The sequence below is a fragment of the Lactuca virosa genome, chromosome 6 (genome assembly GCF_052849685.1).
Source record: "Lactuca virosa cultivar CGN04683 chromosome 6, Lactuca_virosa_CGN04683_v6, whole genome shotgun sequence".
Taxonomy (NCBI): domain Eukaryota; kingdom Viridiplantae; phylum Streptophyta; class Magnoliopsida; order Asterales; family Asteraceae; genus Lactuca; species Lactuca virosa.
The window spans coordinates 88,104,467-88,176,555 of NC_136431.1; the positions used below are offsets into that span (position 1 = coordinate 88,104,467).

Below are 72,089 nucleotides of genomic sequence, written 5' to 3' on the forward strand. Positions count from 1 at the left end.
TCAAAGTTCGTATTCAAATTCATATCTTCAAACGGAACATTCAGGTTAGACATCTTATCTATTATCATCTTTATTATTATCATATCATTAATATTTGATTTCATTTTGGGGGAGCAGCCTCCCTATTGTCTCCGCCTTTGGAAACAACCACTCATCACTACTAAAAACCATCGTCTACCACCACTACTTTAATACTATTTATTTTAATTTCATGTGGTATACTCATTTTATGATGTTATTGTGAAGTAACATTTTTTAAGAAATTATAACATGTATTTAAAAATATTAAATTAGATGAAGTTTTTTTAGTGCTAATCATAGGACCAAAATTGTAACATGATCGTGGATGCTCTTGTTAATTTGTTGGATTATAACAACCGTTTCTATTAAATCTAGAGTAAAACGTAAATTTTGGTCTTTACGGTTTATTAAAGATTATAGATGAGTTCCAATAAGTTTTCAACTTGCACCATTGGTCCATAACATATTATTTCTTGTGATTTAATGACTAACAAATTTGAAATGACTATTATTGAAAAACCCATGTTGTGGCTTGTTATTGATTTTTTTAGAAAATCGTTTATTACTTTTAAAATCATAATTTGCGGAAAATACAGTCCCATAGACTTCATTTGTATATAGTTCAAAAGATTTAAAGTATGCAGGTGTTCAACATAATATCACAACATTAGTTTCAAGAGAAACCATTACATCCAACATGACCTTCTAAATGTCCAATTCTAAATGTCCAGGCTTTCCTCTAACGTCTTCTTCCTTAAGTTCTAATATGAATGCATGTTTAAAAAAAATGTACTTTAGGCATTGTGAATGCATCGTGAGTAATATTGAGATTCATTTTAAAATCATATTCCTTAAACCAATAAGAGTCTCCAAAATCATTTTAAAATATTTGGAATAATTTAAATGATAATTACTTTCATAGAATACAACCATACATAAAATCCTTATGAAACTTCTTTTTTATTAATCCTCAACCATCATCATTAAACATTTATGTCGAGTTTCATATCATTAGTCATCATTCATCATCCTTAGACATTTGTGTCAAATTATACGACATTAGTACTTATTCATTATTTGTAGCCATTGATGTTAAAATCGTACATCATTAATCATTCGTCATAAAGTAACTTTTAGAAACTAATAATAAGCATCATTTATAAGAACAGCATAAGTAGATGCAATGCACTATCCTACTATACATTATTCCTTATTTCGTCATTTGATAAGGTATAAATGTGTTATTGTCATAGGTATCGTATACGACGTAACTAGCCTCAAGTACAAGTCATGTTTAGAATACCATCATTTTAGACAATGGTCCATCGTCAACCATCATTAGTTTCTTCATTTACCATGGATTTTAATTGGACACTAAGCCTTTACCAAACCTAAGTATATGCACAATTTCATGAGGAAAATTGTTTTCCAAATTATTATTCATTTAGTAAAAACAAAGTATCTTTCAAAATACCATTTTCTTGAATGCACATAGGCTTACATATAGTCATTTACAGAGCATATAAGCCATGCAAACTGTTGGATCTTGGTGGCAATTATAAATGAAAAAAACACAGTGGAAACAATAATTAATCTCCCACTAAGATTGAGCTGAGGATCATGGATCTTGTAACTGTAAGCAACAAAATAAATCATAGATGGAAAAACGATTTCACCTCTTAAAGCGTAGGAGACGAAGAAGGACCCGTAGGAAAATCATCTATCACAATTGCACCCTAAAGCTATAATCAAACTCTTATGGATACAATCCACGTGATCATCAGGGGAGAAAACACCAAAGGATTTTAACTGTCTATTTCTTTTTCTCGGTAGTAGTCAAAACCAAGGGTTTCACGACACTTAGAAAAACAAAATATAATGAATTACCTTTTTTATTATACACTCAACCAAACACTCATAACCACAACTAAGCGGGTTAAAACCTCTTGTTCACTGTCAAATTTAAAACCAAGAGAGAAAAAAATGTCACCCTTGTTGAGCCAATTTAGAGATATGATTTTACTCAACATAAGATAAAAACTTGTCCATTTGACTATGTTCATAATATTAGTTGTTTGAATTACTATATAATCAGAAAACTTATCTTATCCAAACAATTACATATCAACCCCATTTTAATTACTAATTAATTCATTCAATTGTCTTACGATAAATTAACAAACTAGTCCATCATAAAGGTGTTCTCGCTATTTACAGATTGAATTGTGATTTGTGTGTAACCTAAGAGGCTTATGCATTTTAATATTTTTACTAACTTGTTGTACTTGTAGACATATATCCAAAGTAAACATCATTAATATATTTAATTCATAAAAATCATTTGTAGTTGTATAAGGTACATGTATTCAGTAGTTACTCACAAGTGTTGTAACCAATAACCACCAAGCTCGTCCAAATGTAAGGATGATAAAGAAGTGTCACCAATAAAGTAGCCTCCAAGCAATACTTATAGGGAAATCTTCGGAAAAGTCCTAATATTTCACCATAATTTACGAAAAAATCTCAAACTAAAATTGGTTTATGAAAAAGTCCCGATTACCGGAAAAAATGACGATTTAACCCTTTTTTTCCGGTTTATCGGTTTCAATACTTACTCGGTTTCATTAAAGTCTCATTATTTTACCATGATTTTCATTAAAGTCCCATTATTTTACCATAATTTGGGACTTATTCGTAAATTATGGTAAAATAATGAGACTTTATTAAAATCGGGTAAGTAATGAAACCGGTAAACGGGAAAATAGGGTCAAATCGTCGTTTTTACCGGTAATTGGGACTTTTTCGTAAACAAATTTTAGTTTGGGACTTTTTCGTAAATTATGGTAAAATATTGAGACTTTTTCGAAGATTTCCCATACTTATAAGCTATAAAACATAGAATTAACACTAATTAACTTTCATTAATTACCATTAAGCTCATACACTTAGTCAGCTCTTTTAAACCTTTAAACCTTCATAATATGACTTTATATGATCAATAGAACCATCCAAATGGTTCCTTAAAGCGCTAAGATTAAACTACTAAGTCTTTATGGTTTGGAGACAAGATATTATACGACTCGTGTGTGACAACACGATACTTTTTCAGTCAACAAAAGTCAATTCCGTTAAATAAAATTTCGAATTTCATTTATTTCGTTAAGTATTTGTGGTGGGAAAACAATCTAAAATTCAAATATTAGAGGTTATATAAGTTTCGGAACCAAAAAAACACTCGAAAGATCCCGTTTTCCTTCGAAAAATTCAGCAAAACTCGTCCAGCCCAGTGTTTACGGCCGCAAACTCGTTTATGGCTGTAAACCCACCTCCGACCATAAACCCAACCGGTATATATATTTTTCCCGGAGAGATTCCTCATTTTTCATCTTTTTCACCCAAAAACTATCTCAAATCTCTCCCAAAAACCTCCCAAGAACATTCATATCATCAAGATCGAATCTTCAAATCTCCAAGTTTTTCACCAAGAACATCTTCAAATCTTCAAAGGCCGAAAACAGTTCACGGCCATAAACCATTCACGGCCGCAAACCCCCATTTTTCCACTTCAATCGAGTCTCGGATACCGTTAATCCCGCGTACACCAACTCAAGGGTCATCTTCCAATCTCGTTGTCCAGTACGTACACATAAACCACGGTGAGTTCATACCCCCATATTTTCAAGCTTTTTCAATGTTTTCAGAGGGAGAATACAAGTTAAAACACAAGTAATCTTGTGTTTAAAAATATAATTTTGTTTATTATATTATCTTACCATTCGCATGCATTTGACATGAAACTTACTAAACACGGCAAACATGGTGACCACTAGACTTACGAACAAATTACAAAAACACGTTAGGACTTAACTATATACAAGCATAGATTTTAACACGGAAACAAACTCATAAACTAGTTTAAGTATAGTTTATGGAACAATTACATTATCAATGCACGAAAAGTAGATACAATGCGAAGAAACATATAAACTATAATAGGTATAGTTTATGGATCTTACAAACAATCATTTAAATTCAAAGGATTCATTTTATTCTACACATAATCGTCAGTATAGCATTTTATGAATGAGCATCTTCGCGTACTTATTTAAGTACTAACAAAAGTCCTGAGATTATAACCAGAGTCTCCTAGGGGAGAACATGAGTTTGTGTATAGATCTATACAGGACTGAAAATCCCGCACCACAACTGTTAGCTACAGTTAGGCCGACAGGCTTGGGTGACAAAGTCATTTCGATTCCGACGCCTGAAGAACGTCGTTCAGGCAATTCAATGGTCAAGTATGGTTATAACAACTCATAAATTTGGTACTAAATAATACGATTAATGTATGAATGGTAAACAACTTCACTTAGTTTTATTATAAATAAAACTACAACAATGTATAAAAAGTACAACAAGGTATCTTTACAAACACCTGGTGTTACCAGGAAATTACAAATTACAGAGTCTTCATCCATATACATATGCATCATACTATTTTGAGATACAAAAAAATCTTTACAGAAAATATAGGATTTTCCAAGACAAACATGAGTATTTTACAAACAATCGGGTTATCATTCAACTAATGAACATTCTTTGTCAATTCTATAATTCCTTAGTTTATGCATGTATGAAGAATATCTGATAGACCGTAGAATGTGTTGTTACCGCCTCATTTCCTATTCCTTGTTTGATTGTGGGCTTAGGGAAGATCCACACAATCAACTGTCTATTCGATATTGGTTTATACATAGCTAGTATGAACTAAATGGTCATAGAAGGAACTGGTATTATTATACTCTTACTAAGAAAATATCGGATTTTCTTGAGGAACACTTTCAACAGATTTAAAAGGACAAATACAGTTAACTCTGTAAGTACCTAGTGAATACGACAGGGTTATATACATGAGGATCCGACAACCAGTGGGATGTGTGGCATCCGCCTCATTTCCTGTTCCTTGTTTGGTTGTGGGCTTGGGGGAGAACCACACAATCGATTGTTTGTTCGATCTGGATTGTGTATGACTTGTATAAACTAAGTACTCGTAGAGGGAACTGGAACGAATCATTTTACTTATCATTCATCACATCAGAAAGTATAGGATTTTCTGTAGAAACACATCATGTTTTACAAAGAACAAAGAACCTGTTTTCTAAAACAAAACGCTTATGAACTCACCAGCTTAAATGTTGATACTCTTTCAAAACTACTTGTATTCTTAGGACACTAGTAGACAGGTACACACACCTGTTTCTAGAAGATGGAGCATAGTAGCTTCGAGTCTTTACTTGTTATTTACTTTTGGATTTAGTTATGTATGATTCGAATGAAATGTAAACATTATACTATTAATACAATGGTTGTTGTTGCTTTGATTACTATTTTTCAATTATTGTGATACTGTACATGACGTCCTCCGCCCCCCGAATGTTTCCGTCATTCCGGTTTGGGGGTGTCACAACGTGTGAATAGAAACTCACACCAGAAAGACCAAAAACAATAATGTACTTTGTTAAATCTAGTTTTAACGCTCCACACACCATTTTTAATAGTTTTTAATAATTAAGATACTTTTTAAACTTAATTTCACATGTTCTAATGCTTTCATATTATTATTAACAACATCGGATCATGGATCAAAATGATCATTTCAAAAATTCTATTTTCAGACTGTAAACTTGTATATAATGACTAGTTTGAGTTTTCATCCATGTTTTGCATTAATGATGATATGAGTAATTTTCTAAACATATTAAGAACTTAATAACATGATCAAAAGCCAAAAAAAATGAATCCATGGGTGTTTTACCCATTTTTACACATGAATTTCCATTTATACCGGTAAAGCTCATTTTCAAGTCTCGTTTGAGACATATGTTGTAATTAGATTTTGACTAGTTTGTTGTTTCAAAATAAAACTAGTTTCTACAATGATCCAAGCTTCATTGATGATTCTAAACCCATAACATATTAATCTAATTTAGTGGGTTTGAAATCAATTCAAAGCATAAATCAAGACAAAACTCAAGTAAAGCTTTAAGAAATTCCTTTTTCACTTGATTGGAGGTTTTAATCTTCATGATTTATAAGAAATGCATGAAGATGCAATAGAGTCGATGATGAACTTGAGAGTTCGAAGGTGGTCAATACATCATAAATGATGAAAAGGGGTAAGTGTTCTAAAAAGTTTTCTGGTCTATGTACACCTCGATCTTTCTCCACCGGCGTTGAGTGAAGTTTTAGTGGTGTTCCGTTTAAGCTATCAGTCATGCAATCTAGATCAGATCTAAAGCTATTAGATTATGTACTTCTCCGGTTATATATTTCATTCCATTCGAGCATTTTTTTGGCGAGCATTGGGTGAGTTTCCAGTGGGGAGGTGGATCTATGGTGATTAGTCTGAGAGAGAGTTTTTGGGTGTTTTTATAAATTTTAGTTTTTTAACAAAAGAAAAGTAAACAAGACTGGAGGGGTGGGAGGCATTAGTCAAGAGAGAGAAAGATAGATAGAGATTATTTCAAGTTTATCGATGACTAAATTCATACAAAAGAAAAAAAAAACTTATAGTGGACCTGGTGCATGTTGAAAAAAAATTTAGACTTTATCCATAGTTTCAACAAAAAATACATATGATATTGCCATATTTATACATATTTTTAGGCGATAATTATTTACATTTTTACTAATAGTTTGGTTATTTGCATAGAATAATGGTACTTATAAGCTAAAATTATATTTTGCAGCCAAATAGAAGCATTTTCGAAGATAGGGACTGAAATTGACAAAACATGGAACTTTGGAGGCTTGAAGGAAAAAAGAATGGAAAATTCAGCAATTGACGTACTCACGACGTGAATAGTTCAGGATTCACGACGTGACTGGAGAATTCTAGAAGATATGCATCCGGGTGGAAGAATCCTTGTTGAACACGAAATTGTCATATTCACGACGTGATGCTTATCGACTCACGACGTGAATCCGGCAAATCCAGAAAATATATGAACTCTTGGTCATTACGAATTGAAAACCTTTTTGGCTGATAGAAAGAAGACTTGGAGATGAATTTTAGAGGAGAAAAAGTTCTGGAATAGAGTTCACACCAAAGGAAGAGAGAGTACATAATTCATTCGATTGTTTGGTACTTTGACATGTTTATTACTTTGAATATGACTTATACTTGTTTGATTGCTGCTATGAGTAGCTAAATCCAGCTACTCCTGTTTAGCTAGATGAAGCTTGTGACATATGGTTTAGTTTAATTTATCATGGATTGTTAGTTGGTAAATTGCTTGTGTTCGATTTGTTACTACCTAGCATGTTAATAATTGTTTTTTTAGTTGCTTGAACTCATGTTCTGTGTAGTTAGTGAACATTAAACTGCACGAACTTGTTAACCTAGTGAATTAGTGAACACTAAATTGCTAGAGCTAGGATCAACCAAAATCTTAGATAGTAATTGAAGTTAATAAATTTAGCTGTGCTAGAGAACATAAATTATGACCATAATTGTGTTTGTATAATAAATCTTACATAGCATACCCATAATCTATAACTGGTTCTGTGTTTGATTGTGTGTGACCATGCATAGTTTTACATGAATTAGTCAAATATTAGTAAATTTGGACTTAAATTTCTAATAGTATAATATTTGGTGACCAACTTGATAATCCATAATTGTTAACTAACCATAAGGCAGAAGTGGATTCGAACTAAACAGGAGTGTTTTTAGTAATTGATTGAATTTGAGTAAAGTTCGTCTGATCTTGTAAAATCAGATAAAACCATTTTAAGCTGTTAATAATTAGGCTAATTTAGTAGTAAGTAGATTAATTAGTTACACCGTTCCCTGCGATCGACACCCGACTTACCCAACTATTCTATAATTCGACTAGGTACACTGCCTAGGTGCATTTTAGTTAGTTAAGTTAGTTAGGTTATAAATTATAAAATTAGTGGGTACTTTTGTGCACATCAAGTTTTTGGCGCCGTTGCCGGGGAACGGCTTAGTAATTACTGATTTATTTTCTTTAAATTAATCGATCCTTTTTGTGGGGTAAAACCTGCAAAGAGTTAATTTTTTTCAGTTTCAATTTTTTCTGCAGTACAGAACTCACGACGTGAGCTTTACAGGCTCACGAAGTGAATCCTGTAATCCTCGTTTTCTTGTTTTTTTGTTTTTCTTTCTTAGTTCAGTTTTACGTTTTTTTGTTTATCTTGCAGAAGTACATGACCAGAGGGTCCAACACACCTTTGGTGCCACCTCTTGAAGATCCAGAGTCTGCCCTTCACAAAAAGAAAGAAAAAAACGCCAAAGAAGATCACACACGAAAGAAGACACCCTTACAAGAACTCAAGTCAGTGTTCTCAAAGAAGTCGGGGAAGAAAACGGGAGAGTCAAGTTCATCTTCAAAGGACAAGAGCAAAGTTGAGAGCATCGATCAAATACCGATCCCAAACGAATCCGAATACGAATCTGAGACCGAGTTTGGACTATATACGAGCGAAACAGAAGACGAGCCAAGAAACGAGATGGCAAACATTGAAGAAATGTCCATGGGAGCTTATAAGAAGCGAATTCGAGACGATGTTGGTCCCGGTTTAGTACAACCTGCGATTCCTGCCACTGTCACATTCGAGTTGAAGGGACATATCCTCACTGCACTTAAAGATGTACCGTTTTATGGGAAGGATCATGAGGATGCATTTAAGCATCTAGATGAGATCAACGACATTGCTGACTACTTTAATGTCCCGAATGTCAATAGAGATACCGTCTTACTAAGGATGCTACTAGTCACTTTCAAAGGATCTGCAAAAGACTGGTTGAAAGCACTTCCTCCTTGTACAATCACTACTTGGGCTCAAATGCGTGAGCAATTTCTAGATCAGTTTTGCCCACCATCCAAGATAGCTAAACTCAAGAAGGCAATAGCCAACTTTGAGCAACAACCGGGGGAGTCATTATACGAAGCTTGGGAGAGCTACAAGGGGTTGTTAAGAAATTGTCCTCAACATGATCTAAATGTTCAACAAGAGATGTCTATTTTCTACGATGGGGTAAATGTTATGACAAGACAACTGCTTGAATCTCAAGGGCCATTAACAAAGAAGAATCCAAGGGAGGTCAAGGAGTTAGTTGAAGAATTCGCAAGACACTCTCGTGAGTACCACAACCCAAGACAAGATGGAGCAAAAGGTAGTGGGGTTGCACATTCTGAAGAAATGGCTGCTATGATGGCTATGCTAAATACTATGGACCGGAGATTAGCCCAAATAGACCAATCAATTCACGCAATTAAAGTTGGGTGTGAACGATGTAATGGACCACACTTGACTAAAGATTGCAACTTGGAAGAGTATGGGAACAAAAGGGCTCAAGTTTGCTACTCGAGTGGGGATAAATACGATGAAGATTGGAGAAAACCAAAGAAAGAGTGGCTGCCATATGAGGAATACAAGAAGCAAAAGGAAGAGAAATTTAAGCAGACAGGCCGAGGCTTCTATCAAAAAGAGCAACCACCAGCCGAAAACAAAGCAAACTTGGAAAATATTTTGACCTGATTTATGGAAGCATCCGAGAAAAGGCATGATGATACCGATGCAGTGCTAAAGGAACACATGAATATGATGAAAGAACAGCACAAAATGATGATTGACCAGCAAGCTTCATTAAGAAATCATCTAGCATCGATCCATAATCTCGAAGTCCAAATTGGTCAACTCACTACTTTGGTGAACAACAAATTATCCTCACAACTTCCCGAAAAGAATGCTCAATCCCATGTTATGATGATTGAGACTGAAGATGAGGCAATCTCTGAGTTCCTAGAAGCATTAGAAGTGGAGAAAAAGCAACCCGAACCAGAACCGGAGAAGTATAAGATCGAAAATCAAAATTCTGCTGAAATAGCGAGCTCACGACGTGAGCCGTCTATGCTCACGTCGTGGGCATGGTCTGAACAAAAAACTTCAAAGTCCGTTGAGGCTTATCATCCGCCTTTACCGTTTCCTTCCCGAGCTGACCTTAGTCCACTGGAAAGAGAGCATTTGGAGTTCATTAAGCACGTGAGGGGTATCCCGATTAATACTCCTTTTGTCGAGTCGTTATCCAAAATTCCCGAATATGAAAAGTTTTTACAAGACTTGTTAGACACTCGTCAGCAACTAAAGAAGAATTCTAAGGTGATTCTAAGTGAACAAAGCTCAAAAGCTGTATTGGGAGAGATACCTAAGAAGATGGGGGATCCTGGACGCCTCACTCTTCCATGTGAGTTTGGGAATAATATGAAGATTTATGCTTTAGCCGATTCTGGGGCTAGCATAAATTTGATGCCTTATTCGTTTTATCAGAAGTTGAATATTCAGAAGTTGAAGGCTACAAAAATGACTATTCACATGGCAAATCGTTCAGTGACACAACCCTGGGGCATTGTGGAAGATATTCTCGTAAAAATTGTAAAATTCGTTTTTCCAATAGACTTTGTGGTTTTGGATATGAAAGAAGATCCTGATGTTCCGATTATTCTTGGTCGCCCGTTACTTAATACTCCTCGAGCCTTGGTTGATATACGAGAATCCAATCTCACCTTGAGAGTTGGAGATGAGAAGGAAATTTTTGGAATAGAAGATGGTTTCAAGGGGAGTGATGTTCAAGAAGAGGTATACAATATTGATGAAGAAAGTGAACTTGAAGAATTAGAGAAGCTCATGGAAGAAGAAATCAAAACGATTCGACAAGTTAAACGAACAAAACCGAAGAAAAGGCTAAGCCCAATGGTTCCACTCCCCATGTTTCTGATCCAAAAGAGGCAGTTTGCTTTTACTGCAACCAAAAGGGGCATTGGAAGAGATCATGCCCACAGTATCTGCAAGATATCAAGGATGGCAAAGTGAAGCCATCTTCGGCAGGTATTTACACTATTTCTGCTAATAACTCATTATCTTCTCGTTCATGGGTCCTTGATACAGGATGTGGTTTTCATATCTGTTCTGATTTGCAGGGTCTAAAGGAAAGTGAGGAGATAGAGCGAGGAAGGATAAACCTGATCATGGGAAACAGAAAGTCTTCACCAGTAACCAAGATCGGAGTTTATCAGCTTCTGCTTAGTAATGATGTTAGATTAGATTTAATAAATTGTTGCTATTCGTCTGAGATGACGAGAAACATTATTTCATTTCATGCATTGTTCAGACAAGGTTTTACATATTCTTTTAATGATTTGAATGGTTCAATTTCTGTTTATAAGAATGGTGTTTTTATGTTTGAAGCTTTGCCTTGTAATGGTGTGTATGAAACAGTGACTTGTGTTGATAGCCTAGGAAATAGTGTACTTAATATTGACTTGTCTAATAGTGTAGACAAGGCATGCTTGTGGCATTGTCGTCTTGGACACATTAACAAGAAACGCATAGCCCAACTCCAAAAGGATGGAGTGTTGGAATCATTTGACCTAAAATCAAATGATATGTGTGAATCTTGTCTTTTGGGAAAGATGACAAAATCACCATTCACAGGGTCTTGTGAAAGAGGTGAAGGTCTGTTGGATCTCATACACACGGATGTGTGTGGGCCCTTCAGATCAACTACAAGAGATGCTAATCGATTCTATGTGACTTTCACTGACGATTATAGCAGATATGGATATATCTACTTGATCAAGCATAAGTCAGAAACTTTTGAAAAGTTCAAAGAGTTTAAGCATGAAGTCGAAAATCAATTGGGCAGAAAGATAAAGATACTTAGATCCGATAGAGGCGGGGAGTATCTTAGTATCGAGTTTAACGACTATCTGAAAGAATGTGGGATAGTCTCACAATTGACTCCTCCTAGGACACCACAGTTAAATGGTGTAGCTGAGAGGCGCAATCGAACCTTGTTAGACATGGTTCGTTCTATGATGAGTCGGGCTTCGCTTCCTATTCACTTATGGGGGTATGCCTTAGAGACAGCCGCCCACATCCTCAATCTTGTCCCTACAAAGAAGGTTGCCAAAACACCTCACGAAATGTGGACATGGAAAGTTCCCTCGTTAGCACATATTAAAGTCTGGGGTTGTGAAGCTTTCGTAAGACGAGAGACTCACGACAAGCTAGCAGCTAGAAGTGAGAAATGTGTTTTCATTGGTTACCCAAAGCAGTCTTTTGGATATTTGTTCTACAGGCCTAGTGAGAACGTGGTCTTTGTAGCACGAAGAGGAGTCTTTCTTGAAAGAGAGCTCATATTCAAAGAGGACAGTGGGAGCACTATTGACCTTGAAGAAATTCAAGAGTCAGCCAATGAAGGAACCTTAGATGACACTAGCATTCAACCAGAGGAAACAGTTCCTGTTGAACCAATTGATAACTCATTACCTCTTAGAAGATCCACTAGGGTGAGTGTGCCACCTGAGTTGTATGGTTTTCATATTACTTCAGATGGTGACACATTCATAAGTGACAGAACACTGGTAAACTTAGATGAACCAGTCACTTATAAGGAAGCAATGGCAGGCCCAGAGGCTTCCAAGTGGAAAGAGGCAATAGACAGCGAGATTAAGTCCATGTATGACAACCAAGTTTGGAATTTGGTTGATAGTGCACCAGGTCGCAAGACAGTTGGGTGCAAATGGATCTTCAAGAAGAAGACAGACATGGATGGGAATGTGCACACATTCAAAGCTCGACTGGTTGCAAAAGGTTTCACTCAAACCCCAGGGGTTGACTATGATGAGACCTTCTCACCAGTAGCTAAGATTAAATCTATTAGGATATTGCTCGCCATAGCTGCCTTCCATGATTATGAAATCTGGCAGATGGATGTCAAAACTGCTTTCCTTAATGGGAAGTTGGCTGAAGATGTTTACATGAGTCAGCCAGAGGGTTTTGTTGATGCAAAGTTCCCCAATAGAGTGTGCAAGCTTGAGAAATCCATTTATGGATTGAAACAAGCATCTCGCAGTTGGAATCTTTGCTTCCATGAGAAAGTCAAAGAGTTTGGTTTCTCTAGAAGTGAAGATGAGTTTTGTGTGTATATCAAGGCTAGTGGGAGTATAGTAACTTTTCTGGTGTTATATGTCGATGACATATTACTCATTGGTAACGATGTTCCAACCTTGAAAGAAGTTAAGTCTTGGCTTGGAAAGTGTTTTGCCATGAAAGACCTTGGAGAAGCTGCCTATATTCTTGGGATTAGAATATTGAGAGATAGAAAGAAGAGACTAATTGGACTTAGTCAGAGCACATACTTGGATAAGGTACTAAAGAGGTTTAGTATGGAAAACTCCAAGAAGGGAGAGCTACCTATCCAGAGCAATACCAAATTGAGTAAGACTCAATGCCCGAGTACAGATGTTGAAATAGATGACATGAGTCGTGTACCTTATGCTTCCGCTGTCGGATCGATCTTGTACGCTATGACATGTACTCGCCCTGATGTGGCATTTGCTTTGAGCATGGTCAGTCGCTATCAGGGAAACCCAGGTAGAGCTCATTGGGTAGCAGTTAAGAACATACTCAAGTATTTGCGAAGGACAAAGGACTGGGTCCTTGTGCTTGGTGGCAGTGATACTTTGAGAGTAGATGGTTACAGTGATGCCAGCTTTCAGACGGATAGAGATAACTTCCGTTCTCAGTCAGGCTGGGTGTTTTTACTGAATGGAGGAGCAGTTACTTGGAAGAGTTCCAAGCAAAATACGGTGGCTGATTCTACTTGTGAATCAGAGTACATAGCAGCAAGTGAAGCGTCGAAAGAAGCAGCTTGGTTGAGGAACTTCATCGGGGATCTCGGAGTTGTTCCAACCATCCAGGAGCCTATGGAACTGTTCTGCGATAATGAAGGAGCGGTTGCCTTGACAAAGGAACCAAGAGATCATGGTAAGACCAGACATATCGACAGAAAGTACCATTTCATCAGACATAGAGTAGAAGAAGGCCATCTTATAGTAAAGAGGGTGTCATCTGAAGATAACCCAGCAGATCCTCTCACAAAGGGTCTGAGTAGGGCTAAGCATATTCAGCATGCTCGGAGCATAGGACTGAAAGATGATATTAGTTTTAGTAGTTAGATTAGTTTTTGAAACTTGTAACAAAGTAAATGTAATTGACTTTTGGTGATTAAACAATAAAGTATTATTTATAAGTTTGGCTACTACCTTTTGTCAATTGTTTATTATTGTGTTTCATTTTTGCATGTTTTACTTCCTGAATAATGAGATTATTCAAACTCCACAGTCGCTCGTACTCTTGGAAGTAAGTAGTGAATTAAGACTGTCATGAATTGGATTGCAGATTGTCTAAGGATAGACATGGCAATAGAATTGCTGCAATGTTCATGAGTACTCAGAAATTGAGATTTGAGTGTTGGATAAAACCTCGCTCAGAGTATTACTTCATGGAATTCATCACGAGTAATACTCAGACGATAATATCTTATAATCTTGAAACGAAGATATATGAGTTGTAATTTACAAGTCGGTTGTGCATTGGTGATACGAAAACGCATCAGTAACTTGGTGTTATAAAACGTATTGTCATGCATAATTTGATGAGTAAAAGATACAAGCATATGAGTCAACGTTTATTCGTTCCTTTTGCCCTAACAGGAAAAGCGATATCTGTGGGCCCCTCGATGATTTGGTGTTGACTTATGTGCTGGGCCCAGCCAGGACTAAATTGATGTGTTCGATTAGAAGTCCTACATCATCACAAATCAGGAATCGGGAAACATAGATTCTGGACAAACAGATTGATTACATTCCATGTCTTTTGTCTGGGGATATCAAGCAGAACGAAGGGTTATATGAACACTTATTTTAGGACACGTAACTGACTGGGTCAGAGTTCGGCAGCAGCTTTTTGGAAGCTACAATTTGCTGGTCAAATTTAGAAGGCATACTAGCAATTATAGTTACAGACTTATCCAAGTGGGAGACTGTTGGATTAGGTGTCTAAGCTCATAACTATAATTGGTATGTACTTGAATTGATAGCAGCACAGTCCTTTTGGGTTGCCCTCAACCTAGCAACTGGACAAGGAAATTATGAAAGGAGAGATATTAATTTATAAGATTAATAAATTAATATATATATAATTGATTTATTAATATGTTAATGGATTAATATATTAATTAGAAATCATTATGTTTAATTAATTGTTAGCCAGAAATTAATCAGAATTGATTTTGGGGTTAAAAGAATTAATTATAAAGTGCAGGGACTAGTTTGCAATTAACTGATAGTTGAATGGAAGGATCCAGAACTCCCTTGGAAGGGGGTGGACGAAAACCCTAGGGGAAACCCTAGAGAATTCGTCCAAGGGGTCCAAGATAAGGCCTTGGATCTTGCTTAGGCCCTAAGCAAGGGATAACTAGGGTTTTCCCTAAACCCTAGATCCCTCAGCTATTTAAGGAGCCTCCTGGCTCACATTTGAGGTACTGATTCTTTGGAAGAATACCTTGGCCGAAATTGCATACTCCCTCTCCTCTCTCTTCTTCTACTTTCCTTCTTGCTAGTCATTGGGTGTGATTCCATTAGAGGCATTACACTTGTGGTGCTAAAGCTTCCAAGAAGATCAAGATCAAGATCAAGGAAATATCAATTGTTTGCTATAACAATTGAAAGGTATGTAAACTCTAAACCCTAGTTTGTTAATTTCGAAATTAGCCTCTCTCCTCTAGGGTTCTTGTTTTGCAATTCAAAGTTGTATGTTCAATAGTTAAAACATAGATCCAAAGTAGGCTGCATGTGAACTTAGGAATTGTTTTCTAGTTTATTTGTTTTACCTAAAACCCATTAAATAAGACTCTTAAAACTTGCATGGACCAATATCTTACATAAAGTTTGCATTTTTATGGACAAGGGACCTTAATGGAGCTAAGATCTTAGATACATGGCTTCTGGAGTATACCATAAACTCATCTTTAGCTCAAAGTACTAAAAAAATGCATAAATAACACCCTAAGTTGGATCTAGCACATAGAATCATCAAGATGAGAGCTTTTTACCTCAAATGTCTTGCTAAGGTGCAAATAACTTTGGATCTACAAGCACAAGCTACTTCCAAACACACTTTCAAGCTCAAAACTCACCAAAAGCACTTAGGGTTTTGTTTTTAGGGTAGAGAGTGGTGGAGGCTGATCAATAGAATGTAAAAAGGTGGTATAAGTTGCTTAAATATGGTGTAAACCCTAAAAATTAGGGTTTGCCCCTACACCACGTATGCCATGTGTACTCCACATACGCCTCGCGTACGTGGATGAATCCCGCATCCAGAAAAGAGCTAGTACGCTAAGCGTACTCATAGAGTACGCCTCGCGTACTAGCTAGGGACCAAAAAGATATAGATTTTGCATTAATGGCTAAAAGGAAACATACCAAATTACGAATGTTACAAACTTATTGATGATAAGAAGATCTTACTCGATTTCATCCAAAAATATCCTCAAAACACTCTCAGTCGACTATCAAATCTTCATATCTTGAGTTTAAGATCCAATGGATTATCCAGTCCATTTATGTCTGATTTCTCCAATCTAACAAACTTAACATCTCTACATCTTCAATGCAATGGCTTCTTTGGTCAATTACCATTGAATTTATCCGTCTGGAGCAATCTCTCTGTTCTTAATCTCTTCAATAATGGTTTCACCGGAAGCATTTCTCCTTCCATTTCAAGTCTGACTCACCTCACTGTTTTGAAATCCCCGATTTCTGTATCTCGATTTTACAGATTATAGATTTGTCTAACAACTTTTTCACTTGAACCCTGGCTCGATCTCTCAAAAGATTTCCTAACTCAGCTTTTCTTGGAAACAACCTAGCTCCTGATTCTGATTCATTATCACTTCGTGCTCTTTCTCCTCAAAAGAAACCCTCAAAACTGGGTGAATCTGCAATCCTTGGGATCGTGATTGGGTGTTCCATCTTAGTGCTAGGACTATTGGCTTTGTTGTTGGTTGTTTGGCATTTGAAGACAAAAGCTAAAAATCAGGATTTGTAGAGAATAGATAATAATAAAAAAGGTATGGAGAATTTGCAATCGAGAAGTTTTGGAAATGGAAACGGGGACCTTGTTTTTTTAGGGGAGTAACCTGGCATTAAATTTGGAGGATCTTTTTAGGGCTTCTATAGAGGTTTTGGGTAAGGGTGCTTTCGGTACAACTTATAAAGCAAGGGCAAAGATAAAAGCATAGACGACGATGAATAGGAACAAATGAGGAAAAGTTAGGTGGCGCTTAAAAGATTAAAGAAATGTAATTGAAAATGTCACATCATAAAAGTAACCGGCTCTATCAGGTCATATAATAACGTAATTGATAGGTAAAATTTAACTTTAATTGTCTCTTGTACAAAAAATACTTGAGTGACTAAATGGGTAAAATGACCAAACTTAGTTGTGCTAGAGTAACATTTTCCCAATCAAAAACAAGACAATAGATTGTTACCTTCTAATGATGTTTTTAAACATTTTAGATAGTTGGTTACCTTTTATTGACATTAACCCTTGAATCTATCATTGTTACATTTTTAACCCTATTACTTGAAAAGTCATTACTGTTTTTTTTGTGTGTGTGTGTGTTTGCTATAGAAAAACCATTGATAATCTGAAATAATTCACTTGAGTTGTTTTAGCTTGGCATAGTCCTGTCGAAAAAAGTCAGTCCAACAACTGCAAAACAACTCACTATCCACTCTAAAACAGTTGAATATGATGTAATTGTAACTATATTGGTCCGAAATTAATGCAACATTTTCAACTTTTTAACTGATTTTACCAAGTAAACAATAGCTTAAATGATAAAAACAAAATCAAATCACCAGTGATTTTCCCGGAAAAAGAAAACCTATATTTTCGGGTAATCATATGAAAATGTCAAGACCTTTTATAAATTTTGCCCTATCGTAAGTCTAATTAGAAAGTTTATTAGTTTGTGTCCTCCTGTTTTACATTATTATATACATATTTTTAAAACCTATTGAAAATCTTACAAATTATATTGCCATTTAAAAAAAAATTATAAACTACTTTATGACTGTCACATCATCTACTAAACTTTGCAAATATAATTAAATGGGTTAGTGTCTTACTACATTTTGTTAGGATTTCTGGCTTAATTCATTTTGTCCGGATAAATAAAAAAGAAATAGCCCAAAAAGTATCTATACATAAAAATTAAAATACAGCTCAAATCCAAAAAGTTAGACATCTTTCACTATTCTCTCGCTAAACGCGACAACCATATCCTCCTTTTAAGATCCTCAACCAATACAAAAACGTTTTCATGAATACAAAACTTGAAAAATACAAAAAAGATAAAACATTGTCATAATCACTAAATAATACAAATAACATTTTTTTTATATTCGGGTAAAAAAAAAATGTTAGGAAGTAAGATTTACTTGGTTCACCTTTCAAGAAGCATGACAAGTTCACAATGTGGGGTATGTGGGAAAAGGTCAACAGCCATGGCTTTGACCGGCTTAAAGGGTTCAGAATTAGGCATAGATTTGGCTCTATGTCGAGCCAAACCAGCACTACTCATATTTCTCCATCCTCTGTTGTTCTTATTCCCTTTCTCATTACTATCATCAGAAGGAGTACAAAGCTCAATTGCATTTGCCATTAGACTTTCGGGATTACACGAAATATAACTGCAAAAAAAACAAGGTAGATATCGTCACAAATAGGAAAAAGAAAGGTCGAGAATGTAAAATTAGTTTTAGTTTGCTTACACAAGCCTCCTTAAACGTGAATGAGTTCTAAGAGCCTTGATCACCTACGGTCACAAAAATGTAAATATGATGAAATTATAACATATAATTACTATAAAATATTTTTATTATTTTTTAAAAATAAATAATAACTACTTATTTGATGTTTTGAAATTTTGTTTAAAAAATTAATATCAAATTTGGTCCCTATGGTTTGTCAAAAATTGGGACTTTGGTCCAAAATATTTTGGAGTTGCACCGGACCAAAGTCGCAACAAATGAAATCTTTTGGACCCCTCTTATTTTTTAATTGTTTAAATAAATAAATAAGTATTAGATTTAAAAAAAAAATGAAAAGAAAAATAATAAATAAACACCCCAAGGGTATTACAGTCATTTCAGTTTACTGAGGGACCAAAACCTCAAAAAAAATGGATACCACAGGGACCATTTTTGCAGTTTTGTCTTAAACAAATAGTAAAGTAAATAAAAAGAAAAGGAAAGGGAAAGGAAAAAAATGTCATTTCAAACATATAATTCTGAAATGGAGCAAAGTCGCAACAAACGAAATCTTTTGGATCAGTGGTGCAACTCCAAAACATTTTGGACCAAAATTCCAATATTTGACAAACCATAGGGACCAAATTTGCAGTTTTGTCTATTGAAAATTATATGAAAATAAGTGATTACTCACAGTGGGATGAAGTCCAACACGGGGAGGATCAACAATGGCAACCACATTTTCAAAATAATGCAACTTCTTGTCATTATTGCTTTCACTAACACAATTGCTCTCTTCTTCCTTCTTAACTTCTTTCATGCCTTCAAAATAATGCATCTTATTATTATTATTATTATTATTATTGTTTTCATCAACACAATTACTCTCTTCCTCCTTTTTAACTTCTTTGATATCCTTTTTCTCATCTTTAACCTCAACCCCATCTACTGCTTTGTCTTCAGAAGCACTTGCTTCTTCTTTGATACCAACAACATCGGAATCATTGATTCCAGAGTCTACTTTTTTTGTTAAGTACTCTTTTAATAGCGACCCCATCACATCTTCCGCCTGTTACACAAAAAAATGAGATAAATAAATAAATAACATTGATGTCTATAAAATTTGAGAAATTCGGTTTTTTCCATATTTTCCTATTATCCTCACTTTTGAACAGACAAATCTGCAGTTCTTGATTCCATTTATTTCAGCATTCCGATTTGCATCAGCTACTGCAGAAGCATTCATTTCAATTCCAACCACCTAAAAAAATTCCAAATCAAGAAAACTATAAGCATGTGAAATGTATAAATAATAGTTTTTTTTAAGTTCATGGATCACATCACATTAAAATCTTAACTTAAAGATTTTTTTAATGGACAAAAAAGTAAATTACCATTCCAACACGGTGGGCTAGAGTAAGCCCAATGGTTCCGGTCCCACAACATACATCAAAAAGTAAGGTATTGGGCCCTAAATTGGCCCAATCTCCAGCAAGTGAGTACAGTTTTTCTGCTGCAAGGGTGTTCACCTACAAGATTTTTAAAAATTTAGGTGGAATGGAATTGGTGAAGGAATGGAATCGTCCATTCCATTCCACTAATGTGATTCCTTCCATTTTGTAATCTACAGGGTGCTTTTTTTTATTTCCTTCGGTCATGGAATGGAATGAAAAAAGTGCAATATAACGTATTTTTATTTATGTAATTTTTAATGACACAAATTTTCATTATTTTAGTTATGAAAAAAGTGCAATATAACGTATTTTTATATGTTTATAACTTATTTGGGTTTTAATATTCTTTTGTTACCTTTAATTTTGTGTTTTGGGCAAACTACAGAAAAAGTGAAAACCATGCTTTTTTGCCCTTTTATTTTTGTAACTAAAAGTTTGTTAATTTATATTAAGATAATGTATAAAATAAAGTTTAAATTATATATTGTACTTACATGTAATATAAAAAATATATATATGAGAACTCATTCCACTCCTACATGTCAACCAAACATGATGATGGAATGTAATGACTCATTCCATTCCATTGTCTAACCAAACAGATCCTTAGAACTTATATGTAAAGTGAAAAGGCCAAAAGAGAAGTTATATTTATATATAATATATTACTTGGAAAAAAGCTGTAGGGGATATAAAAAACCGAAGATTATTTATATAATCTTGAATTCTAGCTTCTGCAACAATTTCAGAATCCTCCATTAATCTACTTTCACCCTTGGTAAGTGACAGGTGGCGCAATGGAGCATCAGCTGGTGCCACATTGGATATTCCTTGATGATCCTGCATATATATTTACAGAAAAAAAGAATATTAATATATATTTTTTAATAAAAATGAATAATGAATAATGTAACATTTAAAATATACCTGAACAACCAACACAGTAAGAGGCAAAGAAGGAGAATTTGTAGAAGCTCCGATTACAAAAGCTTCAGCCATTTTCTCAAGTTCAACATTTATAGCTTCATTATCAATACCCTTTGAGCAAATCTGTGTAAATACATCAAAAGGTCAATAATGGAAAAAAGATAAATTGTAACTTTCTAAATAAGCAAAAACTAAACACAACCTGAACCATAACCAAGACTTCTGAAACATTTGATTCACCAGATTCCACCTCAGCAATCTTGCCAGGTGTCCTTCCTTCTCTGACCTGGTTATAACAAAAAGATTATGATTTCAGTTGTTTGTTACAATTAAATCATTTTAAATACTGGTTTAACTTACTGTTAGTTGGCGCCAAAATCCAGTATTATTCATCCTATTCCAAATAGGGAAAGTTGAACTTTCTAGAAACTTCTGGAAGATTTTAGCATACTTGCAACCGATTCTAGAAACATTTGGACAATCTAGAGGTTCTTCAACTGCTGTCACACCTTCCCTGATTTTCATCACATTTTTTTTTTAATTCATGGGAAGAAATTATATATTTATAATAATGGTAAATTATCAAATCAAAGAACCTGAAGTTTCCTAAAGAAAATCCCACTGTAGGTTTTCCTTGTAAAGAATATCCAACTGAAAATTCACATTTATTTCTGTATCCATTGACAAGTGGTGATTCAATTATCCCCTCTAGTTTGCATGGAAGACCACCTGCAACCATAAAAAAAATGAATATCAAAATAGTAAGAAAGATGATGAATTGATAAAGTTATTCTTAGCAAAACTGAAAATTACCAATTTCCCTGGAATTAAGAATCCAATCTGGTAGTGTAACCCCATTGGGACAAGCTTTACGTGCATTTCTAGTCTACAAGATGAAGAAAGTAAGTTTATATCAGGTGAGAAGTGAATCAGTGATTCCAATTCATCAAGAAATGGGAAAAATAATTGTTAGGGTATGTGTTGCTCACAAGTTTTTTCATAGTCTGTGAAAGAGAAGTCTTCTTGTGTTCCAGTTGATCTTTGTAAGACAAATGGGCAAGTGGAGTCACAACTTCCCTGGCACTTCTACCCTTCAATACAGAACTTCCAGGGGTAGAACTGTCATTAACGGAATCTCCATCTTCAACCTCGTTTGCAGGTTGTAATGTATCTGAATTGTCTGAAACCATTTTTGGTTTCACGTTTCTGTCAAAAGATCTTGGGATGACATCTGCTATCTTTAAAGTTCTATTCCCATATGGCTTCCCCTGCAGCTTCTGTTGAAACAAGGTTTGATTAGAGAAACTGAATTAGTTCTATTCAGTTGCAGAAATCATGTCGATTTTGATAAGTAGATAATACCTCGATTCCAGTTTTCACTTGCTCTGTGGTTTCAAATGTAACAAATCCTACAATCATTCCTTTCTTTGTCTTAGCTGATTTATACTCGATTCCCTGGAAATCAGAAGAAGCTCGTATCAGTAAAAAGAGATCACCACTATCAATCAGAACCTTCAAAATTCAATAATGCAGTAGAGAGAAGAATTCACCTGCTCGTTGAGAAAGTTCCGTAAATTATCCGAACTCCACTTCATCGGAAGATTCACTAAACACTTATCAAGCGCAGACTCAGAGCATCCATCTTCTGATATCGTTTCCGTCATCATAACTTCGTCATCTCTTTCGTCCGCTTTGTCTCTATCTTCATTCTCTAACTTCAACTTCTTCGCCCTCTCGGAAGTAGGGTCCCATGTATTATCTGGTCGTGGCCGGAGCTCTTCCTCCCCATGAGCATACCGGCACGTTTCTCCGTGGCTACACTCACCGCCTGTCCGCCTGAAATAAGAGCAGAGACTCGTCTTCGATAGAGGGTGAACTGAAGTGGTTTTCTCAACGGTTTCGGATTCGGTTTTCTTACGCTTTTCTCCTTGTTCCCCATCTTCTACTGGTTTTGCATCTGGAGAAGAATGAGAGACAGTTGCGCAGTCTTCCGGTTGGTTTGTTTCACCTTTGCCGTTGGATGTGGAGCCATTGGTCGGAGTATCTAGGGTTTCAGTTGCCATCATCGTAACAGTTTGGGTTTTAGGCTGTGTTTCAGTTGAGAGATGTTCTCTTTTTACTTGTTTGCTTATGTTTTTTTGATACTTCAACATTAGATTTTAGTCTAATTATTATAACATTTAAAAAAATACTAATACTTTAAACTTAGGGTTGTCTAAATTTCTAAAATGGTCCGAAAGTTTAAGAGTCGAATGTTTATCATTTTGTTTGGTTGGGACACTGAATTGTTGTGCTGAATTATTAAAATGATTATTTTACCTTCTGTTTTATTTTTTATTGAATTCATCTGTTTGTTTAGAAAATAACCTAATAAATTTCTTAAATAAGTATAAAAAAATATAAACACTATATAAAATCCAAATTTAGCATAAATCAAAATTAAACACAAATCCAAATCAAACATAAATATTTTTAAATCCACACAATCATACTAAAATCCAAATAAAATCCTACAAATTTAATTTGACCCGAATTGATTCGCAATCTAGTCACGCAAATTATCCATGTATTCATTGTCTTGTGAACCCCATTCCATATCGTGTACGTTTTGTAATCCTCGTTCATTCTCGTAATCCTCCTTCATTATTAGTTGATTTACTTGAATTTTTTGTAATAATCATCCATTATTAGTTTATATATAAAAGATTTTATATATTCTCTTCATTTTTTATACTTATTCACAACTTTTCTGTTAAAATATAAAAGTTACTTCACATTTCGCTTATGTTGTCCTAATATTAACTACTTACCCTTACAGAAACAACAACAAGAGTGAAGCATATATATATAAACGGAAAACAAAAAACCAATGAAAAAGGTAAATAAAATTGGTATTCTATTTAGATCTGATTAACTTTATTCATATGTGATTGCCAACATTTAGATGAGGTTTTACTTAAAAATACAACAGAAAATGAAGATACTGAAGATAATTTTGTTTTGATATGTTTTGTTTACTTCTGAACACAAACAAAACTAAGTTATATATGTTATATCATATATGAATAGAACATAATTTTGTGTCATATATACATTATTCAAATATGAATATAACAAAAATGAGTTATATATGTTCTATTCACATATGAATATAACATATATATATATATATATATATATATATATATATATATATATTCATATGTAAATAGAAAATATGAATATATGTTCTATTCAAATATTCATTTATGAATATAAAATAGTTTCTTTGTAAAATGTATATCAAATTCATTTATCAGAAACTCACTAATGAATGAAGGTAAGAATATTGACATTTCTAATAAATACCCACTAACAATGAAATAAACACGTTCAATGCAGAAAAATGACAAATGTATAAAATTCCTATCATATCTGTTATATTCATTTATGAATAACTTGTATATCCGTGTTATAATTTTCTTCTATTAACATATGAATACTTCAACCTGGATGTGTTTTATATTAAAAAAAACTATTGAATTCATGTATTCATATATGAATAAATATATATGACTTAGTTTTGTTTGTATTCAAAAGCTAATCATCTGTGAATGGAAACGATTATTCATACCTTTATGTTGTTTTGTTTTGGAACATTTTTCTTTTGAAATTGGTGATTGATCTTCAGTATCTTCACATATGAATATAGCATATATATTCATATGTGAATATATAAATATTGATATATATGTTCTATTCACTTATTCATTTATGAATATAAAATAGTTTCTTTGTAAAATGTATTTTAAATTCATTTATCTTCTACTCACTAATGTATAAGGTAAGAAGATTGAAGTTTATGATAAAGAGCCAACAACAATGAGAGAAACACATTTGAAGAGGAAAAATATCAAAGGTATAAAATTCCTATCATATATAATATATTCATATATGAATAACTTGAATATCCCTACTATATTTTTTTTCTATTCATATATGAATAAACATGTATATCCCTGTTATATTTTTGTAATATACTGATGTGAATTATGAACATTGGTTTGGCATGCGGAATTAAAGAACATGGTGATTTTGGTGTTTAAGAGATACATTCAATTATGAAAAGTGTTACAAAAAGGGATCTAGATCTAAATCTACATAATTAACACACACTAACACTCTCAATGTTACATATCTTAAGCACACCTCTACATGTGGAATGAACCCACCTTATATAGAGGTGTTTACATCTCTCTCTCTCTCTCTCTCTCTCTCTCTCTCTCTCCCTCTCTCTCTCTATCTCTATCTCTCATGTCACAAGGCTAATTTACCACATGCAAGTGGGTCTACAAAAGTCAAACCATTTACAAAGTCATACATGGATAACTTTGTACCCAACATTCTCCCCCTCAAAGTTAGGAATGGATGATCCGCTTCAAATCTTCCAAACTCGAGCAACTTCACGAACCAAGCCTCAAACATGACACAAGTAGAGATGAACATCAAATCTTCAATTCTTCTATGATTATTCAGTTTGGGTTCTAGAATGTGAGACCATACGAACCGAGCATCAAAAGGTAATTAGGAGTTTCTCAATCTCCAAAAGATTACCTAAGTTTGAGCATAAAAGCACACTCCAAAAATCTTCAATAAGTCCAAACCCATCATGAAGCGAAACCACTTCCGAATCTCCAATCGAATCATCTCATGAACTTCAAATAATCGAGGTCACTTCGGTCTTCAAGTTCGCGTAATATGAAAAATTCATCTTTCGAATTTCCATATCTAAATCTCTCCCCCTTTTTATAATCAAAGAATGATTATAAAACCAAAAAGGGAATGAGAAGGCGCTCAATTCGGAATTTTTCTATCCAAAACTCCCCCTTAACACATGGCATAAACATTTTGCTTTAATCCGGAAAATCCAAAAAATCTTCAATTTTTAGCTTTGTTCACGGACAGCCTTTGACAAAATTTCTCAAAATTGGGTAGAAATTGTCAATTTTTAAAATTTTGCAGTGACCCGGTGCGCCCAAAACAGCCAAAAATACGAAACACTTCCCCATTTGCAAAACTGGGTAGAAAGCGTCAATTCGCATTAACTACAGGGCCTGTTTCGAAAATTATCTCATTTCTCAAAAAGTTCAATGACACATAATCAAAGTCGACTTGATTTCAATGAGAAATACAAATCCAAGCATCCAATGTGAAAATCAAATGAATAAATGAGCAATCGATTTCCGTTTTCAATTTGAATCAATTTTGTTTACCGATTTGAATTAAATTCTTGATGAATGGAATACAACGAGAGAAAAATCAAAAACAAAACACTTGAACATAAACGAAGTGAAGTTTTAATCAGAATAATCGTGAAATTAGATCTCGATTAAATGATATGAACCGACAAAATATGTGAATCAGACAGACGACATGAATCAATTAGGAATACAACTTTGTTTTTCAATTGAATATGAAGAGTACTATTGAATTTAATTGATTTTTGGCCTTTGATGAACAGTAACTTGATCAATTTTGTCACACAATTGGGCTAAAAAAAAAATTCGAAAGAAATGAAATTTTGAGAATATAATTTTGATTTTGGTTTGGGCTTGATCTATGAAAGAAAACAGATTGGATCTACAATTGGGCTTGAAATGAATTCGATCCAACCAAGACAAAACGATCAAAAATGAAAAACGAAAAGTACGAATCAAAGAGATTTAGAGATCATAGAGAGACTCACCATAAATGCTCCAATTGTGATGAATGTAGCCAAACCGAGAATCGTTTCTTCAAAAAATCATGTTGATCTTCGAAGACCCGCTCTGATACCAATTGAAGTGTCGATTGAATCGAGTAATGAAACAAAATCAGAGTATGTAATGATTTAGAACAGCAAATCTAAATATAACCAGTTTGGCACGCTGTATTGTTTGATCAGTTGAATACAAAAAGTAAAGAGAAAATGATTACAATCAGAGAAAAGTTATTAACCTCTAAAATATCATTCCCATATTTATAGGGAAAACTAAAAGCACAAAAAGTATAAAGACATTCGACATCTAAACTTCGTTACTAAAGTAATCCATAAAATAAAATACAAGCAAACTTTCGATATTACAAACAAACAAAGATAATTTCGACATATCACAAACTTAACGTTATATATAATAGAAAGATGAGATATACTATTTAGAGATATTATTTATCCTCTTTTGAATTGGCCGTTTCCCAAAAAAAAAATGAAAGAATAAATTTTAGTTTTCAAATTTTGAAAGGACGTGTCACCAATTGGTTCGGTTAGTGATGGACACAATACACATGCGGTTCCCACTTCCAACTTTAACGGCTAGCATTAACTTCAAACTAGTCCGTAGGTATCTCACCGACAACCTCCGAGTCAACTCGCCCATAAACCCTTTTTCTATAAACTTCAAATTAAATAAAAAAGCATAAAATCCACATGTTTTTGTTAAGTCATCTCACAAGTTTGAATTCTTGTCGTGAGAAAACCATTAACGTAATTGTTTCAGCCATCCTTGAATCCTGATGATCGAAGACCTGCAAATCCTCGAACTAGCAATACACAAAGAGTAGTAATTAACTGTGGCTTTTCATTTGAACAGGCACGCTTCTTGTTGAATTGAGGAGGGGTATTTAAGAAACAATCCAGCAAACGTCTAAGTTTCTCTCTTTTCTTGCAAATTACAATACATTAATGCTTTATATTTAGAGTAAATTACAGGTTTTGGTCCCTGTTGTTTGGTCAAATTCGTACTTTTAGTACAATCTTTGAAAATTTGACAAAATACATCCCTGTGGTTTAAAAAAATTGCACTACACATCCTTAGTCCATTTAAAAGACCATTTTACTCATTTATATTTTTCTTTTTCTTATATATATATATATATATATATATATATATATATATATATATATATATATATATATATATATATATATATATATATATCAAAGTTGTAAAAAACGTTCGACATTAGCTAGTCGATGGACTAGGATTAAGGGATAAATCGGCTAGACGGGGATTAATCAAGGACCATTAATTGCTAATTTGTTGAATTTTCAAAAATTAAATATGACTAATATCATAATAAAGTTCGTAAATATCACTAATATTATAATAAAAATAGGTTAATATGCTTAATATAACACTAATCATTCCTCAGATGGTTTCTATTGAGATAGAACTTCATCAAAGTGTTAAAATTTTATTGTCTTCTACTGCTTCACTCATTTTGTAGGCAGGAATTAATCGTTACGAAAGCTACTTTAATGAGTCATCAACTGGAAGTTCTTCGTCAAAGGAATCGAATCCTATTGTTTGAAAGTGGAAAGTTGTTCCCAAAAAAAAAGGTCAAGGAAAAATGAACTGCCGATGAAAAAGGGAAAGTCAGTGTCGAATCTAAACCAATGAATGATTTCATTTCGATACCTAAGTCTATGGAAGTTGACTTAATCGATAGTTTGAAATCTAAAGTTCAAAATTGGGTGTTAGGTTCTTCATTTCATAATGCATTTCAATCTAGTCACCAAGGACCCAAAAAGCCTTGGGGACCTAAATTTGTCCATTGATTGCAGGTTTTATGTGACGAGCAATATGAGAGAACCCATTCTCTAAACTTTACAATATAATTACACCAAATATGCTACATGCATATTCATAATATAATTTACAAAAGACTGGATACAAACCAACTATTAAGATTTTTACAGAGTTATAGATATATATATATATATATATATATATATATATATATATATATATTACATAACTTCCCAGGAATTTATACACTAAATACAAAAGTGATAATATTAACTATTCTACATCTTCTACCAGTACATGACTATACTGGATGCTTATCACCTGCAATAGTTAAACACTGAAAGGGATAAGCAGGTGACGCTTAGTGAGTTCAATAACAGTTACAATATAACGTTATGTCATATATATATATATATATATATATATATATATATATATATATATATATATATATATATATATATGACAGAAACAAAAAAGGACAAAGAACAACAAAGACATATGTGTATCATATGTCAGGCTTTCCATATCAACCAATGATTTGATTCCAAGGTTTACAATCAATGAAACATAACAATTTCAACTTGATATACATCAATAAAGATTCATCCCAAGTGGCACAGAAAATACAATTTCGGATTATCATTTTGCTAGAATATACAGGCTTTCATCCCTACATAGCCCTATGCCAATACCAGGAGTTATACGAGTCATGCTCTACATGGCCAAAAGCACAAACCCAATACCAGAAGTGATACGAGACATTCTCTACATGGCCAAAGGCATAAATCTGATACCATAATAATACGAGACATGCTCTACATGGTCAAAGGCTCAAAGTCAATACCAGAAGTGATACGAGTCATGCTCTACATGATCAACAGTATAAAACCAGAATAACTCAGGAAAGCACATTGAACATATAACACATAACATACAATTGTCCCTATATTGAACTCACCGTGAAATAACCGAATGATAAAATGATAATTTGGGCAGAACTTCGTGTCTAAAAATGACTTTCTTTGACGAAACTGGGGGTTTTGTTGAAAATCGGGCCTTATGCGGGCAGAGTTTCAACTTGAAAATATTATTTTCTCGTGTCTTCGGTGCGTCGGGACTTGCTTCGGGTGTTGGGATGTTTCCTAGGCTTCGGGGGGTGTTAGGGTAATTTGAGAGAGAGTAGAGGGTGTAAGAGAGTAAAAATTGTAAACAAAATTCGGAGATCTTCGCATTCTATTTATAGTGTCCGAAGTGCAGAATTACGTTGGGCGTAATTTTCAGTACGCGGGGCGTACTGCGTAGCAACGCTCTACGCTGAGCTTAAACTTAATACGCAGCGCGTAGTGATGTGTGGCATCTGTTCGGTTCCCGGTCCTCGGATGTGTCGAACCGGTATGATACGTGTCTTTCGCCGGCAGTACGTTGGGCGTACGTTCGATGTACGTTGGGCGTACGGTTTTGGTCCGACCTCGAAGTTTGTGCCTAAAACTTCAAAAATTCATATCTTTTGCGTACGAGCTCCGTTTTTTACGTTCTTTATATCCACGCGTAGGTGAAATTATACTCTACAACTTTCGTTTAGATTCCATTGGCTAATTTTGACTTCATTTTTAATATTATATTTTTAACAGGCCGGGACAGGATAAGTCCGTTAAAAAATCATAACTTCTTCATCCTACGTCTGTTTCCGTCTGTATTTTTACCGTTGAACTACAATCGACAAGACATTCGATTCTTGTTTAGATTGTGTCATCTGAAAATCGCTCGATCTAAAATTCGAATTTCGAGTTGTACACTGCTATGTCGAATCTTAGAAAAATCATAACTTCCTCATACGAAGTCAAATTTGGACGTTCTTTTTATAAAGTTCTCGGTTTAACGAATACTACGACTTTCATTTAGATCACAAAGACTAAAAAGTAGTTTATCGTAAACTCACTTTTTACGTCATATGGCGTCGTGCCGGTTCTGTCGCGAAACTTCAATAGCTCATAACTTCTTCATTATAACTCGGATTTCGATGGGGTTTTCGCCTAAACGTTTCTAACGAGATAATTTACAACTTTCAATAACATTATTTTTACTTATTTCCAACTTAAAATTTACATTTTCGTTAATTTCAATATTTGACTTTTGATTGGAATCTCATAAGACTTCCCATCGACGTTGCCTCATGTTCAGGTTTGGCTGATCCATGTGGTACCTCAAACTCTTATGGTCTGTGTAAATGGTACATTGGACCCCATAGAGGTAGTGTCGCCAGATCTTGAGGGCGAAGACAACCGCCCCCAACTCCAGATCGTGCGTCGGGTAGTTCGCCTCATGAGGCTTCAACTGCCTCGAAGTGTAGGCGATAACATGCTCTCTCTTCATCAATACCGCGCCCAAACCTGAGATGGACGCATCGCAGTATACCACAAAATCCTCCACGCCCTCTTGTAGGGCAAGGATCGGCGCCTCGCATAGTCTCTGTCTCAAAGTCTCGAATGCTGCCTGCTGCTCATCCCCCCAGCGAAAGACCACAATTTTCTTCGTCAACGGGTCAGGGGTACGACTATCTTGGAGAAGTCCTGAATGAATCTCCGATAGTAGCCTGCCAACCCCAGGAAACTCCGAATCTCAGATGGAGACTTCGGAACCTCCCATCTCATCACGGCCTCTACTTTGGCCGGGTCAACCAGAATATCGTTCTGGTTGACAAGGTGCCCAAGAAACTGCACCTCGCACAACCAGAACTCGCACTTGGAGAACTTGGCGTACAAGCTCTCCCTCCTCAGGGTATCCAACAACTCTCGCAAGTGCTCCTCATGTTGCTACCGCGTCTTGGAATAAACCAAGATGTCGTCAATAAAAACTATCACATACCGATCCAACATCGGTCTGCATACGTGGTTCATGAGATCCATGAGCGCGGCATGAGCATTGGTGAGCCCAAATGGCATCACCACGAACTCGTAGTGGCCATAGCGAGTCTGAAAAGCAGTCTTCTGTACATCCTCGTCTCTGACCCTCATCTGATGGTAGCTTGACCGCAAATCTATCTTGGAAAACCAAGATGCCCCCTGAAGCTGGTCGAAGAGATCGTCAATCGTCGGGAGTGGGTAACGGTTCTTCACCGTTACCTTGTTCAACTCCCGGTAATCTATACACATCCGATGCGACCCGTCCTTCTTTTTCACAAACAGGATCGGGACTCCCCAGGGCGAACTGTTCGGTCTAATGAATCCCTTGTCTAACAGTTCCTACAGCTGTGTAGACAACTCCTGCATCTCAGGAAGAGCCAACCGATATGGTGCCTTGGCTATCGGAGCCGCACCAGGGACCAGGTCGATCCTGAACTCTACCTGTCTCTTCGAAGGTATTCCAGGAAACTCCTCTGGAAATACATATGGGTACTCTCGCACTACTGGCACGTCACTCACGGTCGTCATGCCCACCTCTCGGGTATCCATAACATAGGTGACATACCCTACGCAACCCTGCTGAAGGTAGCGCCTAGCCCTCGATGCCGAACATAAAGTTGGTCCACGTTGTGGCCTCTCGCCCTGAATCACCAGCTCTCCCCCACCTGGGGTCCTGACCTGTACCAACTGCTGTGCGCAGTCGATCACTGCTCCATTGGGGCTCAACCAATCCATGCCTATAATAACATTGTTCCCACGCAACGGAATGGGAACCAGGTCTACTAGGTAGCGCTCCTCATACAGTCTTAAACCACAATCCCTGAAAACCTGTGATGCTCGTACTGATCGGTCGTCTGCAATCTCGACCTCTAGAGGGAAATCCAATATGCCCGAAGACTCAGGGAACCTCTTGCTAAGTGCAAGAGAGACGAACGACCGGGTAGCCCCCGAATCGAATAACACCTGGATTGGGATATCGTCCAAACAGCACATAAACATATACATAAATATAATAAGCAACATAAAGTAGGAGCTAGGGAGAAGAAAACATACCCATCACCACATCAGGTGCGGCACGCGCCTACTCAGCTGTCAACTGGAAGGCTCGGATCTTCGCCACTGGAGTATCTGTCTTGCCCTGTCGGCCATCCGTAAGCCGCAGGGTCGATGGATCTGGCGTTACCACTGGCGCTGCTGCTGTCAGTCTCGGGCAGTCGGCCTTTTTATGGCCCTTCTAATTGCAGTGAAAGAAAATCAGGTCTGATGTCTGGAATGTGGGGGTGGTGGCAGTACAATCCTTACCAAAGTGCCCAGTTTTGCCGCACTTATAGTAGCCCGGTGACCCTAGTCTACAAATCCACTCATGTGGCTTGCCTCATTTCCCGCAGCGGCTCAGGCCCTGATGGCCCTTCGACCTACAGTCGAATCCCTTGGGTTTCTTCCCCGAAACCCCAGTAACCTGCCCCTCTGCTACCTTCCTCTTCCTGAGGTGCTCGATATCAATCTCTCTCTCCCTCACCCTCACAATCATGTCATCCAATGTCGGATATGCCGAGTAGTTGACATGTTTCCGAATGTCAGCTCTCAACATGTCATGATAGCGGGTCTTCCACGTCTCCTCATCCCCTGCATACTGAGGCAGTAATAAGGCCCTCTCTCGAAACTTAGCGGTAATCTCCGTCACTATCTCTGTAGTCTGCCTCATGTCAAGAAACTCTCTGGCCAGCTGCTGAAGTTCCACAACCGGTGCAAACTCAGCCCTAAACTGGGCCACAAAATCTGACCAAGTCATAGCCTCAATGGCTGAGGCTCCCAAGGAATCACCAACCGACTCCCACCAATCTCTGGCCCTGTCCCTCAAACATCCTGCTGCATACCGGACCTTCGACCCCTCATGGTAGAAGCTCGTTAATTGAGCAGACTCCACGTCTGCAATCCACTTCCTGGCAACAATGGGGTCTTTCACCCCGTGGAAGTCTGTCGCACCACATCCCGTGAAGTCCTTGAAGGAGAGTGTGAGTGCCCCTGTCTGGCCAGATGCCATGTGTAACGCCCCATTCCCGGTACAAAAGTAATTCTCTAAATGTTCATTTTATAAGAGCTACTCGACGAGTTGGTAGCCCTAACTCGTCGAGTAGATGTGAGCTGGACCGTGGGGTTTAAGTGGACTACTCGACGAGTCAGAAATGGACTCGGCGAGTAGGTCCATCAGGAGGAAACCCTAATCCTTAGGGTTTGCACCCTATTTAAGCATCATTATGAGTCTTCACCCCAGCCTCCATCACCTCCACAGTCCATTCTCGAAACCCTAGCAACCATTGAGTGTCTTAAAGCCTTTCTTGCCATTTTTGTGTGATTTGAAGTTAGGAGAAGGAAGAGATCTATTGGTGATTCAAGAAGAGGCAGGAGATCTAGAGTTTTTGTTGCATTTCAGAGCTCTTGAAGGTATAAAGTTTATACCTTGGCTTATTTTCACTTAGATCTTCATGAAAGCTTGTTTGTTGCCACTTTTGGGTCCTTTCCAAGCTAATTTCGGGTAGAGGGCTGTTGGGACTATAAGGACTTTAGATTTAGGCACTTTTGAGCTCCAGAAGCTCAAAGTTACCACCTTTATTCAGCCAAGATTCCATTCTAAGCCCTAGACTCTCATTTCTAGCTTGTTTTGGGTGATTTAGCTTCATAGCATCATGCATGCACGTAAAGTTAGCAACTTTACGTGTTATTCTAGCCTAAGGAGTCAAGATCTATGAATTTGAGGCAGTGGAATCACCTAGGAACAATTGTATAGTCTGAGCATGCAATGGACTCGCCGAGTTGTTCTTGGGACTCGACGAGTCGGATCGATGTCCCCAAACCCTTCTTTGATTATGAGTGAAAACACTGAGTTAGGGAGATGACTCAGCGAGTTGGACATGAGTGAGACTCAGAACAAAAGAACTCGACGATCCCAAGGTGAGACTCGACAAGTAGAATCGAGATGTCCCGATGTTATGACCGTTTGAACTCGACGAGTCAGTAGAGGGACTCGACGAGTTGGGTTGACTAAGAGTTGACTTTGACCTTGGCGTTGACTTTGACCACGAGGGTAAAATGGTCATTTTACCCTAAGAGGGATTATCAGTTTTTGATTAAGGGTTGTTATGGAATTATAGCCGAAGAGTCGCCGGAGCAGCAGATAGGGATCCCTCACCCAGTTTTTCAGCAGTCAGCCATACGAGGTGAGTTTCCTTCCAGTAGAAACGGGTCTACGGCCACAATGCTGGCCCGTTTAAGTTGTAGAGTATGTCGGGGTGAGCCCGATGCAGCTTATATGTTTCCGGACTTCGGTCTGATGCCGGGGCGGTCCCGATAAGTAGTTATGTATGCCTGATGTCTTTTTAATTCATGCATGTTTATATGTTATGTGTTATGCGTTCCGGGGTAAGCCCGCTGCCGGAGAAAGCCCAATGTATGTTAATTATGCCATGAGTTATATGTTCCGGGGCAAGCCCGATGTATGCTAGTTATATGTTGCGATTATGTGTTCCAGGCTTCGGCCCGATGTCGGGGCAATCCCGATGCAGATTATATGTTTATGATATATGATATGTTGTGTATGTGCCGGGGTAAGCCCGATGCCAGGGCAAGCCCGATGCTGGGGTGAGCCCGATGCGGTCGGATGCCGGGGTGAGCCCGATGCCGGACAGGAGTTCGATGTCGGGTAAGCCGATGTCGGGATTCGTTCCGATGCAGTTGAGAGTAGTCCCAGAGTTATGTTATTTGCTATACGTGATTTGTATGGTATGTGGTAGTTTGGGGGAGCTCACTAAGCTTCCTGCTTACAGTTACAGTTTTGGTTTCAGGTACTTCAGCTAGCAAGGGAAAGGGCTCGGGATGATGGCATGGCACACACCACAGTTTTCTTAGCCTGAGAGTTTACTCTGATATGTTATATGAGATTGTGATATGATGACAGATTTTATGAGATTTTGAGATACATGTTTTATGATTTTATACTATAACGATGATATTTATGTTTGTTAAATGATTTTGAAAACGAAATTTTTGGCTAGTACGTTTGGGATGTTTCAAGTTGGTGTCAGAGCCTTGGTTTGAGGGATTCGGGCACACTCTCGGGTGTGTCTGAACTCAAACTAAGGAAGTGGTATGAAATTTTCAAAAGAAAATCATTTTTACAGAAGGATTTTGAAAATACAAAAGAACTTTGAAAGGAGAAAAGGGTGTGGTGCATGCAATCAGCCGAGCTCAAGTAAGTACTCCCAAATTACCCATACAAGTTTATGCTATGATATGATTATCAGCTTTATTAGAACAACATGCTAGATTAGGACTAAGGATCTAGGAAGGATGCCTTATGTGCATGTTATATGTGTTCAGCTTTATGAGAACTGCATGCTGGTACAGACTAGTCAGCATGATAACCAGAGTAGTAGATGATTGATTATGTGTACTCGATGCTCGAATGCTGCATGCTTTGTGCTTTTAGGAGTCTTAGTTATCTTTCACTAAGTAGTAAACGAATATGTTACGTTCCTTACTTCAAGGACTAAATAATTTTAGAAGGTTAAGTCTAGCTCTATTTCGCAGCTCTTGTCTGAGTCCAACCGTTGTAGAGTAGGATCTCTCATTCGAAGAATTATCTAGTTTGGGTAATATGTAATAGTATTCGCGAGCTAGTTAGTGAAAGAAAGCAAGGACTTTTTATGCAGCTGATGGCGGAGAGTGGATTGGTGATTACCCTAGGGCAAGCCTAGGAAGAGTTTAGTATGAGATCAGCAGTAGTAGTAGTAGTAGTAGAAGGGACTTGGTGGAGTCGAGGTAGTTCTTGAGGAAAGTACGGATAGATGTAGAAGGTAGTATGGGCCCGTACTACTGAAAGCAGAGGATCCGTACTCGAATCAAGGAAGGCTGAGATAAGACCAGGGAACTTGTAGTGTATGTAATCCCTCTAGTTATATTAGTATTCTGATATTTGTTATACTGTGTTTCAGAATGGTGGTTTTGCGCTCTAGACCAGCAGTAGGTAGATCAGGTGCAGGAGAGGGATCGGGCTCAGGCTCTGGAGCCGGGCAGTTAGATGAGGAGACCAGGGAGTTCATCTCCTCGGAGGTCACACGCATCATACTAGACCAGACTTCCGTGATCTTTGGATCCGTCAAGGAGGGTATCCTAGAGCTTCTGGATGAGAAGCTAAGCGCGTTCCGTACTGAGATGGCGGCCATGATGGGATGCACTTTGACTTTCAGGGAGTTCAGAGTTTGTGGGGCTCCCGACTACCATGGGGCTCGGGACCCATTGCGAGTACCAGATGGTTGGCAGATGTCGCCAACGCGTTCCGTACCAGCAAATGTCTCGAGGGGGACAAGGTCAGATTAGCATCCTGTCTTCTGAAGGACAGGGCACGTGATTGGTGGGAGGAGGTCGGGAGAGCCATTGAAGATGACACTGTGTTGGATGCTATGACCTGGGGTGATTTCACGACCAGGTTCAGAGCCGAGTTCGCACCTGTTATTGAGGTGCAACAGCTTGCTAGGGAGTTTCAGGACCTCCAGCAGACGACAGAGACTGTGGCGGAGATTACCGCCAAGTTTAGGGAGAGTGCCCTCCTCGTTCCGCAGTATGTGGCAGACGAGAAGATGAAAAAGGCCCGATATCATGAGATGTTGCAGAGTGATATCCGCCAGTTTGTGAGCCAATCCAGTTGTAAGACGCTGGAGGATATGATAGCGAGGGATCGAGAGAGAGAGTTGGATTTAGAGATGGAGAGGAAGAGGAAGCCAGAGGGGATTCAGTCAGGAGGTTCGGGCAAGAAGCCCAAGGTATCAGATCACAGATCTCGGAGCGAGCAGAGCCACGGTCATTATGGCAAATGCGGCAGGATGCACGAGGGAGCGTGCAAGGCAGGGAGTTCGGGCTGCTACAAGTGCGGCCGAGCGGGTCACTTGAGCCGAGATTGTATAGATACTACCACCACCACACCAGAACCAGACCTGATTTGCTTTCAGTGCAATCAGAGGGGACACAAGCGGTCCCAGTGCCCGTGTTTAGCAGCAGCAGGGAAGGTGGCAGCACCTTCTCCTGCCACCTTGAGGATTACAGATGGTCATCAGGGCCGGGCTAAGGCACCTACGGCGCGGAGCAGGGCTTTTCAGCTTACTGCAGAGGAGGCACGAGCAGCTCCTGACGTGGTGACGGGTATGTATTTCCTCTCATCTGTATTTTTGATATTGTTTGTTCCTCATATTTTTGTGTTTGTGTATAGGGTTGTTCTTAGTGAACGGCATTTCAGCTATGGTATTGTTTGATTCAGGGGCTACCCGATCTTTTGTGTCGCTCGCTCTTAGCAAGCGACTTAGCAGAGCTCCGGGGGAGCTGGATTGCCCACTCGACGTGGAGATAGCAGATGACAGGACCGTCAGGGTCGTAGGAGTTCATAGAGGTTGTACACTGCGGTTATTCGATGAGCAGTTCTCAGTATATTTAGTTCCTATTCCCCTGCGAGGGAACAAGGTTATAGTGGGTATGGACTGGTTGAGCCCCAATGGGGCAGTGATAGATTGTGAGCAACAGTTGGTTAGAGTTCGCACTCTCAGTGGGGGAGAGTTAGTGATTCAGGGTGAGAGGCCACAGCGCGGACCAGTTTTCTGTTCTACAGCGAGAGCGAGACGTCACTTTCAGCAGGGCTGTACAGGATATGTTGCATATGTTATGGATACCCGAGATAAGGGTAAGACGACAGTCGATGATGTACCAGTGGTACGAGAGTATCCAGACGTATTCCCGGAGGATTTGCCTGGGATACCTCCGGAGAGACAGGTTGAATTCCGGATGGACCTGGTTCCTGGTGCGACTCCGATAGCCAAGGCACCATATCGGCTGGCTCCTCCCGAGATGCAGGAGTTGTCTACGCAGCTGCAAGAGCTGCTAGAGAAAGGTTTTATCAGGCCGAGCAGTTCACCATGGGGAGTCCCGATCCTGTATGTGAAGAAGAAGGACGGGTTACACCGTATGTGCATTGATTACCGGGAGCTGAATAAGGTAATGGTGAAGAACCGTTACCCACTCCCGAGGATAGATGATTTGTTCGATCAGCTGCAGGGAGCATCTTGGTTTTCCAAGATTAATCTACGGTCCGGATATCACCAGATGCAGGTCAGAAATGATGATGTGCAGAAGACCGCTTTTAGGACCCGCTATGGTCATTATGAGTTTGTGGTGATGCCTTTTGGGCTCACCAATGCTCTAGCCGTGTTCATGGACCTCATGAACCGCGTGTGTAGGCCGATGCTGGATCGGTCTGTGATAGTATTCATTGATGACATCTTGGTCTATTCCAAGACAGAGGAGCAGCACGAGGAACACCTGAGAGAGGTGCTTGAGACCTTGAGGATGGAGAGGCTTTTCGCAAAGTTCTCCTAGTGCGAATTCTGGTTACGCGAGGTGCAGTTTCTGGGGCACCTTGTCAACCAGAAGGGTATATTAGTAGATCTGGCCAAGATTGAGGCTGTGATGCAGTGGTAGGTCCCGAGGTCTCCATCTGAGATTCGGAGCTTCCTGGGATTGGCAGGGTACTACAAGAGATTCATCAAGGATCTCTCCAAGATAGCAGTACCATTGACCCGACTGACCAAGAAGTCGGTAGTGTTTCGCTGGGGTCCTGAGCAGCAGACAGCCTTTGAGACGCTCAGGAAGCGACTGTGCGAGGCGCCGATTCTTACCCTGCTAGAGGGAGTAGATGATTTTGTAGTCTACTGTGACGCTTTGATCACAGGTATGGGAGCAGTGTTGATGCAGCGGGGGCATGTGATAGCTTATGCCTCGAGACAGTTGAAGCCTCACGAGGCTAACTACCCGACGCATGATTTGGAGTTGGGGGTTGTAGTGTTCGCCCTCAAGATTTGGCGGCATTACCTCTATGGGGTCCGGTGTACTATTTACACGGACCACAAGAGTTTGAGGTACCTCATGGATCAGCCGAATCTGAACATGAGGCAGCGTCGGTGGTTAGACGTGGTAAAGGACTACGATTGTGAGATCCTCTAACACCCGGGCAAGGCCAACGTGGTGGCCGATGCCCTAAGACGCAAGGCGGTAGCGGCTCCGATTCGAGATATCTGCTTGAGGATGACAATAGTTACTCCACTGTTGGAGCAGATTAGGGAGGCACAGGTTGAGGGCCTGAAGGAGGAGCGTCAGAAGTACGAAAGGATAGTGGGCCGAGTAGCTTCGTTTGATTACGATAGCCGAGGATTATTGACCCTGAATGGGAGGGTCTGGGTACCGTACTGGGGCGGAGTACGACATGTGTTGATGGATGAGGCTCACAAGTCTCGGTTCTCCATCCATCCAGGGGCGACGAAGATGTACAAAGATCTTCGACCCGATTACTGGTGGCCCTGCATGAAGCGGGACGTAGCTTGGTATGTGGAGAGATGCCTGACCTGCATGAAGGTCAAGGCAGAGCACCAGAGGCCCCACGACAAGATGCAGCCGTTAGAAATTCCTGTGTGGAAATGGGAGGATATCACTATGGACTTCATTACTAAGCTTCCCAGGACCGCACGTGGGGTTGATTCGATATGGGTCATCGTGGATCGGTTGACCAAGAGTGCCCATTTTATACTGATCCAGGAGAGCATCTCGGCCGAGAAGTTGGCCGAGATTTTTATGCGAGAGGTAGTGGCACGTCATGGAGTGCCTGTCTCAGTGGTGTCAGACCGAGATGTCCGGTTTACTTCCAGATTTTGGAAGCGGTTTCACGACGAGATGGGTACTCGTCTCCATTTCAGCACCGCTTTCCACCCTCAGACAGATGGACAGAGCGAGAGGACGATTCAGACTCTCGAGGACATGCTTCGAGCATGTGTGCTAGACTTCGGTGGCAGTTGGGATACGTATCTTCCGTTGGCGGAATTTTCGTATAACAACAGCTATCACTCCAGTATAGACCGACCTCCCTTCGAGATGCTCTACGGGAGGAAGTGCAGGACCCCAATCTATTGGGGTGAGGTCGGTCAGAGAGTCATGGGGAGTACAGAGGTAGTACTCAAGACCACAGAGCGAATTCAGCAAGTCCGGAGCAGGCTCCAGACTGCTCAGATTCGGCAAAAGAGTTACGCCGACAAGCGGCGTTCGGACTTGGAGTTTCAGGTGGGCGATATGGTCCTCCTGAAAGTGTCACCCTGGAAGGGTGTTATCAGATTTCGGAAGCGGGGCAAGCTGGGCCCCAGGTTCATTGGTCCATTTAGGGTTTTGGCCCGGGTGGGTCGGGTTGCTTATCGGTTAGATCTTCCAGCAGAGCTCAGCCAGATCCACAACACGTTCCATGTTTCTCAGTTGCGGAAGTGCTTAGTGGATGATTCAGCAGTGGTACCCCTGGAGGACTTTCAGGTTGACGATAGCCTGAACTATATCGAGAGACCAGTGGTGATTTTAGATCGCAAGGTGAAAGAGCTGAGGAACAAGAGAGTATAGTTATTGAAGGTGCAGTGGCAGCACCGGAAGGGTTCAGAGTGGACATGGGAGCCCGAGGAGGATATGAGGGAGCACTACCCGGAGTTGTTTCCAGATTCGGTAGACTTCGAGGACGAAGTCTAAGACAAGTGGGGGAGAATTGTAACTCCCCATTCCTGGTACGAAAGTAATTCTCTAAATGTTCATTTTATAAGAGCTACTCGACGAGTTGGTAGCCCTAACTCGTCGAGTAGATGCGAGCTGGACCGCGGGGTTTAAGTGGACTACTCGACGAGTCAGAAATGGACTCGGCGAGTAGGTCCATCAGGAGGAAACCCTAATCCTTAGGGTTTGCACCCTATTTAAGCATCATTATGAGTCTTCACCCCAGCCTCCATCACCTCCACAGTCCATTCTCGAAACCCTAGCAACCATTGAGTGTCTTAAAGCCTTTCTTGCCATTTTTGTGTGATTTGAAGTTAGGAGAAGGAAGAGATCTATTGGTGATTCAAGAAGAGGTAGGAGATCCAGAGTTTTTGTTGCATTTCAGAGCTCTTGAAGGTATAAAGTTTATACCTTGGCTTATTTTCACTTAGATCTTCATGAAAGCTTGTTTGTTGCCACTTTTGGGTCCTTTCCAAGCTAATTTCGGGTAGAGAGCTGTTGGGACTATAAGGACTTTAGATCTAGGCACTCTTGAGCTCCAGAAGCTCAAAGTTACCACCTTTATTCAGCCAAGATCCCATTCTAAGCCCTAGACTCTCATTTCTAGCTTGTTTTGGGCGATTTAGCTTCATAGCATCATGCATGCACGTAAAGTTAGAAACTTTACGTGTTATTCTAGCCTAAGGAGTCCAAATCTATGAATTTGAGGCAGTGGAATCACCTAGGAACAACTGTATAGTCTGAGCATGCAATGGACTCGCCTAGTTGTTCTTGGGACTCGACGAGTCGGATCGATGTCCCCAAACCCTTCTTTGATTATGAGTGAAAACACTGAGTTAAGGAGATGACTCAGCGAGTTGGACATGAGTGAGACTCGGAAACAAAAGAACTCGACGAGCCCAAGGTGAGACTCGACGAGTAGAATCGAGATGTCCCGATGTTATGACCGTTTGAACTCGACGAGTCAGTAGAGGGACTCGGCGAGTTGGGTTGACTAAGAGTTGACTTTGACCTTGGCGTTGACTTTGACCAGTAGAACAAGCCATATGAGTCGAAGTTTATCCATTCCTTTTACCTTCGGGATAAAAGCGATATCTGTGGGCCCCTCGATGATTTAGCGATGACACATGTGAGTGCTTGGCCAAGCCAGGACTGATTTGATTTGTTCAATCAGTCAGTCATCATAAATCGAAAATCGGGAAACAACAAATGGACAGAGAGAATGATTATAATCCATGTCTCAGTCCATATGATATCTAGAATGGAGGAATATATGATCCCTTATCTAATGGATAAGTTATTGACAAGGTCAGAGTTCGACAGCGGCTTTAAGAGCTACGATTGCCAGTTAGGTTTTGAAGTCATACTCAATAATTGTTTTAGACTTATCCAAGTGGGAGACTGTTGGATTAATGTCTAGGTCCATAACTATATTTGGTATGTACTTGACCCGACCCGGCATGGTCCATTTGGGTTGCACTTCACCGGCACAATTTATATGGATAGTCTTTTGAGAATAGTATATTGATGATTTATATTAATATATTATAAGTTCTAATATATTAATATGGAATCATATTATTTAATTAGTATTGATCAAGAATTAATTTAGAATTAATTAAGTGATAAAAAAGAACTAATTAAATATGGACTCTTATATATATGGAATGGGCCAAGTTCATTTAGGTTGGGCTAAGTCTTCATGGATAGTCCATGGAGTTTTAACCCGTGGATCCTAGGAAATGAAAGGTCATGGGTATTAGGGTTTAACCCTAATCCTCCACACTATATAAAGGGTCTTATGGTTCATGAAATTATGCTAGTGGCTAGTGTGGATACACTAAAGAGGGCAATAACCGATTTCATAGTGTGAGCCAAGTATCCATATTCTCTAAAGGTTTTCCAAGGTGTTTTGGTGATTTGTGATTCCACTTGAGGCTTCCACACTATTGGGGCTAAGCTCTTAAAGCTTGAAGACATCAAGCTACATCAAAAGGTATGTCATCTAACTAGAACTTTGTAGTATAGGTGCTTCATAATATGCTAGTTAGGATGAAACCTTGGAATATTTAATATTTGCATGTATAATAGAGAAAAAATAGATCCAAGGTTTATAGGGTTGCATGTACACCATAGGAGTGTTAGAATGCTCAAAACCCAACAGGTAACTCACCTCAAAGTCGTGATGTAATCGAACTGTCCTCAATGCTGTAATCAACTCCCTCGAGCTCCTACACATATCAACCTTCCTTAATTACCCCTTCATGGTCAACTCAGGTCAAATTCCAAGTCAAGGTCAACACCTTGGTCAAGGTCAACTCTGGGCCAAAGTCAACATCTGGTTGACCCAACTTGCCGAGTTGATCCACCAACTCGTGGAGTTCCATAATCCACCAGTGCTACAAGTTTCAATCCTACTCGTCGAGTCTTTAAAGAACCCGACGAGTTATCCTTCATACAAATTCGGGACCTTCTACAACTAACTCGCCGAGTTCGTCCTTGGACTCGGCGAGTCCTTCTTCATGTAAGTTGGTACGTTTAGACCTGGACTCGTCGAGTTCTCCATGAACTCGTCGAGTTCTCCTTCATGCAATTGGGACTTAGTCTTGAACTCGTCGAGTTTGTTCTTGAACTCGCTGAGTTCCATGATCTTCAGGTCCAAAAACGAACACAACTGGCTGAGTCTTCTTCCAACTTCACACATTGATCATAATCAGAAAGGGTTTGGGGAAAACTACAACCCGACTCGCTGAGTCACATGAGTGACTTGCCGAGTCCCTCCATGTTTGAAAGTATTCAGTCGACTTCAGTCTGGCTTAATGCATTCAATGATGGGTTTTGAGCAATACATCAATCATATGGTGTACATGCAATCCCTAATGCTTGGATCTAGTTTTTCTAATTGTACATGCAATAAATATTCCAAGACTTGTAAACTCTAAACCTAACATATTAAATTCGAATACAGTAAATGAAATTAGGGTTTTGATCTTACCTTGATTGTTATGTAGCAATAACAATCACAAAACTTCTTGATCTTGGCTTCTGAAAGCTTAGTGCCTCAAATGTTGCACCTCTAATGGAGTCACAAACACCATAAGCCACAAGATGAACAAGGAGAGAGGGAAGAGGCACCAAAAACGTCCAAGGGTTTCTCTTAGAAGGTTAGGGACGTTTTTGGCTTGCCAAGGGTTCCTTTTATACTTAGGCTTCTAGGGTTTTCAACTAGGAAACCCTAATCCAGCTGTTTAGGCCTTAAGCAGCCCAAAGACCCTTCCAGAAGGCCCTTGGACGATTTCTATATGGACCTCCATATAGAATTCGTCCATGCTTCCTTTATGGATCCTAAGCCCAACTTTGTAACTATCTTATAATTACATATCAGCCCCCTTTATTAAATTAATCTCTTTTGACCACAAAATTAATTCTAAATTAATTCTTGATCAATATTAATTAAACAATATGATTTCTCCTTTAATATATTATTCTTATAATATATTAATAAATCATAATTAATCCTCTTTCTCCATAATTCATCCTATCAGTTGCTATGGTCAAGGCAACCCAAAAGGAGCATGCTCATAATCGGGTCAAGTACATACCAAAATAGTTATAGGCTTAGACACCTAATCCAACATTCAAAACATAGATCTGACCTCCTAGGGTCCATATTACACGTAAAGTTACAAACTTGACGTTCATGCATGGGGTATTTGGCTCAAATGGTCCTAAAAAGAGGTTTATATGATGCATGGGACTCCCATGGCCACAAAGTTGGAACCTTTATGCCATGGGGCCCCTTTAAGGCTTTGGATCTGAAGTTATAACTCCCAATCAAGCTTGCACCCATGAATGGTTCCATAAAATTCTCCATAAAGCCCTAAATTACCCCATGGAGGGATCTAAGGAAGGAATAAGCAAGGTATAGACTTTATACCTCAAATGAGCTGGAAAAGTGACACAATCTCTGGATCTACTTGCTTCCCCAAGAACCTTCGAGCTTTCTCTTCCTTCTCTAGCTTCAAAATCACCACAAACACACAACTATGGCTCAAGAATACTCAAAATGGGCTAGGGTTTCGTTAGGAGGGTCTAAGGGTGTTGTAGGCTGTAAAGGAAGCCAGTTAAGGTGTTTAAATTGGGTGAAAACCCTTAAAATTAGGGTTTCCTCCAGACAGGCCTACTCGTCGAGTCGGGACATCTGACTCGGCGAGTAGGTCCTTCCACCCGCGTCCAAGTTTCATATCTACTCGATGAGTTGGGGCCTCTAACTCGCCGAGTCCCAGAGTAAAAGTGCAAAAATTCATATTTAAAGTACATACCAGGAACCGGGCGCTACAATGTCTCATGTGGTGCAAGGGGGAGAAAAAGGGGTTGGATTGGGATCTTCGAAAGGAGCTGGTACTGGTTCATCAAAGGATTCTGATAATGGAAACATTGTAGGGAAGGTAATAAGTACACAAATTACAACTCCAATATCTACTTCGTTGTCAACAACCTCGACTACCATGACTTCGAAGCCTTTAACTAGGGGTATTGTCATTCGTTGATCTGGTGGAGGTTTGATTTCTAAGCCACCATCTTTGAAGCAAGACAAAGGTGATAAACGAAAGGGTATTGAGCCTTCTATAGAAGAAAAGAAGAAAGCTCAAGAGGCTGAAATCGAAAGACAAAGGCAAATACATAGTATAATTCGTGAAAGGCAAAATGATCCTCCAGGGATTGAGAAAGGTGATCCAACAAATCCATTTTGCTACGAGACTATTGAAGATATAGTTTTCAATGGGATCATGCATGATTTTGAGAAGGTTCCTAAAAAGAGCTTTGATACTGAAAATACTGATTTCAATCAGTTGGATTTTCCTATCAATGAAATGATGTTTATTTCAGCTCAGTATCAGATTGTGGATAAGTTCGAAGACAAGGAAGAATACAAAAGATTGAAGTTAAGGTTTCATGCAGTAATTGGGAAAAGAGAAGAGGATATATGGTCATTGGTGAAAATAGTGAAAGTTCTCAATATTTCGAAAGATGTTTTTTTTGAAGGGGTGTTGCAGAATTATTGATTTCACGTGGTCAGAGCTAACAACATTGCTTGTGATTTCTCAGTGGCAGATTTTCCCTTAATGAACATGAATGACCTCATCAACGTTGCGAAGATTATAAGCTCTGTGGATATATCACTGCTACAAGTCACTTACAAGGAATACTTCTGGATTGGATTTGCTCATATCAAGTTGTTCATAGACAATTATCATGATTGTCTAGCCTTGACTAATGTGGAGCTTTCTTTAGCAATGGGACGTCAAGTAATGACTTAATCATCAAGCTACAAAGTTGTTAATGACTTAAGTGCAACACTGCTCACAAAGGGGGAGAATGTTGAGTTCGAATTTAGTTGTGAGGTGTCGAAGTCATTTGTAGCTTGCCAATATTCGAAGTTTGTATGTTAGATTCAAATGTATGTATTTTGTAAGGGTAGTTTAGATTTCGAAGCTTTCATGTTTACGCCCTTATGTATTTTTTGTTCACTTCAGTTGTTCCTATAAATAAGGATTAGTACTAGGGTAAGAGGAACGAGTCTACAACTTTGTGCACTTTACTCTCTCATAATCTTGTACTCGTATTGAAGTATTAATAGAGCCAAACATATCTTATTTACGTTTTGTATTCTTTATTAGATTTATACTCTGATTTCTTTCACTTTACTCGATTTATTCAAACTACACTCCAACCTTCAGATCTTAATCAACATGATGTTTAGATGGATAAATTTTCCAAATCTATCTATAATATTGTCTCAAGCTTTCAAGATCTAAACTTTAATACACCAAAATGACATAAATGACCAAGATAACTTGCATGGCTGAAAGGGAAGGCAAAAGATCAAAACTTTCCTAGTCCATGAGATCCAAGAAAACATTCTAAATTGATCAAAAGGTGTTGGAGTCTAGATCTAAAACATACAAGATTCTTGGGACCTAGGAGAGTACTAAAGTTGCTAACTTTATTCTCAAATCTCACTCAAAACTCATTAAAATAGACCAAAACACCAAATATACTTAGATCCAAGATGAATATGTCATAAAGTTTGGAACTTTATAACTTGCAAAGGTCTAGAAGGTAGATGAAAGTTGAGATCTTCAATTGCCAAGCTTCAAGGATCAATCTTGTATGAAAACATTGCTCCAAAATTACCAAAAACATATGGGAGGGAGAGGGGAGGCTAAAATATTGAAAATGGTGGCTAGGGTTTCTCCCAAGAGGTTCGAGATATGATGGAGGCTAAGAAAATACCCTAAAACATGAGTCCTACCTTTAAATACCTTGAAAACCCTAAAAATTTTATAGGCTTTGGGATGTGCAGTTCTCATGCCATGAGAATACATTCTCACCTCGTGAGAACGGGTTTTCACCCAATTTCACTCTAACTTCAAACAGTGATAACTTCTTCGTTTCAACTCTATTTTCGGCGATCTCTATATCCACGGAAAGGTATTGACGAGCCCCATACTTCTATCTGGTTAATTTTGGATTAACAAAGGTCGAAATAAAAACCATAATTCATGAAAGAAATCTAAAACATCACTTTTCCCATTTTGCCCCTTTGACTCCAAGACACAAACCAAGGCTTTAATCACTTATCCAACATTGTCATCATCCAATAAGGTCTAAACCCCATTCCCTTGAAAGCCCAAGACCTTTACTTGATCCATTTATTGTCCACAATCTCGAAATAAGAAACTTCTCAAAACAAGATGTTTTAGGAACCCTAGGAATAACAACATTCACACCTTTAGGTCAACAACTTCTTCACATAATGTATGTATCAAATCCCTAATCACCAACTTTTTAATTCTATATCTTAACATCGTTTCAATTTGGCTATTTGGATTTTAATGTGTGTTTGATCAATTGTTTTTAGGGATTTCCAAATCCCCAAAGCAAGATGGTTTGTTATCAGTTTTCTCGTCAAATTTACTACAATACACATAATTTCCTATCAATTAGCCCCAAGATACTTGTTCTTTTTCTCAAATTTATTTCCTAGAAACATAACTTCCTATTAATTTTCCCAATTAACCACTCCTTAGGTTAAGTTCTGATTATATGCATGCCATACAACTAGTCGTGTAAAAAATTTAGGTAATTTATTATGCTTTATACTTTTGGTATTTGAACAAAAAAAGGCTAATATTTGTTGGAATATAGAGATTGGATTGACTCCTTCAAGATTCCATTTTTAGGACCTGATCATTGTCAACTAATCATCATCTATTCATAAAGAATTCAATTGTAAGATCGATGTTATTATCAGATGTCATACTTTATTAGTATAGTTTGTGGTTCATGCGGTTATATGCTTATAATATAGTTGTACAAGTAGTTCCGAAGAAGCACGTATCTCATGTCTGCAAAAATGGCGACCGTCAACTTATAAATTTAGGAAAACAAATCCATGGTCAACTACTAAGAGTTGGATTTAACTTGTATATCATCTATTTATTTCTATGTGGGTTACATTTTCTTGTTAGATTCATTATTGTAATCTATCATTAGGATCATATAGGAAAACCACATCAAATAATTTCATTATTAGGAAACCAGTTGTGGCTTCCTAGTTATGTTTGAAAATTATAGTTTTTGAGTGTGTCAATATAAATTAGAGGCGCTGCTTTCAATGTCAATTTCAATGATAAGGGCTGACTTGTAGTTGCACCTTGTTCACCAAGGTAAAGTAGGAAGAAATAATGAATGTAACATGTAGTAAGAAGTGTAAGTTTGCAACTGTTGGAGACTTACTCTGATCACAGGAACAAAATGAGAACAAGGGAAGTGAAGAACAAAAAGAAAACAACTAATTTGCTTGATTTGTAACCTTTATTAATAACTGAATGAACGACCTAATTAAAAAAACATATAACATATGTGCCCTTATTTATACCAATCTAAAAGACTCCTTATACTAACAAAATTGTTGAAAATATGGTAAGTTTCCCAAATTTCCCTTACACCTAAAACCGCTCTTTTTTATGAAGTAATCAAATAGTTAAGAAACTAGCTATAGTATTACACTTTATGTTTTATCGGGAAATTAAATATGTACTACCCCTTACAAAAATTCCTAGTTCTATCCCTGCATAAAAAATCATACTCATGAGTAGTGAACATGTAACACAAATCCTATACATATTGGAAATTCTACATTATAATTATCATGGCTTTAGACTAGATTTCTCTAGCTCCAAAGTATGACACTTACCATTTTGTGAAACTTCCATATTTCACTTATTATCAAACATTTACTTCAACATTTCCACCACATGCACCTTAAACTCATAGGTTTTTTTAAAGATTGTGTTCATAACATAATTAGCCATTTATTTCATTATAATCGTCAAATTACTAATTTGACCAATTTCCCCTTTTTAAACATACCATATTTTTGCATAACTAATTAATCAATTTAAAGAAAATTTATTTTATTTTATTTTTCTAGCATCCTAAATTTTTTGGACTCGAATTCTCTAGTTTTAGCTACTTTAATCCAACTTCCAAATTCCTCATGTGGTCTAGTTCTAAATATGCTCCAAGTTGCTTCCAAAAGCTTATAGAATATTGATCCTCTTCAAAATACCTGAAAAGACATTAAAACATGATCAATACGAGCATTCTAGTAAAAAAATGATCTGACCATTATTTACACTAATGTAGAAACAAATGCATAAAATACGGTGCAAAACACTATTAAAAGCTAATAAAAAAGATGCATAAAATGTCATCTAACAAAGATACTGATTGGATGGTCAGGTCACAATGGAATGTTAGATCACATTATGCATATCGTCTCTAGTCTATACCAAGGGCACAATGGAATGTTAGGGACATGTGTGTTTGATAAGAGAAAAAGTAAAGCCTTTGGGACATGAAAATGATGCTATGCTATATCTTTTTTCTTCCTTTTGTATGTATCATGGTGGTTTCCTTGGAACCATTACTAGAAAAAGCTAAATCCATTCAACATGTATGCTTCATTCATGCATCATTGCATGACATTATATTTTGGCATGACCCAGAAAGAAAATATGGGGTTGCATAAAATTTTTAGGAGTTACACTATTAGAAGAAAAACTCATTTTCGACGATAGGTTCAGTAACAAAGAAGTTTATGCTTCTTAAGAAACTAATTAACCTAAGTTAAATCTTCAAAAAAGTCATAATATTTTGGCCAACTTTACAAAAAATCTTATATATTATTTTGTTAACAAAAAAGTCTTGGATATCGGATATTTTTTTTTAAATCAACAATTTTCTACTGGTAAAATATTTTTTTACCAGGTTACCTCTAAAAAATTTCTATTTTTTGGCTTAGTTTATGAAAAAATCCTAATTTTTTTACTTCAACTCTTTTACCATTTCACTAAAAATCTGAAAATTTCCTGGATCAAGTTATGAATAGAAATAAACGTCATTAAGCTCTATAAAATAATGATCAGAGTCCTTTACAACTAATTATTTGCGACAAAACAATGACGTTAATCTCATTTTGAACTCATCATCGTCTATATAATCCATTTCTCACACAAATTTATTTTACAAGTATTATAGAATATTCAAATTATATATTGAACACCTTATTACAATCTATTTAAAAGTAAGTTAATGGAAAACCAATAGTTATGTTCATATAAGAAACTATTGACTGATGAAAAACCAATCAATACAATAATAGGTTATGTGAGACTGTACGAAGTAAAATCGAGAAAAAAAATTAACCGATCAAGTCTTCTAACAAGATAATCCAAAAAACTAAAAATGAATCATGAACCGAATTAAATTTTACAATCAATATTATATAAATATCATGAAGTTTGTATTCAATCTGAAGAAGTGAATCAATTTGATGTTGAAACGAGAACAACCAGATAACAAAATTAATTTGATTTAGAGCTTGAAATTGAGCTTCGATGAACAGTAACAGATCAAACTATATAGATGAGCTACAACCCAAATAAGTCAAAATGTATTTTACCTACGTGTCATAAATAGGTATTTTAAGACATCAAGTCATCGTCTATAGAAATCTTTGCATCCAACGGTTTAAAATAAAATTGTGTTTTAGATGACATACCAATATATAACATTGTGATTTTATACTATGTCAAGTGATACAATGATGAACTTGCTCTCGAAGCAGTATGAAAGATGACAATGTCCTTTCACATTTACATCATAGAAAATAGTCTTGTAAGTTTAATAAATCGTTAGAACAATGCAATTTTTTAGAACTAAGAAATTTTCAAATTTTTTATGGAAGATTAAAAGAGTTGAAATAAAATAAAAATTTAGGATTTTTTTATAAGCTGAATCAAAATAATAAGATTTTTATACATATAACCGGATAAAAAATAGTTTACTGATAAAAAAAAAAAAGGATTGATTTGAATTATTTTCGGGGTAATCTAAATTTTTTTGTTAACAAAAAAAAAATTAATACTTTCCCGAAACAATTTCTAAACCAGCAACAACAAAGATAGGCAAGACTGCCTGATTTGTGGGTGATAATATACGCCAAAAACAACTACGTAATCGACGTAATCTGCAAAGCATCCAAAACCGGTATTTTTATTTATTTTTAAAGGTCAACAATAATATTATGATTTTTTTGAATGAATGTAACCTTGATGTATGTGTCCCTTTCGATAACAAATACAAAATATATTGACTGTTTTTGTATCTTGTCTCAAAATAATTACATTTTAAATTTATGTAAAACTGTTTCTGAAATTAACATTTTAATATCTATGTAAATCATGTAGTTTAATACATGAACCTCAATACCCACTTTCATATATGACCTTATTTATTTATTGTAAACCTTCTTAAACACCATTTAACATTGTTTTTAATTTTTTTTAGAATGACTAACTCATCTACCAAATAATCCTATTCATAAATCTATTATGAGAGTTAACCATTGACCACTTGCAGAATGAACATCTATAATACATTTGATATCGCTAGCCTACCATTCTTTTGGTTTTCAAAATTATACTTATTTGCATAAAGTTAACTAAAGATGTACATATATTTTTAGCGCTAAAGATACTACACAAATACAAGTTAAAAGAAAGATGTTAAATCAAAATTAGCACTACTACCTTCTCACATGAAGGGCACCCTTAAGTATACCTTGCAATAAACACCGATTACTTTTTATAAAATATAAGACGACGATCTCGTTTTTTTCATGATTTATCATCGTACTTTAATATTAATCGTAAACGTGTCAACGTTATATTCATATATCCAAAGTAACATTGATAAACATGTTAATTAGTAGTCTACTTACATGGCTTATGAGTTATGAGGTGTCTTGGATTTTCTTCTTTAATTTAATAAAAATATGTACTTTTGAATATTTTGTTTAGTTGTATTTATTTAAAAGATAAAAAATAAAATATATAAAGATCATTATATTTTTAATATTTTTGTCGTTTAATTGTTATATTTTAGTATTGTCAATAAAAATCGTTCAAAACTGATAATTTTTTCTATGTCCAACCAATCTAATCCGTTATATTAGTTCAAAATATTTACAATACATAATTTTATCAAATTAAAGAGTTTTAGTGAAAAATTTGATACTAAGTAATCTTTATAAAGTTTTATATTATAACATTTTTAACATGCTATAACAAAATATAACGATCAATATAAAAATAACAAAAATTAATTGATTCTAATGATAAAACTGAAATATAATAATTAAATATAATAATATTTATGTGTTTCCCCAACCATAATTAAATAAATCATAAATATGTGTATCTTCATTGACAATAAATGATAAAAGCATCACTTCCACATGAATACAACCTACTTTTTATGATGATAACATTTTCAAGGGTAAATTACACCATTCGTCCCTCGTGCACACGCCAGAAAGCGTGTTTAGTCCCTATTTTCAAAAATTAACTCGGACCGTCCCTTATTATTTTAAAACCTGCACGCTTCGTCCCTCGTTAATTTAAATTTGCACGTTGTATCCCTTTCCAACTATAAAATGACTATATTGCCCTTAATATTTTATTATTACATTAATCATAAATTATTTTATATTAAAAAGAAATAGAAAAAGAAATTAAATACCCTAACCCAGCCTTCCCGTTCCCTTTCCCCCTTTCCTTCTACATTCCTTCTGCCTCCTTCGTTTCTAGGTTACTAAACCCCACCATCACTTCATCAGATTCATCTTTTGCCGAGGAAGATCGCCTCAACGTATCATCTCTTCCGGCGAGCATCAAGACACCGCAAATGAAGAATCGTCGATTGCTCCCTCTTTCTTCTCCGGTCTCAATCAAGAACTGTCAGACTCTTTCTTTCTTCTTTGTTCGAATCGGAGGCAGAGGCGGCCAGTATCTCCGGCGACATGGTTACGGAGGGAAGAGGGGCTGAAGACCATTTTAAAATTGTTCAAATCGGCACCAAGTGAAGATCTTACAGATATGATAAAATCTGAACGCTAGTTTCTTTCTTTCTTTTCTGTTTGTTTTATAAATTCCCAAACTTCAAACTCATAAAGATGCAGGGGGTGGTTTTCCATTTCTTTCTCTCATCATTGATTTCGATTTTGGAATTTATGGTGTGGATCTCAGCACCAATTTTGATATGTATGCGTTTACTGGAGCTCTAGGGCTAGAACTCATGTGAAGCTACCAGACCACCATATTGAACGAAGCTCTAGGTTCGAATCTGAGAGGGTTTCAAATAAAATGTAAGATATATTACTGGATTGTGGTCTAGAGGTGATTAGTGGTGTCGGAATAGGCATACGGTGGTATTGTCGAAATAGGTAAGAGGTGGTGATGACAGAATAAGAGAAGGAAACAAAGGGTGAAAAGAAGGAGAGTATGTGAGGTGGTGGGACCCACTGAGATGGTAGGGTGGAAAGTGGTAGTGCGGAGGTGGTGGCGGTGATAAGCGGTGGTGCCGGAGGTGCCGACGGTTATATGCAGTGGTTTATGGAAAATCTTGAGATGGGGAAATGAAAATAGATGGGTAGAGATATTTTTTATTTTTATTTTTAATTTAAAACTGATAAATAAACAAAATAAAATGAAAAAAATTAATTATTAAGGGTAAAAAAGTCATTTCATGTCAATAGGGACTAAGCGTGTAAGGAAAAACAGAAAGAGGGACGGTCCGAGTTAATTTTTGAAAATAGGGACTAAACACACTTTCTGGCATGTGCACGAGGGACGAATGGTGTAATTTACCCCATTTTCAAATATGAGCAATATTTAAATTTCTAGATATATATATATATATATATTTTTTATGAAAACCATTGTTGAGGCTTTGAGGTGAAACTAACCCCGAAATCTAAGATGAGGGGTGGAAATGAAAATATCTGTTGATTCGAGTCATACCGAGTCGACTCACAAATCATTTAACAGAGTCACATGCATATCAATGGGGTCCAATCAAACACATTGAAAGGAACCTTCCCCTCGCTCCCTTTACATAATTCACTCAAACTCAAACTCTCTCACTCATTCCAAAGCATCAGAATCCAGATCCATCTTTCTTCTCTATAGTTCCAATCTACACCGCCTGTAAGTTGTAATTCGTTTCTCTTATGCAATAATCTCGATTTCCAAATCATGTAAGGTGCAGAATGGATCAAACCTGGTTCGAGACGACAATGGGGAGGAGAATTCCGGTGAGGGCTTGGTTAGGGTTACAAAAATCTATAGTATTACTCGTGGGTGGAAATCACACCTCCTCCAGGTTTTGCACTCGCTAGATTTGTTCTTTTTTTAAACTTCGGTTGTTCAATTTCAATTTCTACTCTTGAATCTCTAGAGTTTACAAGTTACAAACGTTTTTACTTCAATCTGCTACGATTGTCAACAAACCGTGTTGAATTGCGAAATTCTGAAATGGATTTTAAGGTTCTGAAATGGCAGATCCTACGAGGGACTCTCGCCTGGCGTTTGATTCTCAGGGCCATGTTCTTCGTGTTAGCCATGGTTCTTCTCTCACTCACTCGTATCACCAACGAGATTCGAACAAACGAGCCAATCCTGCTAAATTTCGATAAATGTTCGTTAAACATCGGCTCAATCGCGAACGCACAACTCAAATCCTCTGATAAAGTCTCCATTCCGTGTGTGGATGGAATGAATCTGACTGTTAGTGTGATCAAAGAGCTGATGAACAAGGAAATGCTAAACATGGAAGCAAAATCCTTATGTGTAGGAGATGGAGCAGATTCAGTCGCTTTCACATTGCGAGAACTCGGATTCTCCAATGCAATTGGTGTTCACAGGAACCCTCTTCTATCCCTTCTACAGAAACAATTCCAACACAAACTAGACTTCGATTCCAATTCTTTCGACTTTGTGTTCTCTAGAACCCTAAACAGGGTCTCCGTTCCAGCTCTTCTTGTGCTAGAAATCGAACGCGTATTACGCCCTGGTGGTGTTGGCGCCATGCTCGTAGGCTCCTCCACCTTCCGTATGCTCAATCTAGTAAGATCTGCAACTCCAATTTCATTACTCTTAAGATCTTCCGAGATTCTTCACGTTTGTGGGATAGATCCCTTCACCCTAATCGTGTTCAAGAAACAATTAGACAGTGTCACCTTCTTTGAAAACTACAAGCTTCCTTCCGAATGTCCATCAATCTCAAAAAACAAACCTTTTATGCAATACATCGAGCCTCTTTCTGATCCAAATCTTTCATACTTACCCACATCTGTAAACATTTCATCAAGAAACAGGCTGATTAACATCAACATGGGGGGACACAAATTCGACCCACATTACCCAATCCATCCTGATTCTTTCAATGTTTATGTGGTTGATCACGACATATCTGCTCTCATCTCCCATGTGAAAAAACCTGGTGTAACATTCGTATACCACCCGGGTCTTACTGAAGAAGATAAAACAATTCCTAGTTTGATGTCTGCTGATTATCTTGAAGCTCCATTGCATGAAGAAGAGTTTGAATTCATTGATTGGTTTAAAGAAACAGCAAAAGATGGAGACTTTGTTGTTCTTTCGATGAATTCAGGAGTGGCCCAATTGAAGGTATTATTTGAGTTGTTTGAAAGTGGTGCCATTTGTCATGTTGATGAGCTGTTTTTGAGATGTGATGATGGTGTTGATTGTAGAAGTGGGTATTGTAAAGACTGTATGAGTCTTTATAATGGTCTGAGAAATGTTGGTGTGTTTGTGCACCGAATGTTGGATGAGTGAATGGGTAAGGTAGTAGTTGTGTGGGGTCAATAAGTCAGAGGTTAATAAGTACTATGTTGTATTGTTGTGAGAACCTCTGTGTCTGTTTGTGTTTGTGTTTGTAATTTTGTTTGGAGGACATGAATGTGTTTCATTTGTGTAATGGTTTATGTTTAGAAGTTATGTGTGTTTCTTTTAGTCTCTCATTGTTGCTTGATTAAAAGTTTATAAATGATTTGTATCTAAATTTATGATCTTACTTAAAGAAAGAGATATTTTGTTAAAAAAACAGGGTTAAGAATGCTTTATGATCTTACTTAAAGAAAGAGATATTTTGTTAAAAAAAACGGGGTTAAGAATGCTTGGATTATTGAGAGTCGTGAATTACACTTTTAGATTAAAACATTTCGATGATAGACTCGAAATCTCTAATCGGATAAAACTCAGTATGAGATCAAGAACTGAGAATGATGAATGTTATGTCTTGAATTGTACCAAAATAATGATTAAAAACGTGTATCAAGGAAAATCCATTTTTGGTTCAAAAGGGACGTTTATTTTGATGAATAAATAGAAATATTACTTTGTCATTTATATAAACTATTTATCCAATCATTCACTTGACTTTCTGGGTTATCGTTCAAGCGTGCGGCTAAAGCTTTCAATGGTATGCAGTCAAATGCTAGAAAATGCATTTGTAATTGAAAATATATCAACCAGTGTACAAAAAACTGACGAAAAACAGTCATAAAACAGTTTGATAACTATTAAAAAACTGCCACTAAACTGGGTTTATAATTAAGATTTTCATAAACCAGGTTGCCACCCCTTGGATCCCGCTACCACGGGCGCTGCTCCTAAACCCCCGTCAGGAATCCCCTAAATAACAGTGTACTTTAAATCTAAATAATCTCGAACAAGTATGCACTCCGCACCACCGTTATTTGTTCAATATTTATTAAGATTATATTGGTCAACAAGTTAATCTCATTAAACTTAAATAACATTGATGATACAAATCATCAACATCTTTTTGGTTTTTAAAAAAGATCATTGATATTTGATCCTGCCAAAAACAGGTTTGAGTTTGTGTGAAATATTTTTTCTAAATAATTATTTATATGGTTATCTTGATACATTAACTGTTTTGCGGATATTCCGCTAAACGGTTAAGGTGATCAATGAAATTTGTGACAATATATTTTTCGTAATGTAAAATTAAACAAGTTAACATAGATGCATCAAATATATGGATTAGAAAAACAACGTAGATTCATTTATTAATAAGTTCATATACATATTACCAAAATGAAAAACACAAATATAGGTATATCATCATCCATTTTTGCAACGTCTGGTGAGCTGTAAGGGATATTTTAAGAACAATGTTAGAAATTCAGATAAATATAGGTATATCACATCCATTTTTGCAACATGTTTTCACATATATCTGAGGATCAGGATAAAAATAGGTGTATGATAGAGCCGATGATACTTTGCTGGAATCAGAAGTTCGGCTCGACAAAGTAGATATGCGTGATGAAGAAGAACCGTTGGAAATAGAAATATAAGAAGGTGGACGGAAGGTGGTGTATTGACATATTCCTTTGTTGGTAATTATTCTACAAGTTTTGAACATATGTATCATCGTGTCTTGATCAAGAAATAACTAACACGTAACTTTGGTTAGTCAATATTAATATCCATTCAACGTTATATTTACCCAAAAAAATGTCCCACATGAACTCTCCTTGATAATTTGGAGTTTAAATTAATGATGAGATACGATACAGACAGTTGCATGAGAACGAACGCTTAATATATAATCTCGTGTATTACACAAGTTATTCGTGGTTTGCATTAACAGTTGTATGGGAAACAAACACTCAAATAAATAACCTCGTGTGCAACACAAATGATTAATGTGTATATGTCATTTTAAAGCACGCTAATGTGTTAAATGTTGTGTGATGTGGTACCTACAAAGTGTTTGCAAGGTTTTTCCTTTTCATTTTCTAGTCCTGAGAAAGCAAGTTTATTTCTTCTTTTTCTGAATGATTTTTTCATCTTTAGCAGGCTACCAAAGTAAGGATGACGTTGATAAGAAATGGTGAACGTAATTCCTAGATCCTAAATCCATTTCATGATGTTGGCCTCAGTCATAAGTGTGGAGAATTTCCACTGATTAATACTTGATAAAATGTTTGCTTGTATGTGAGGCTTAGAAGAAGTCAACCATAGAGACGTCAAAAAGTACAAACAAACTATTACACATGTGGAAGGTATCATAAAAGATATCGAGAAAAATAAGAAGTTAGTTACTAGCGTGAAAAAAGAAATTAAGGTTGTAGGAAAAAAATGATATATAATGCCCATATAGAAATTTTCCGACTGCTCAAATACTTCCACCACCGTCATAAAAAGGAAATTCAAAATCCATGACAATCACATACGAAACACCGTTATGAAAACTCTCCAACTTGCTCAAATACTTTCTAACAATTATTTTAAAATCCCACTAAATATATATATATATATATATTTTAAATATAAACATACAATGTCTACTGATCTCATTACATGATCCCAATAAATCTATGGCAATTGCGTCCGAAAAGCCATAATAGTGATATCGAGCTGACCATCTAAATGCACTATCGATTGGTGGTTCGATATTCAAACGCTCTAAAAACATATAAAGAAAAATACCATAATCTTCTAAGGGATCACGTGTTAGCCTCCCAAATATGGACCTTGAAACTCAATGTGGAGACATGATCAATGCCTCATGGAGACAATGCACTGTCGACTCTAACAAACTAAGCACATACTCTTAGAGTGCTAGAAATTCCGTTTGCAATCTCATACTAATGAATCCTTGATATTGTCATGTATTGTTAGAGTCCAAAAAATATAAATTCAACTCTTTTAGCAACCAATGAGTTTTTCGTATATATTGTCACTAGGTGTGAGACCCGTGTATTATACGGGTTGATTAATATATAAAATATCATGTGAAAAAAAATAATTTAAAATAACCACAAAATAACATGTGACCAAATAAATGAGATTGTAACTCATGACAAAAAAAAAATTATTTATTAGGATATATATATATATATATATATATATATATATATATATATATATATATATATATATATATATATATATATATATTAAGCTCCAAAATCTATATACAACTTTAACTTTTATGTTATACAAAATTTTAAATTTTAGAGTTGTTTATGATATTTATTAAAAATATAGTCATTTTATAATATATATTATGAAGAGTTGTTATTTTAGAATTTTCTTGTTTGAAAATGATAAACTTTATAAAAACTCAACTAGGCATGATATTCCTATATAAATAATTTGATTTAACCCCGAAAATTTAAAAAATATCATGTCTAAAGAAAGCAAGAATTAAAAAATTGCAACAAAATAGCTATTGATAAACTAAAAAATTAAATAAATAAAGTTAAAAACTCGATTTAATGATAGTTTTTATAACAATGATAAAAAAAATCAGATAAATAATAGATAATCGAACGTTTAACGGATACGTCTAACTAATTTTTATTTGAACATGTTTCAAAAAATAACATTTAAGGATCTAAATTATAATTTATTAACCAAAATATGTTATCATCTATCTAAAATAATCATAACATATTATTATTTATAAATGGATTTATAAATTTAAATTCTCACCAATTAATAGACGGTCTTTGCCATTTATTATCATATTTATTATATTTAATACTTTATATATATATATATATATATATATATATATATATATATATATATATATATATATATATATATATATTAGGTGACATTTTAATTTATGAAAATTGAAAAAAAAATCATAAATTGACATGTGAATATTATTTATTTAGAAAATACCATAAAATGACATGTGTCAACACTTATAAGACACGTGAAAATACGTGTACTCAATCAATCTCCTACGATGGCGGTGGAGGGTTTGTAACTCCAGCAAAATAGAGTTGTTTACATTTTAATGCATAATTAATTACATTTAATCTAATTATCAATTTAAATTTATAATTAAACTAGTTTTGAGACCCATGTATTACATGAGTTAATTTAAAAAAAAAAGAAGTTTAATATGAAGGTCTAAATAATTGAGAACTTTGAATTTATAAGAAAATAAGAAAAATAATGAATTATTAACATTGAAATGTTTTTTATCTTTTAAATTTAAACAAATAATTTAAACAAATAATTTAAATAAATAAACAAAAGAAACTAATTAATTTTAATTTAAAAATTTTGAAATTAGAAGGTAAGCTCATTAATAAAATTGATATCCATTTATTACTATATTTATTGTAATTATTACATTAAAATATTATATGGAATTTAATAAAATAGGAAAACCCATAAAATGACATGTGGAAAAAAAACTAATTCAAAATTACAACAAATTGACATTTGTCAAATTGAAGGAGAGCATGCCATGTGGCAAAAAATTTCTTTATTTATTAGGAAGGATACTCGAGATTTACAGTTCAAGTTATAATAAATAGAGTTGTTTACATTTTAATGTTAGAAGCATTTTAATCAACTTTTATACTAATTAGATAGAGGGGCAAAAGAGGAAAGTACAAAAACAGCTACAATTACAAGCAACTTACAAACATAAAAAGGGATTGATACACCTTTGCACCCAATTCAAACTAGACTTGTCCTGGTATGTTTAATCAATATAAAGACAATAGATTTGATGTTATAAGCGATGGGGAGATCCTAATTTGTTTGAAGAGCCAATCATACCTAGTTTTCCTTATCAACCACAATGTACCATATCATATGATTCTTATACTAACTAGATAGAATCATTTTAATCGACTTTATGTGTTGTCAATTAATTAGTTTGTTGAGTAATTATTTATTTTCATTAAATTGATTTTTAAGTAGAAGTGTAAATAATTTAACCCAAGTCTTAGTAAAGGATAAGGGTAATATTGCAAATTTTGGTTCTCTAAGAGCATTGGGTATGGGCCGGTGTTATAACGTCATCTTACATGACACATCAACCTTACATAACACCATGCAAGAAATGGTGTTCCAATGTTATAACTTATTAAGAGGTAGAAAATAAGTAGAGAGAGAAAGAGAGAAAGATGAAGGAAAATGATTTTGATTGGTTTTTAGTTCCCGTTTCAATAAGTGGTAACTGTCACGAGAAGTGTCATAACGAGCAGAAACGAGAAGGGGGGGGGGTGTGTTCCCACGTTATAACGCAGTTTTTTGCGTCCACCCCAGCCACAACGAGCACGAGATGTGCCCACACTGTATCCTCTAATTTGGTTAATTAAACTACCGATAAACGATAGTTGGTACTTATTAAAGGGAAAATACCGCAAATAGACAAAAAAATGGGGTCAATTTCTAAATTTAGTCATAAAAATAGATTTTTCCGAATATAGGCATACATTCCGCGGAGGACCCTCCGCGGAACCATGAAATCTCCGCGTAGAGGGGGTAATCTCGTAAATTCAACCCTTTTTTTTTGAGAAAAATGAAGGGGTCCTCTTTTGGTCCCCACTGGTCCCCGTTTCTCTTCGTCACTCCGCATCGGCTCGCATAGGCGTTCATCGAAGACTTCAAATCCGGCGACGACTTCAATTCCGGCGGAATACGCCGTGAAACGACTTCAAATCCGGTGAAATCGAGTATATAGCACTTGAAATCCATCACCGATGGACCGCGAATTCCCCGATCTTATGGCCGATGGATACGGTTCCCGGGTATTTCTCACATTCCCATCTAATTATTAATGTCGAAAATGTCGAATATGATTCAAATTAGAGGAAAACCCATTTTATTACATTGAAATAGTATACAAATTTAGAATTTTTAGGTTTACAAATCGCAGGAACGATTTTTGGGATGATCCATTCCGCGGAGGGGGACGTCAGTCCGCAGAGGGTGCTCCGCGGAGTGACGTGTTACCTCCGCAGAATGTTATAATCGAAGAAATGCAGGCCTCCGCGGAGGCTAGAGGTCACTCCGCAGAGAGGCCTCCGCGGAATGACCTCTAGCCTCCGCGGAATGACATTAAAAATGGTTTTTGCACAATTTTTTTTTCTGCTTTTGCTGGCTTATTGTTTTGTGTATTTAGTTATATATAAAAAGTATGTTGCTATTTATTTCATAAACCGAATTAGAAAAGTAATTTAGGAATCTTGTTTTTTATTTTCAGTTAGTAATGTTTTAAATGAAATAATATTTTTTTTTGTTGTGTAGCACGAAGATCTCAATCAAAAAGCGGATTTAACTTTGAAAGGCGTGGTGGGGACTATCATTAAAGACTATTTTCCGCGCCTAACACAATTACAACGAGTATTATTCGAAGCTTCCCCCTTTGGAATATCCCCTACTTGTGCATATGATGATGTTGCACGAAGTAAGGTGTCAACAAATATTTGAAATTGGGAGGTTTCTGTTTGATATAGAGGGGATCCAGTTGGGTTTTGGTGAAACTGAATATATTCTGATTTGTGGTTTAAAAGTTGGTCCTTATGTGGATTTACTCCATGACGAAAAGGGCCATTCAAATTCAAATCTCCGTGCTCGGTTGTTCCCAAATATTTCTGATGCACGTTTGCGGCTGAAAGATTTAGAAGACTTGATTATGTCCCCGAATTATTTGGCACTAAAAGATGAAGATGATGTGATGCTTATCCAACTTGTTTTAATGTTGAAGGGTCTACATGGACGGGACGTTAAAACGGGCATTCCTGCAGCAGTATTGAAACATCCCAAAAATACAACCCAAAAATTTTTCGTTTGAAAACTTTACTAAATCATAATATTAAATATTAAAAGATAAATCCATGCATCATGCGTCTCAAAATGTCGTAATAAGTTAATCAAATCAACTGATGTCAAAACATATCAAAATGTCTGAATAAAACTCCCAGGATAAACTGAAGCTGTGGTGTGTGTCATGCCATCATCCCGAGCTCTTCCCCTTACTAGCGGAAGTACCTGAAACCAAAAACTGAAACTGTAAGCACAAAGCTTAGTGAGCTCCCCCAAACTACCACATACCATACAATAACATATAAAGCAACTACTGGGCCTTGCCCACTGCATCGGACCGAAGTACGGAAACTGCATCGGACCAAAGTCCGGAACTATCCAGGGCCTTGCCCTCTGCATCGGACCGAAGTCCGGAACTAACCAGGGCCTTGCCCTCTGCATCGGACCGAAGTCCGGAACTAACCAGGGCCTTTCCCTCTTCATCGGACCGAAGTCCGGAACTAACCAGGGCCTTGCCCTCTGCATCGGACCGAAGTCCGGAAACCGACTGAACATAGCATAGCATAATGATAACTACTAGCATAAGCACATATATTGCATACTGCATCGTACCGAAGTCCGGAACACATAACACAAAGACATGCTTGAATCACAAAGACATCAAGCACACTGAACTACTGCATCGGACCGAAGTCCGGAACTACTGCTAACTAAACGGGCCGGCATTGTGGCCGTAGACCCGTTCCTACTGGAAGGAAAACTCACCTCGTAACGTTGGCTGCTGAGGTGCTAAATCTGAGACAGTCTGACTGCTGCTCCGGAACTCCCCGGCTACAAATCCCATAAACACTAGATCAAAAACTGATACTTATCTCAGGGTAAAATGACTATTTTACCCCTGGTCAAAGTCAACTTCCTGGTCAAAGTCAACCTCCTGGTCAAAGTCATCTTCCTGGTTGACTCTACTCGTCGAGTCCTACTATGAACTCGCCGAGTTCCCGGACTCACACTTCTCTAACTCGTGACTCGACTCGCCGAGTCGGGACGTGGACTCGCTGAGTCCCTCTACTTCCAGATCCTTGTTCTAACTCACTGAGTCCTCTTCCACTCGCTGATTCAACTCATAGTTCCAAAATCGGAGACATCGGGAGGATCTGCGCTCCGACTCGCCGAGTCCAAGAACAACTCGTCGAGTCCTATGCATGTCCTCACTAAACAGTTGATTCTAATCGATTTCAGTGCATCCAATTCATAGATCTGAGCTTCTAGGGCCAATATAACACGTAAAGTTGCCAACTTTACGTGCATGCATAGAGGTATGAAGCTAAAACACCAAAATAAGCTAGAAATGGGAAACTAGGGTTTGGAACAAGGCCTTGCTTTGCATAAAGGTAGCTACTTTGAGCTCCTGGGGCTCAATGATGACCAAATCTATAGCTCACTACCCTAAGGGAGCTCCAATCTCGAGTTTGGACCTTGAAATGTCCAAAAAGTGGCAAAACAAGCATATATGAAGTTCTACTAGGAAAATGATCAAGGTAGAGACTTTATTACCAAATGAAGTAGCAAATGGAAGCTAGCTTCTGGATCTCCTTCTTCTCCTTTGCACCTTCTCTCTTTCCTTCACTTCTACCATTCCAAGAATACACCAAAACACTCAAAATCAAGAAAGAATCACTCAAGCGCACCAATGGAGGCTAGGGTTTTGAGGGGAACGCTTTAAGGGTGTTGGAGGCTGGGATGAGGGCTATAAGGACGTTTAAATAGGGTACAAACCCTAAATGTTAGAGTTTCCTCCTGACTGGCCTACTCGTCGAGTCCAGGCGCGGACTCGCCGAGTAGATCACTTAAAACCCGCGTCCAACCTGGCATCTACTCGACGAGTTAGGGCTACTACTCGCCGAGTAGCTCTTTATAAAAGACTTTTAATAAATTAAGTACGTACTAGGAACGGGGCGTTACAAGTATACAAGCTTGCTGATAATATTGATGATTGGAACATGTATTACTTTTAAAACAGGCATTCCCGCAGTAGTATGCAATGCACTAATTATAATAGATAAATTGAAAATTGCAGGTTTGCATGGGGTACGAATTTCTGGAAATATACTTCGCGTATGATGTGTGGAATCTTTAAGAAAATAGAAGAGTTTAGAGAATTGAAGCAGGCCAATCCCGAATCGAAGAAAGTACACAAGTATACCGTTCCCGGTTTTATGCTTCCATTTAAGGTTACTTTCTAATGCATTTTAATAGTTATCATTGTTTAGTTTTTTATACTATAAAAATTTGAACTTCGTTTTGCATTATATAATAAGTTTGTATCATGACTTTTATAGTATAATAGAACGATACTTAATTTTTTTTCATAGATATGGATTTTGGAGACGTTCCCAGAGGCAACCAAGTTTTATATACGCACGCCTATAGAATTGCCACGGATGAGGGCGTGGAGAAGTAAAACACCGTTATCTTGGGTTCAATGTTGTCAAATAATGAACGTGTATGTGGTATGCTTTTTATATTAACAATCATTTATATTTACAAATTCCAATGTATTTTCATGTTAAACTAACAATCTGATTTTTGCAGCCTAACAACCAACCTATTAATGTCGTGGCAAACCCGGAGGAGCTGATGTTGCCGTTTTATGTTCGTTATGTCAATTGGACTCTTAACCCTGTAGAGTCTCCCCCATGGCAACATAGTCATGTCCGAAATAGTCCACCTCATGTTGCCTCGCCTGCTCGAAGAAGGATGTACAAGTCCGAAATACAAACATCTTCGACTGAATCTGCCACAAATGCTTCTTCCTTGCAACATCTTGAAATAGAAACAAGTTATATGTCAAACGACACATCAAGATTGGTAAAGAAGAAGAAGATGAGCACAAAGGCATTAGTGAAGCGTCTACTAGGCGTTGTGGCTGACTTAAGTTCTAAAGTAGACCGTGTATTACAGAAAAAAGATGAACCAGACACAAATGTTGAACCAGACAGAGGGTTTCGAGAGGAGGAAGAGGTGGAGGAGGAGGAGGAAGAAATGATAAATGAAGAGGAGGAAGAAAAATATTACCATGATACATATTTTGACTATGATGATATAGGTACTCATGGTTTGGAGGGGGAAATTGGGCCTACACCTACGCATGTTGAGCCGTCATCGGACGTGGGTGAACATCACACAAAAGAAATGACTCCTATTGTTAGGCCGCAACGAAAGAGGGGTGTTCTATGGTATCAGCGGACTCCGTTCACAGTGGTACAAAACTCATATTTTAAATTTGGTATATTTTTAAAATATTAACGTATTGATAATTATTTAACATGGTAATTTTTTAGTTGCAATCCACACCAAAAATGAAGAAAATCACCAAAGCAAAGAAAAAAAAAGTGGTGAAGAGTCCTGAAAAAGCAAATGAAGACATTGTGAATGAAGAGAGTATTGATGTTTCAAATCATCTCTTGCTCGACAGTGTTGAAGCTGCCAGTACGTTGAGTTTTTGGAGAGAATGGAATACGATCTCTTCCAACCTAATCACTAAACATAGGCTGTATATGCTCACACTAGATGTGGAGTTTTGGTCGAGGTTACTTGCAGTTACTGACGCTGGGTGGTTAATTTCTTCGGTAACATTCGTTAAATATAATTTTTAACTACATTTTTAGACGATAATTTATAAAAATAACTGTAACATTTTTCTCTTAAAATGTACAGCATATTGCGATATGGAGTGCATTGCCCATGGAAAGACGCCCGACGAACGCAAGGTGGACGATATTCCCTCAAGAACTTAATTTGAAAAACGGAAAAACATATTTTCTTAGGAATATAGCAAATGGTGTCGGAGGCCATCCTAAATGGAAGGATGTAGATATGGTTATTTAAGTTTATTAATTATTTATTTTATATAGGAACTGAATTAATGACTATAAAATTTGTTTTTGTTTGCAGGTTCTATTCCCCATAAACGTTCCTCATGCCCATTGGTTTTTGGCAGTGCTACATTTAGATATTTGGAAAGTACACATTTATGATTCAGTACGATGTATGAATTACTTCACAACGTACTTGACTGGTGGAGAATTCAAAAGTTTTGGGAATAGTATAATCGAAGAGCTAGATGTCATTGACTACTGGAAGGATTTCCCCGATGGACACAAAGACAACGCAGTTGTGGAGTTTATTGATATTGTAGACGCGCCACAACAAGAATATATTACTAATAGAGGGGATTGTGGAGTATTCGTAAGCATGTATATGGAAATGATTGCTTCGGGGGTACCGGTGAAGAGTGATAAGCCATGTAGAGATGCGGGATTTCTCTACAGAAATAGGATGACAAATATTTTTTGGGATACTAAATAACTTGATGTTTGGAAGTTTGTATACATTATTATGAAATACTTGTTTTTAGTAGTTTTGTTTATTATAAAAAACTTTTGTATCATATATTTTTTGAAACATAATTCACCAACATCTATTACGATACATTAAAAAGAAAACAAACATTTGAAATAACATAATAACATTACAGAAAACATTACAAATAAAAGATGAACGACTAACAAACATTATATAGAACATTACGAATAAAAGAGTCGTCTACATGAAAAAGGGTTTATTTCTAACCAGATTCCAAACGTCCGTATACTCGAACTCAGTTTCATCAAACTGGCACAGGTAATATCCGTTCACGTATTCAAGAAGTTCTTCATCATCAGCATCATAGCATCACATTTTCTCATAATTGTAGCATCGATTGTACCATGTGACTTTAGTCTTTAAATCCATGCATTTACTAACAATATCGGGTTTTAGTCGTTGATGTCCTTGTCCCACCTTATAGTTGAACAAAGCTACTAAGCGGGAGCATTCATCACCAAGAAGGCAATTAAGGGGAGCCAATACCGGCAGACCCTCGTAAACGGTAATCCAGCATCGTGTTAGGACCAACACCTCTGTTTTCGTCCATGGAGATGTACCATTTGTTGAAGCAGACGCATTAGACAGATTAGCTGCATTTAAAGACGTTGGTACATTGGATGCCATTTTGTGAAATGATCCCTTACCTCTAATTCGTACATATAGATACGTGCTTTACTATATATAAAAAGATAGGTAACGCGGTCTGACAAGTCAGTAATGCGGAATGACAAGTCAGTAACGCGGACTGACCATTCGCTTTGCGGACTGACAAGTCGGTAACACGGACTTACATGTCAGTAACGCGGACTGACGAATAGCTATGCGGACTGACAAGTCAGTAACGCGGAATGACAAGTCAGTAACGCGGAATGACAAGTCAGTAACGCGGACTGACCATTCGCTTTGCGGACTGACAAGTCAGTAACGCGGACTTACATGTCAGTAACGCGGACTGATGAATAGCTATGCGGACTGACAAGTCAGTAACGCGAAATGACAAGTCAGTAACGCAGACTGACCATTCGCTTTGCGGACTGACAAGTCAGTAACGCGAACTTACATGTCAGTAACGCGGACTGACGAACAGCTCTCTACGGAGTTGAAGGGTCTATATATTGTCATGGATGATCGTTAGATATTTGCGGAATGTCATGTCTATATAAAACGACAAAAAATTATGTATCACTTCATCTAGTCTATTTTAGTTCATATACTTTGTATGTTTTACAATGGGTTCAAACCCATGGACCGCTAACGAGTATTTGTTTCTAACTCGTGCATATATTAATGTCTACGAGAACACCATTTTGGAGGATATAATGTTTTGGGTCTTATTAACGAATACCTTCAACACTGACGCTGAAACCACCATAGAAAACCATCGCAACACGCTTGATATAGCTGCAAAATGGTATGAATTGAAAACAGAAGTTGTGTTATTCAACGATCTTTATAATAAGATTGAAGACGATCGTGTGAATGATACTGAGGAAGACATCTTGGAGGCGTCTAAAGAAGAATACAAATCTATTAGCAACAGACAGAGTTTCGAGTATGAAGCCCCTTGGAATCTTTTGAAAAATGTCCTGTTTTTTTAACTAGTACTGCGTTTTGTATTGTTCTTGCATTGCTTTATTTATATGTAATTTGGTATTTATCCTTTATTTTTTGAAACATAATTCACCAACAAATGTTACGAAACCATACATTCAAATAACATAATCTGACAAACAGGTTACGCGGACTGACAAGTCAGTAACGCGTACTGACAAGTCATTTACGTGGACAGACAAGTAAGTTCTGCGGAACAATGTATACTAATTCCTTTTAAATTGGACAAGAGTTTTCATTTTTACAAGGTTTCTAAAGTTGTGAAAATGAGTTCAGTCAATCAGGTATTAAGAAAAAGTTTCTCCAACCTACCGACTTTTTTCCATAATCTGCAAAGAACCAATCCTAACACCTTCACATACATTACGAAAGATCAGTACAATCATTTCCAAATTTGTTTCATGGCATTGGGATGTGTGGTATGTAATCCCTTAAAGTAAATAAATATTTAGTTATTTCAAGTTGTTATATGCCTAATATTTTTATCTTGACTTACAGATTTGTACGTTTCTCACGTCTATGATACCAATCATATTCGTTGGTCAAGTACCTCTAATTGGGGCGTATGTAAGATCCATGTACATTGCGGTTGCTTTAGATGGAAATCATGAACCCCTTCTCATAGCGTTTGCTTTGGGAACCATAAACCGTGACAATTCATGGTTATGGTTCATGAGGAGGCTTAAAGAATGTTTATGTGACAATACAGAAGTTGGTTTCATAAGCCATATGTCTGATTCCATAGACTTTGCAGTTCAAAGAGTCTACCCTGATTCATATAAAAAATATAGCTGAGAAAATACGCGCTTCCACCGGAAGCAATACAGTCGTAGAGCAGTTGTTCTAGAAGACTTGTAAAGCGTATAATTTGTCTCATTTTTATGCATGTTTGAACAACTTAAAAAATGAGGTTAATGGGAATGATCTTCATTGGCTTGACAATATTCCCATTGCAAAATGGTTACGGGCTTGTTTTCCAAGAGTATGTTTCAATGTTAAATTCATTGACATTCCCGTTGTTGTCAATTGGTTAAGAACAAACATGCATGAGTTTCCAATAACAACAATCATTGAAATGGTCCATGACTCGATGCAAGCAGTGTATCTTCAACGTGCTGCGTTTGGAGGTAATTATAAGTTATGACATCACTCAAATGGTCAATTGATATGTTATTATACGTTATGACATCATAATTTTTGTTTTTTGATTCAGTTCATTTCACATGGGATTTTCATGGTCTTCTAACCCCTTATGCACTTAAGGTGATTCATAAAAGATTTATCCACTCGGATGGTTGTAGGATTACGCATATTGTTGGCGACAGATATGAAGTGAGTAAGTATTCAACAACAGAATCTGTCCAATTAGACCGTGGTATTTGTAGTTGCGGTAAATGGCAAAAATGCGGTATACCTTGTGAGCATGCTATAGCTTCACTACAAAGACTTGAAATTGCAGAAATCCAGCAAATGGTAAATTTAAAGTTAAGTACCGCGGTGTATCGAAATGCTTATCAAACTGAGACGGTCAATCCTATTCCAACCCTTAGGCATTGGGAAATACCAGTTGAAAGTGTTGTGGTCTTACCTCCACGACAATTCAATTGAACTGTATTGTATGGATCACAACGAATATTAGTTTGTATTCAGTTCTATGTTAACCATAGTTGTAATGGTCTGTTGGCGTTCTTTAGTTTTTAATAATAAAATATTTACCTTTAAATAAATAATTGTATTCCCATAATTGTAATGTATGGATGACAACGACTAGACAAACAGCTCTGCGGACTGACAAACATTATTGCAGACTGACAAAAAGCTCTGCGGACTGACAACAGCTCTCTGCGGAGTGGAAGGGACTATATATAGTCATGGATGGTCGTTGGATTTTTGGTATAGAGTTATAATTTTTTTTAAAATTTAAAATGAGTTCATCTTCAACTTTGTATATTTGCTCGTGCAACGAAGTTGATTGTTTCTATTGTGATCCGATCGACCCTTTTCTTGGCCCATCACCAAATTTAAGAGAGTCGTATATGTCTGAGGAGACTTTGCAACAACTACAACTGAAGAACAAAAAAAAAGATAAAGACTCATCTCGAGCTCTCACTGAACGTTGTGACCTCATTGCGGCGGAGTGCAAAGAGGTTGAGGAAAGGATGACGATTACTAAAAAAATCAAAGATCATGAGGAATGGATAAAAAAACTAAGAAGAATATCAAACTGTCTGAAAAATGGCTTGCTGAAAAGGATGCAGAAATGATAGAACTTGAGAGCCAAAAGGATCGTATGGAAGATAAAATAAGAATTAAGGACGACTACATAACAATGGAGAAAGAAAAGTATCCTTTGCAATTCCCTTAAGTTAATTAATGTTGTTGTACGTTTACTATATGTTTCTGGTTTGTTGAATGTATTATCTTCGAGTATTAGTTATTATTTTACTAGTAATGACGCACTAATATAATCATAATATTACCCATCATCTTTAAAATAAACACACCATTTCAAAGTACACAAATTAATGTCCTCTAAAACAAAACATAATTAATTATAAATACAACATCAATCATTCAAATCAAACGTTGAACAATAGTCTTCTCTCTGCGTCCCACTCGTCCAACGCGTCTCTTGTGTCCCGTGCGTGTCTAGCGTCTCCTGAGTCCCTTCTGTCCCTTTCCCTTTCCCTTTTGTGTTACTACCTGATGCCGCACTACTTTTTGTAGCCTTTTTTTGTTTCTTTGGGACCAATGCCGGACAAGTCGCTGCATTATGTGTTGTACTATCACATCTACTATACCTTCTTACTATAGGTTCCTCACCTTGTGACGG

The 72,089-nt window shown here is 36.9% G+C and overlaps 4 protein-coding genes and 1 non-coding gene across 6 annotated transcripts in view; 2 read left to right on the plus strand and 3 right to left on the minus strand.

Moving 5' to 3' along the window:
* Nucleotides 1-8,940: 8,940 nt before the first annotated feature.
* On the minus strand, nt 8,941-9,047 carry LOC145123004 (small nucleolar RNA R71). Its single transcript, XR_013714885.1, has one exon. It is a non-coding gene; the product is annotated as a small nucleolar RNA R71 (small nucleolar RNA).
* A 9,142-nt stretch (nt 9,048-18,189) lies between these two features.
* Nucleotides 18,190-23,231, minus strand: LOC145119893 (zinc finger (CCCH-type) family protein). Its single transcript, XM_079055659.1, has 14 exons — nt 22,645-23,231; nt 22,457-22,549; nt 22,084-22,371; nt 21,908-21,980; nt 21,691-21,823; nt 21,455-21,608; nt 21,297-21,380; nt 21,095-21,217; nt 20,837-21,007; nt 20,108-20,242; nt 19,879-19,974; nt 19,408-19,782; nt 18,735-18,778; nt 18,190-18,653 (listed from the first exon to the last, which is right to left on the minus strand). The coding sequence occupies exons 1-14, from the start codon at nt 23,158-23,160 to the stop codon at nt 18,407-18,409; spliced, it is 2,532 nt and encodes an 843-aa protein (XP_078911785.1). The 5' UTR covers nt 23,161-23,231; the 3' UTR covers nt 18,190-18,406.
* A 31,441-nt stretch (nt 23,232-54,672) lies between these two features.
* Nucleotides 54,673-56,611, plus strand: LOC145119605 (uncharacterized). 2 transcript variants are annotated; one of them, XM_079055284.1, is made up of 2 exons: nt 54,673-54,959; nt 55,139-56,611. In XM_079055284.1, the coding sequence occupies exon 2, from the start codon at nt 55,181-55,183 to the stop codon at nt 56,432-56,434; it is 1,254 nt and encodes a 417-aa protein (XP_078911410.1). In that variant the 5' UTR covers nt 54,673-54,959; nt 55,139-55,180; the 3' UTR covers nt 56,435-56,611. The 2 variants fall into 2 exon arrangements, with proteins under 2 accessions (XP_078911410.1, XP_078911409.1); XM_079055283.1 differs by having other exon boundaries at nt 54,673-56,611.
* Nucleotides 56,612-70,298: 13,687 nt separating this feature from the next.
* On the plus strand, nt 70,299-70,864 carry LOC145121724 (uncharacterized). The gene is made up of 2 exons (XM_079057427.1): nt 70,299-70,383; nt 70,470-70,864. Exons 1-2 carry the CDS (start codon nt 70,299-70,301, stop codon nt 70,862-70,864), a joined length of 480 nt encoding a protein of 159 aa, XP_078913553.1.
* A 958-nt stretch (nt 70,865-71,822) lies between these two features.
* Nucleotides 71,823-72,089, minus strand: part of LOC145121725 (uncharacterized) — an 877-nt gene continuing 610 nt past the window's right edge. Inside the window, exon 3 of the mRNA XM_079057428.1 lies at nt 71,823-72,089. This exon is cut by the window's right edge and continues 158 nt beyond it. Coding sequence (XP_078913554.1) covers nt 71,823-72,089 — 267 coding nt within the window.

Excerpts from the sequence above, each read along its gene's own strand:
- LOC145119893 (XM_079055659.1), bottom strand. The coding sequence starts at position 23,160 with ATGATGGCAACTGAAACCCTAGATACTCCGACCAATGGCTCCACATCC. Across the intron at positions 22,550-22,644 it reads GGAACTTTCTCAACGAGCAG|GGAATCGAGTATAAATCAGC; the intron begins GTGAATTCTTCT and ends TCTGATTTCCAG. Across the intron at positions 22,372-22,456 it reads AAGTGAAAACTGGAATCGAG|AAGCTGCAGGGGAAGCCATA; the intron begins GTATTATCTACT and ends TTGTTTCAACAG.
- LOC145119605 (XM_079055283.1), top strand. The coding sequence starts at position 55,112 with ATGGATTTTAAGGTTCTGAAATGGCAGATCCTACGAGGGACTCTCGCC.
- LOC145121724 (XM_079057427.1), top strand. The coding sequence starts at position 70,299 with ATGCATGAGTTTCCAATAACAACAATCATTGAAATGGTCCATGACTCG. Across the intron at positions 70,384-70,469 it reads TCAACGTGCTGCGTTTGGAG|TTCATTTCACATGGGATTTT; the intron begins GTAATTATAAGT and ends TTTTTGATTCAG.